The sequence below is a fragment of the Chanodichthys erythropterus genome, chromosome 3 (assembly GCF_024489055.1).
Source record: "Chanodichthys erythropterus isolate Z2021 chromosome 3, ASM2448905v1, whole genome shotgun sequence".
NCBI classification, from domain to species: domain Eukaryota; kingdom Metazoa; phylum Chordata; class Actinopteri; order Cypriniformes; family Xenocyprididae; genus Chanodichthys; species Chanodichthys erythropterus.
The window spans coordinates 16851515-16908449 of record NC_090223.1 but is presented as its reverse complement, the minus strand read 5'-3'; the positions used below and the strand labels follow the sequence as shown (position 1 = coordinate 16908449).

General features: G+C 36.8%; 2 protein-coding genes and 1 pseudogene across 3 annotated transcripts; 2 read left to right on the top strand and 1 right to left on the bottom strand.

Annotated features, from left to right (window-relative positions):
• Positions 1-1737: 1737 nt before the first annotated feature.
• Positions 1738-20252, bottom strand: ubn2b (ubinuclein 2b). Of its 2 annotated transcripts, XM_067381184.1 has the most exons (15): positions 19720-20252; positions 17585-17701; positions 17370-17471; positions 16982-17113; positions 14859-14956; positions 13491-13947; positions 12116-12186; positions 11788-12024; positions 9751-9861; positions 9513-9656; positions 9389-9439; positions 6709-7831; positions 5578-5773; positions 3400-3468; positions 1738-3281 (listed from the first exon to the last, which is right to left on the bottom strand). In XM_067381184.1, exons 1-15 carry the CDS (start codon positions 19987-19989, stop codon positions 3235-3237), a joined length of 3225 nt encoding a protein of 1074 aa, XP_067237285.1. In that variant the 5' UTR covers positions 19990-20252; the 3' UTR covers positions 1738-3234. The 2 variants fall into 2 exon arrangements, with proteins under 2 accessions (XP_067237285.1, XP_067237286.1); XM_067381185.1 differs by lacking the exon at positions 3400-3468.
• Positions 20253-30998: 10746 nt separating this feature from the next.
• Positions 30999-37937, top strand: LOC137003776 (uncharacterized; annotated as a pseudogene).
• LOC137008990 (interferon-induced very large GTPase 1-like) lies at positions 37915-44326 on the top strand. The gene is made up of 2 exons (XM_067370834.1): positions 37915-37982; positions 39529-44326. The coding sequence occupies exons 1-2, from the start codon at positions 37962-37964 to the stop codon at positions 44257-44259; spliced, it is 4752 nt and encodes a 1583-aa protein (XP_067226935.1). The 5' UTR covers positions 37915-37961; the 3' UTR covers positions 44260-44326.
• The last annotated feature ends 12609 nt before the right edge of the window (positions 44327-56935 follow it).

The window sequence follows — 56935 nt, the reverse complement described above, 5'->3', positions numbered from 1 at the left end:
AATTCACAAGGGTAATTTGTCAAAACAAACCCCCAGAGTTTATAATTCATTTAGATATTTAAAGTGATCTCAATCCGGTGTAAAAAGTAAACGTGCTTTTATGTGCTCAACGTAAAACCATTTTGATAAAAAAAGAAAAATGTTTTTTACTTGATGCACAAAAAAAGGCTGACATAAGCTTCAAGTGCAGAGATTCGAGTCTTTCACCATTTCATTTTTTTAAAACATGAAATAAATTAGAATTAATAATTTTCAGGTGTGCATTAATACAGCAGATAAACTGACATGGTCTTAGACGTCTCATTTTGAAGGCTGCATATGTCATGAGTCTCATTTAAGAAATGTAACCGTTACACCGTATCCTAACCAGACACGATAAGATTCTAGCGATGAGCAATTTGTCTGTCCACACCAGATGTGACAAATCAATCAAAAACCACAGCCAATCAGAACAGCGTATGGGCGGGCTCTTAATCAAATTCACAAATATTACACCATTTAAACAATATTAAAAATAGGCTACATACTGCGTTACTTATGCTGCGTTCACATCACCTCATATTTACCGGAATCTTGAGATAACACGTGACGTTATATTCGGAGCTGTTCACGTCCTTTTTGCTCCTTGGACTGGGAATTATGCGTTTCCATGGCAGCACTATCAACGCCTAAATGAATCTACAGCGGTCAGGTGGAACATGGGATCTTTCAGAAAACTCCCAGCTTACAAACTGTAATTACGAGCTCTACGAGGACGTGAACGCTTTTTACAAGCTAGAATCTCGGAATTACGAGGCCGCGTGAACGCACCTTTAATCTATGCCATAGAATACCCTTGATTGGTCACAGATTGAACGCTCTTGTTTCTATCGGTTTAATTTGAAGATCTGAGGTAAATTATCCAGTTACTTTCAGTATGGCTCATTTTGGGAGAACTAAATGATATTCAAAGTCACATTACAAGCTTTTAACATTAAATAAAGTTCATAAACAGTACCTGAGATTATCATTGCCATACTTTCTTGTTGGGACACAACCTCCGAAATGAGATGCAGCTGAATCATGAAAGTGACATTTGCAATTTAAGATTGCAAATTAACTCTTTCCCAAAAAAAAAAAAAAAAACTGCCACTACCAGCATTTTCAATAATTTTCATAAAATATTCATGGTCCCAGAATAATTGGATGCATAAATATCATACAAAACCCGTGTTTGATAACAGTCAAGCAAAAGGCAAATCATATTATTTACTGTTGTGTCCGATGTTGTAAAGAGTGACACCATTGTGCAGCGTTTACCTCAGTAAACCGAGTGGAGGCGGGGCTAATTAGCATATTCATTAATTCAATTATATTAAATGAGGCAATGGTGTAGAATTACATTCAAGCTATTTTAAGACATGGATTTATTTTCACAGGATAAAATGTTTAAATATGTCACTTAAATGATCAAATATTTTTAGTGTTAAGGTATAAAATTATACCTTTAAGGACAATCTGTATTTAATAGGGATGCTCCGATCAGGATTTTGGCAGCCGATACCGAGTACCGATTTCTTGTCATGGTGATCAGCCGATACCGAGTACCGATTTCAATGCTTCACTGATTTGTAAGCTCTTTGATCACCTTTTCTCCAGATAAAAAAATACTATAGATGTTGCCTTTATTTTATTTTTGTTCCATTTTTATGGTAATGTATGTAATGCAACTATAGTTTTAACAATGCACTAAATCACAACAATTATTCATTATACAGTGAATATTTTAATATGCCTTTAAAATGGTGTTCCTGCACAGAAAAAAACAAACAAACAAAATGAAGCAGTCTTATGCAGCCCACAAGGTTTATTTAAAAATTGTACAATAGTAAAATGTTGATGACAAAATAAACATTTAATCTCCTAAAATGGAGAAGTCTGAATTAACTTAAACATTGTCCAATACCAGTCCTAGCAGGACAACATAACCAAGAAAAATACATTTAAAGTCCTAAAACAACAAATCGGATAAGTGTGATGCAGCTCATTAGGTTTACTTAAAAACTGTCCCATAGTAAAATGTTGAGGACAAAATAAACATTTAATCTCCTAAAATGGAGTAGTCTGAATTAACTTAAAAACTTTTCAGAATGTCTGTAATGGATGGCTGAGTGAGAGTCGTATTACTAGTTGTTACCGTTGCCTTTTTTGCAGTTGCCAGTTTTTCATATTCAGCATAAGTCTCGCGGTGGCTTGTTCTCAGGTGCCGAATCAGGTTCGTCGTATTGAACGTTTTGGACAATACTCCTCCACAAGAGATTTCTTCAGAACATACACGGCAAATCGCGAATTTTTCATTGTTTCTCGCAACGTCATAGAAATTCCACACAGGTGACGACATGTCTGCAGCGCTATGTTCCCGCGGGTCCTCACACTCACGCGCTGACGTCATCAAATTGCGATCGGTTCGTGAGATCGGCCAAGTTAGTGAGTACCGATCGAGTCATAAAATATGATTATCGGCCGATTCCGATCTCGGGCCGATCGATCGGAGCATCCCTAGTATTTAAACATGACAAAATGTGTTAAAAGCACAATCGAATCAGCCAAAACATGATCAAAACAAGCATCAGAAACATCAGACACACAAACACAGTTTTTGCTAAGGCTTCTGCATTTTTATTTCGCACGAGTCCTGAAACGCAAGTAAACAAATCCTGAAAGTTCAAGTATATTACAATCGTCCCATTCCCGCCCACCGTCATTTGGTTTTCAGTTTGTTTCGACTTTAAAGGGGCGTTTCGTTCGTGAACAGCACCAGAGACACTGACCTACATGAGAGAGGGAGGAACACATTCACTCGCTCATGAATATTCAAACACTCGAAACATTAAAAAAAACCTCATTTACAGAAGCTGCACGCTAATGAACATGCAAGCAAACACACACACACACACACACACACACACACACACACACACACACACACACACACACACACACACACACACACACACACACAGGTGTTTCCCTCCCCGTCCACAGTGATTAGGTCTGTCTGTGTAAACATTGATACATATGTACAACTGACACATCATTATTCAAATTTCTAATACATTATTCATGATATTCTGAGCATCGCTATTCAAATGCGTATAAAAACAGTTCCTGTCATTGGACAGCCAGCAGATCATGCATAAAAGTGGGCGGAGTCAGTCAGAACTGGATCAGCCAACAGTCGGGAGTTGTGTGATGTCATAAGGACTTCCTCTGCAAGTCTCCGCCCTGCGTTTGATTGACATCTGCACAGACAGAGAGAGCGGTTAGTCGGCGTACGCAACGCATCCTGACAGAAGATGATGAAGAAAGCGACAAACAGAAGACGCATGCAGCCAGCGGGAGGCGTCGGTCAGCGTTTACCTGAGAAAGCCAGCTGCAAGTGTGGCGGCAGAGCAGCCTGAGCCCCTGACATGAGACCCTTTAACACATCTGAGGAGAGACGGGACAGAGAGACACACACCGACACGCATGAGACGGATGGACAGAGAACGAGAGCCGTTCAATGGAGGAAATCAGATTCATGAGGAGCGAGAGGATGACAAGCAGAAGATGAGCCACAAAAACACACCAGCAGCAACAGAAACTACAAAACACACACGATTGCAACTAACACGTACTTACATCGACTAAGTTCGTTAAGTAATTAGATATATATTCCCAACAAACACAAAATCTGCTTCACATTGTAACCTTTAACATTCAAAACAATTTGTGCACACTAGCCAAGTTTCCATCCACGTTTGCTATCGACAGTGAATATGCATTAAAAAAAAGATTATGAAATCTGCTATAAAAATGAATTAAATGGTGTGCATAATGACATCATCCCTAAAAAAAATGCATTGTTGCATGTTTTGTTGTATCGCAAAAAAAAAAAAAATCTGTACATAATTACATACATAATTAAGCATGTAATCGCAATTTATCATATCTTTCACATCCCAAAATTATCTTACTATATTGTAGATTTAAAAAAAAAAAGAAAAAAGAATTAGCATCAGAATAAATGTTCTGGATTCAACTTAAGATAACTAATGTTAAAATGTTACTTAATACAACTTCATATTTTAAGTTGACTTAACTTAATTTTAAGGCAGCACAAACACTTGAAACGACATTTTTTAGTGTACAAAATGCAATTTGACTTTTTCATCTCTGGAACAAAACTAATAAATTTTAACTTGTTATAGCCTAAATTAATATGTATAATCAAGAAAAACATTAGAAAATGTACAAAAATAAAGATGAATGATGTTTCAGAGGTAACACATTTTATTTTTACCAACAGTAATAAATTAATTTTATATACAATTTAATATGAATATAATGGTAAACAATTTGATGTGGTAATCCTTTTTTCACAAAAAAAAAAAAAAAAAAAAAATCCTTTGATGGAAACCTGGCTAATGTAAAGTGGTTTAAATGTTTTTAACATTCCAAATGAACACATTTGACATATTTTAAAGTTTAAAGATGACAGTGACTTGCTATTAGTAGCCATTTTGAGAAATGGCAACACTGAATATAACAGTAAAATTTAAGTAAATTTAAAAGTAAGTTAAAAGTAAGCTTTTCACTGTACTTTAAAGTCAAATCACTGAACAAATTCGAAATTTGGAAATTTTCATTATTATTAAAGATTTTATCAATTCGTTATTGCAGCGATCACACATAAACACAAACACATATAGCGCGTCCAGTAGAAAAATGGACAAATCATTAAAAGTAAGTGAATTCTGGAGATTTTACAGTATTTTAACTGCAGCAGTGTATATTAGATGCGACTGAAGGGCAAAGCTGAAAATCTTTTATTTCAAATTTACATTTTAACTGAGTTTTTGTTTACATCTGACTCCACTAACTCACTAGCTTAAATACTAGAGATTAATTCATTATTAGTATGAAGTAATTAATTAGTAATATTACTATTAGTAATAACTGGGTAATTTCCCAATTACTGCTTGACTGATTAGAAAACGTTTATTCTGCTTGTGTCCGTTATGAAATATTTATCAATGCCAGAATATTGCTGATACACGTTATTTTTACATAAAAATTATATATATATATATATTTATTATAATATCACTTTTTAGTTTTTTTAAATGTATTTTAATTTTTTTATTATTATTTAACAGCATATCAGCAGCAAAGGCTATTTTCATGGCAAACTAGTCCTTACAATAAACCTTCAATAAATCAAAAACACATTATACAATGTAAATTTTTTTTTTTTTACAAATACAGTAAAAATATAGCAATTAAGCAAGCTTTTTCAGTTTAATATCTGATAGAAAATCTCATTTAAAAAAGTCCAATAAATAAATAAAACTTACATTCTTCACCTATATATATATATATATATATATATCTCAAGAACATTACAGCAGTAATGAACATGTTAGCAAAAAAAAAAATCAAAGCAGTGTCAATTCTTTGAGATCTAATAAAGTATGTAAAATTCACCTCTCTAAGAATTTTTTAATAATAATATATTTATTTGGCACGTCTCTAGTGTGTGTGTGAAGAGCGACTCACTCTGGGGAAGATTGAACCCTGAGCTGCTGGGATTGGTCGAGCCACTGGTGGTCGCCGTGGAAACCACAGAGGAAGGAAGATTCAGCAGGTTTGGAAACTGGAACGGGAGAGAGACGGGAACCAGTCCTCCCAACATCCCGAAACCCAGAGGCAGAGACGGACCAGCCGAACTGAGCAGAGCACTGGGGGACGACACCTGCAGATGGGTAAAAACACAATGCCCCATCATTATACTGTTTAACCCAATTTTGTTTTTTTATAAAGACCTCATCACTGTGTTAAAACAACATCCCTATTCATCCCTCTGAAGAGTCCAATTCTCTTTTTTAATGTGAAAAACCTTGACAACTATAAAGAAACTGTAACACTGACAAAATAAGCAATAAAACCACCAAGTTGCCCAAGAAAAAAAAAAATAAAAACATTCATTAAACTTATATTTTTGTTTAATAATAAAAAATTATATAATTTTTGTAGAATTACATGCATATTCATTTTCATTAAGCATGAAAAATAATTTGTAATTTTTTTCGCGATTAATCAATTTGACAACCAAAATTGCCTAAAATAAAAATAAAAACAAAATTAAAAATGACACATTCAATGAAAATTATTAAAATATATATTATGTATATTATATAATAATTCATTCATTTAATTTGTTTCATTTTAATTAAACAAAAATACATTTTTAATTAATGTATTTATTATAATAATAATTTTTAAATTTTTAATTGATTAATAACAAATAAAAATGAATTAAAGCTAATTAATTATTTATAACAATTATATATTTAATGAAAAACACATTCACACACACACACGTATAATATATATATATATATATATATATATATATATATATATATATATATATATATATATATATATATATATATATATAATTAATTTTTATATTTAATTTTAAATAAGCATTACAAATTCATGAACTTAAATTTTTATTAGAGACTAATTGGTTTGACAACCAAAGATGCCTAAAAAAACAAACAAAAAAAACAATTATTCTTTATAATTGTATTAATAGAAATAAAAACAAATTCAATTTATTTTGTTTAAATGATCAATACATTTCTAACATTTAATGAAAATGTAGAATATGACGGGACAGACCTGTGAGAGCTGAGCTGTGGCTGTAGACACTGATGTGATTGTCTTCACCCCCTGATTAGCTCCACCCACTTGTCTGTGTCGCTGGCTGTGATTGGCCGTCCCTGTCACGGGCGACACACTGGTCACCGGCTGTTTGGCAACAGCTGTGGTTGTCGTGGCGAGGCTAGAGATGTTGTTGCCCTGAGATGAATTCTTCTGCCCCACGGGGGAGCTGTAACTGCCGGCGACGAACCCCGTGTGGAAGTTCGGGCCCTTGGAAGCATGCTGGTGCATGCTGGGTATCGTGGGCAGCCTGGAGACAGGCGAGGCGGTGGGCGTGAGCTTGATGATGGGCGAGCTGGGGTTGTTGGGTGACTTGGTGAGTGTGGCCTGCATGGGCGTGATGAACCCGGGTTTGGGCGGCTCGTGGGGCGGAAGTTTTTTGGTTTGCTGCATCAAGTGGAAAGGCTGAACGGATTTGACGTTTACAAGCGACGGCGAGGAAGTGGTGAGAAGTGCGCGCGACTGTGGCGTTGAGCTGTTATTGCTTGTTTTGATGAGACCCGTTGACATGGTGACCACCGTTTTTGCCGCTGGAACCTTTTGAGGGGCGTGAAGAGGCGATGATGTTGGAGGTGGGCGGGGCTTCGCCTGGGACACGACCATCTTAGTGGGTGGAGTCATTGTCGGTCGCTGAGCGGGAATAACCGAATGTCTCTGAACCTGCGTCAGGACGCTCACTCCTTTAATGACAGGAGATGCAGACGAAGAGGAGAGAATGCTGGGAGAAGGAGGTGGGGGTGGGGTGTTGGCACTCTTTTTTGCCAGGTGCGGAGACGCGTGGAGCGATTGGGCCGGTTTGGGTGCGTCGGCGGACGGCGGGCTGTCGGACTGCACCAGGCCTTTGGCGGCGCTGCTGAGCATGGCTAGAGCGTGAGAGATGGAGTCCAGCGACGGGGCCGTCAGGTCCTCGTCCAGAGAGTCCGACAGGCAGATGGGCTCCGACGGGGACGGCGCTCGCTGGGCGGCTGGTGTGGATGCGGGAGGAGGGGTGGCGTCCACAGAGACGGGTGTCCGCTGGAGCACACCGCTGTCCTGAGGCTTGGGTTTGGCTTTCGGAGCAGGCAACATACGTTTCTTTACCCTAAAAAACAAATCAATGCAGTTTTAATTGTCACACACTCAAATAGCAACACATACAACATTTTACTTTATTTTTAATTTTAATTAAAACTGAAGAAAAAAAAAATACATACATACAAATAAATTTAATTATATATATATATATATATATATATATAAATAAAGAAAATATATTTTAATGTCTATTTAAAATAAAAAAAATAAATACAACTAAATTTTAATTTTGTTAAACATTAAAATATATTTTATTATTTTTATGTTTAATTGAAATATAACATATTTAAAATGCATTTTTAATGTTTAATTAAAATACAAAAATATCTGTCAATGATGAAAATATTCATTTTATCATTTGTAGTTTAAAATGTCAGACACTCAAAAAGTAATGACATGGCTGCTCCCATTTTACTTCTGTTTTAATTAAAATTACATTTATATATAAATAAACATGAAAAATCATTTTAAAATTAAATTAAAATAATATATTTAAATATTTGAATGCTAAATTGAAATAAAAATGTTATATTTTTAATGTTTCATAAAACAAAACTTAATTTAGCATTTAATTAAAATACAATATGAAATATTACATACATTAATAATTAATTAAATATAATAGCAATAACTTTTTGTTTAATGAAAATCTTTTAAAAATAAATATTTTCTTAATTAAAAAAAAAAAGTTTATTTTTTAATGTTTAGTTAAAATAAATAAAAAATCTTCTGTCAGTAATGCAAATGAATTGTTCAATATTAAGCCTGTTATTCATTTTATCATTTGTTTATTATTGAAACTATTAGCTCACAGGATTTCACACTATTTCATACTATGGCCCAAAGTTAAACACTGAGGACTGGCTTCATTTTGAGTATCAAATTATTTATTATTATAAAGCCATGATCATACATAATATTAGTATTGTTCTACTGCATATTATGCATTAATGACTATGTGATAAGCTGTAATTTTGAGCTGCAACTGTTGCAGGCACCAATTTTTTTATTATTAGATTAGTAAAGGTAAGCGTTTAAAAATTATCTGACTAGCAAAAATAACTAGTTCTTAACATGAATCAATGCATTGCTTGCAATAGATCTGTGAATGAGCACCAAGACTAATTTATGTGGACTGTAATGAATTCATCTAGATTCAGTTAATGTTTAAAAATAACCAGATGCCCAAGATAACAGCATTTTAAAGACATAAACACAATGATAGTTGTTATATTAACACTATGCGCATTTCCTTTAATACATGTTTTTGGTCTAAATCTGAATGATTCATTGATGCATGTTATTCCCCTAAAATGATTGAATATCCCATATAATCAATTCCCCACAAAGAAAAATCAATTCCAGTCCTAAATTGTGACACATTATGAAAGTAAAATAAGCTGTGAATGCCACGTGAACTAATGAATCGCTCACAATAGATCTGTGAATGTGTGCTAAGAGAAGTAGGTCAGAATGATTTCATGTTGACTATAATGAATAAATCCAGATTCAGCATCTAGTTAGCGTTTAAAAATAACCATTTCCCCCAGAGAGGAAAACTCACGTGTTTCCTGTGAGATGATTGTGAGCCATTCGGCTCTCTTTAAACAGCATCCTGAGAAACAGAGAGAAAGAGATGAAGTTTAGTCAATCAACAATATTCACCAGCCTTTGGAGCCGAAACCCACCTGGCCTGCATCCAGCCTTTTGGCCACAGCGGTTTGACCTCGGTCTCCATGAAGACCTTGAGGTAATCCTCGGGAGAGAGTGAACTCTGACCCTCCAGCTCGTAACAGCCCAGCTTCACCCGCACCAGATTACACAGCAGTGTCCTGCGCAAACACACACACACATCAAGCGTTCAATGAGGGTCTGTCTCATGACCATCACATTAGAGATCTGTGAGAGCTGACGTCTGACTTTCACCTGAGTTTGTCGTCCCACACAAATTTCTTCCTGGGTCCCATCACTCTTCTCCCTGGCTTCTCATCGTCTTCCTCCTCTGAGCCGTTTCTGTCGCCGTCTTCGGTGTGTTGCCTGCATAAACACACAACAGTAAACACACGGCGGTCTCTTAAGTAATTCGTTTGGACCAGTTTTTCTCGTCCAGTGGGCCTCAAGATGATTTTTTCGATTATGGGAATTTATGTAAATTGACATTCCCAAATTAAAGATGTAAAAGTATCACAGAATGATCCCATGTGACACGTATAAGTGTTTTGGAACTATAGGAACACTACAGGAAATGTAATTTATTATTAAATGAAAATCCTGACCTTTGCCATTGGTCTTCTAGGGCCCTATGATTTCCGTGGACGGAATCGCGGAATCCAGTCATAAAAACAGAATATAGTATACAACGCGGAATGTCACGGAATTCCTCAAATTTTTGATGAATGAATTAAAAGCAGGTCAGCACACTTAAATCAAATCGCGATATAGACTAGTGTCCGTGAACATTAAACTGCAAAAAGAATATTTAGATATGAATCCTGCATACCTGTGTGTCTCTGAAATGAACGATGTGGAAGCACGGTTTCATTTACCTCACACACACACACACACACACACACGTTTTCGTCCTCTGTCGCCTCACTATATGAGGAAATTAATGCACAAAATTCATCCCCAGAGCCGCTCTGAAAGTCACTTCATCAGCATTTAACCGTTTTGTTTGAGAAAACTATCATCATAAACACAGAGAAACTCAAAGCTCTAGGCAACCCGTCAAAATAAAAGTCTTGACGAACATATTAGTGTTGTACAGTAGAATTTAGATAAATTAATTTAATAATAAATTATTAAAACTAGATTTTTAAAAGGAGAAATCTCAGTTTTTATTCAATGTTTTAATTTTAACATTAAAGCTCTGTTGTGCAGCACACTGTTTGACAAAAAAAGTTTAATTTCATAATTAAAAGATAAATGAAATGGCATGCGTTCAGTTGATTGCCAGTAAAAATTGAAATGAACAGAACTTCTGAAAAAAAAAAAAATCATAAAAATACATTTTTAATTAATAATTGTTTTTAAGAAGTCAATTAATTATAAATGCTTTTTGATCAAATGTAATGTATGATTAAAATGTAATTAAACCATTAAAATGGAATCCAGAAAAATTAAAACAGAAAACAGAATTTGGTAAAAAAAAAAATTTGAGGGGAAAGAATAAAACGTATATCATAGGGACCTAAAATCTTTTACTTTTTTGTTAAACTTTTAATAAATTGTTGGTAAATTGGACAAGTTTCATTATTTCAATTAATAAAACATGCTTTTTGGTTACTAAAATTTAATTTAACCATTAAAATGGAGTCAAAAAAAAAAAAAAAAAAATTGGAAAAAATGGAATTTGGGAAGAAATAAGACGGATTTCATAGGGCCCTAGTCTTCAAGTCTACATGATGTGCGACTGTTAGTGCTGCAGTTCACTACAGACAAAAAAAGGCAAACAAGTTGGGAGAAATCAAGATTAACAAAAACGTGACAAAATACAATCCATACCTCTGATGTGAATATATTTGTCGTAACAAGAAGTTCACATCTGTCAGCTGTCATTCTGACTGTCAACAGACTAACGGAGTTCCAGAGATATCTGACTCAGTGCAGAGAGCAAACAGGTCATGTCTGTCTCGGGTCGGGTTTTGCATTTAAAGAAATAATTTATGCACCTTGGGTTCGGGCAAGAAGTGATTCGGGTCAGGTACAGATTTTAGGACCCGAGAAGACCTCTACAAAGTGTCACATGGGATTATTCTGTGATACTTGTGCATCTTTTTTTAAAAGCTTGATGCTGATGGCTATTCACAGCTATTATAATGATGAGCGTGAGCAGGACATTTTTTAAAAATTCTTTGTGCTCCATAAAAGAAAGAAGGGCATACGGCATTAGACCACCACCAGGGTGAACTATCCCTTTAATAAATATTCTAAGCCTTACTCAGTAGTAGTCCAGTTTCTTACTTGGCAACTTTGGCCATGCAGTCCATGTTGTATCGTGCGATCTGCTCCGGCATTACGCTGCACACGGCCAGCTTGAGTTTGAGCAGCGGGTTCCGCAGCCGGTCGTCCTGAATATTCAGACTCAGCTTCTTCAGCCGCTTCAGCAGAGCCTCTTTATTACACGGCACAAACGCCTCCAGATGAGAGTAGACGGCGGCGCGCACAGTCGCAGGCTGTTCCTGCACCTGCAGCTCGATACTGCAGACACACACAGAGAGAGAGAGAGAGGGTGAGCTGATCGAACCAACAAGAGATGCTGGGAATGAAAACAACAGCCAAATTAACTCACTCCAGCAGGATGTTGTTCATGTCCAGCGTGAAAAACTTCTTCCTGCCCTCCATATCAAACTGACGAGACGCCTGAGAGACAAACGAGCAGTTAACAACAGCTCAAATGTCATTTAATGCCATACCAGCTACCACAGCTGCCTTCATGAAGACAAACAGGTTAAGAAAAATGTAGCAAAATATGAAAAGAAAAACCGAAAGAAAACAAAATTTACATTTTCCATAAAATGCACGATATATCAGCCGACTCCGGCCGATATATGTTCATTTTTAGTGTTATTATCAGCCCAATAAGAAAATTTGGCTGATTTATTAAAGCCAATAAATAATGGATTATATAATCTACATAAAATTATAATAACACCAGTACTGTAATATAATGTTGTGAATTATTTGTGCACCCGTGTTTTAGCACGTTATTACGACAACAATGGAGTTACACCTTCATGATAACAAGTTTGCTTGTGCATTCGCAGCCTTTGTTTTGTGCACTTGTAAGTTGCAATATTATGTTTATTTTGTGTAGATATATATGAATTAATGCGAACAGTGATCGTCTTTAGCTTTAGAGCATGCTCTCTCCTCTGTGCTTCTGCGTTCTCAGTAACTAATAGTGTACGGCCATCTCCCTGAAGTTATTGTTTATAAATATGCTTCACTTCATCGCTTCACTTCAGAAGGCCTTTATTAACCCCTGGAGCTGTATGGATTACTTTTATGATAGATGGATGCACTTTTTTGGGGCTTTATGGGTAAAATAAAGTCCAGTCCTAAATTTTCCAGTTGAATATCCTGTTTCATATCATTACGAAAGTAAAATAAGTAGCGAATGTCATGGCATGTTGACTTGAAAAGATTAAAGACACATCCCATCACATCTGTAAACACATATACTGCAGCGTTTTATAACCTGACTTGTAGAATTACCCACTTTTTTAATACACACCAGTAACAAAACAGCATCTTCTGATTCACTGACACCGTTTTACCCTGTTCTCCACAGACCTCCATCTCTCTAACCTTCCACTCTTCCTGTTCTCACTGTACTCTGTCTATTTTCTCTCTATCATGTTGATCTTCTCTTCCTCCTACTCCTCTCTCTACCTCGTCTCCTCCTCTCTCTCCTTCACTCTCTCTCTTTCCTCTGGAATCTGTCTGGAAAGAAATGACACACACAGAGCAACTACACATCCATAAAGTTACTAAAGATCAATAATGAAAACTGTTGAGAATGAGTCATGAAATGTCTCGCTTTGTTTACGTACAAGCAGACGGATGCAAAGTTAAAAACAGTTCAGCTTTTCATACTGCATCTCAAGAGTTTTGATGCAACTAAATGCAGAGACTGTGACGTGGATATAAGCGTCAGCACTCACCGCCCGCAGGTCCTCTATGCGCTTGATAAGCGGAGCAGGAAGGCTGTTGGGAAGGGGCGGCGGCGGCATCAAGCCCGTCTTCTGCACTCGTCCCGCGGCTCCTGCCTTCTGGGTGCCGTTCTCGCTCTGCCCGGGACTGGACGGTTGAGGAGAGTCCAGCAGCCCGAAGTCCAGATCGCCCATCAGCTCCTGCAGCATGTCGTTCTCCGTGCCTCCGCCCAGCAGTGACATCATCGCCGGGTCAGCGGTCAGGTCGGCCATGGACAGGTCGCTGCTGGGGGCGACGGCGGCAGCGGCGTTGGGTGGAGCGCGAACGAGCTTGACGGCAGACGCCGGGTTCTTCTTGCGGATCTCCTCTTTCTCGCGGGTGAAGCGGCGGATCATGGCCGCCAGAGACAGAGAGTCCTTCATCAGCTTCTTCCTCTTCTTCTTCTCCGGCCGGTTCAGAGCCGACACACTATCAGAAAGAGAAACGGAGAGGAACAAAACTGTTGTCAAACACACTACCATTCAAAATTTGGGATCAGTAAGACAATTTATGTTTTTATTTATTAAATTGATTAAAAAGACAACTATAAATGTTACAAAAGATCTCCATTTCAAATAATTGCCGGTTTCCACAAAAATATGAAGCAGCACAACTGTTTTCAACACTGATAATAAACAGAAGTGTTTCTTGAGCAGCAAATCATCAAATTAGGATCATTTCTGAAAGATCATGGGACACTAAAGACTGCAGTAATGATGCTGAAAATTCAGCTTTGATCACAGGAATAAACTATATTTTAAAGTATATTAAAATAGAAAACAGCTATTTTAAATTGTAAAAATATTTCACAATTTTACTGTTTTTTTTATTGTATTTTTGATACAATAAATGCAACCTTGGTGAGCAGAAGAGACTTCATTAAAAACATTTTTTTAAAAATCTCACCGACCCATGTTTGAGTCTATATGTGCTTCCCACAGAAAAATATACGGATTTGCAACTACAATTGTTTAAAATTATACCATGTTCACAAACACATCAATATAATATTCTACTACAGACTTACGACATATTTCCTACATATTTCTTTAAACATTCATGACGAAACTCAAATACTCTGAAAGAACCAGAACTGTCCCAGCAGCAGCAAATGAAACACAAACAGGCCGTTCACACAGAACATTAAACATGTGAGACGACGCAGAGCTGAAGAAAAGAAAATGCATCAGGGTCTCGAAATGCTTTCTTTTAAAGTTGAACTTTGTTTAATTTGACACAGCATCTTAAAAAGCAGCGAGATGTGGTGAAATCCTCAAAGACGTCCACCTTGTACTTGTTTACACAGAAACAGTGACACACAAAAATGCATCTGAACTCACCCTGGTTTGGGTACTTTGAATTTCCTGGGTTTCTTCTCCTCCAGGCTGCCGTCCTGCTTCTTTTTCCTTCTTTTAATCACCCGCTCCTCTCCATCTTTCTGTGAATCAACATCAAGAACATCAGCTCAGTCCTCATTCACAGACCCAAAAAATCTCTCATAAAAATCCCTTGGTATATAAAAGACAGAAACGTACCACTAATTAGAACAGCACGACTTGGTCAAAAAGTCATATTGTTATTATTAAAGGGTTAGTTCATCCAAAAATTACATTTCTGTCATTGATTACTCACCCTCATGGTGTTCCACACCTGTAAGACTTCGTTCATCTTCAGAAAACAAATTAAGATATTTTTGATGAAATCTGATGGCTCAGTGAGGCCTGCATCTCCACCACTTTCAAACCCCAGAAAAGGACTAAAGACATATTTAAATCAGTTCATGTGACTACAGTGGCTCAACCTTAATGTTATGAAGTGACAAGAATATTTTTTGAGTGCCATAAAAAACAAACAAAAACAAAAACTTTATTCAACAATATCTAGTGATGGGCGATTTCAAAACACTGCTTCATGAAGCTTTACGAATATTTTGTTTCGAATCAGTGGTTCAGAGCGTATCAAAATGACAAAGTCACATAAACCATTTTGAAACGTTTTGAAACATTTAAGATGTAACAAAGCCTCATTTACTGAAATCACATGACTTTGGTAATTTGATATGCGCTCCGTAATACTCATTCAAAACAAAATATTCGTAAAGCTTTGAAGCTTCACGAAGCAGAGTTTTGAAATCGCCCATCACTAGATATTGTTGAATAAAGTCGCTATTTTGTTTTAGTTTTTTTGCACACAAAAAGCATTTTTGTCGCTTCATAACATTAAGGTTGAACCACTGTAGTCACATGACCTGTTTTAAGTCAAGTCAAGTCAAATTTATTTATATAGCGCTTTTACAATTGGTAATTGTTCAAAGCAGCTTTACATATTAGAAGCACAGAAAAAAAAGGGAAGTGGTTAAAAATAAGATGTACAACCAAGCGTGGTAATATGCAACATATACAAGATGGTGCTACATTAAGCCAATGTCGGCTGACTCCCAGGGGTGGAAAAAAGCCCCTAGGAGAAAAACCTCTATATGTACAAACAATATATGTAAATGGATATGGAGATCAAAATCTGAATTATACATTTTTATTATAGAGATTAAAAATAGATTATATATAAATATATGTAAGCGGATACGGGGATTAAAAATCTGAATTATAGATGCAGCCAGAACTGGATCTGTAGGCCCTTTGTCTCCTGGGCTACGTTGTAGTCAGGTCCAGACACAGGTTCTCCATCTGATCTGGATACGGCCTGGATCCAGCACCCGGCAAACCTCAGGATAGTTATTTAGTTATAGATATTTAAATATGTCTTTAGTAGCTTTCTGGACATTGAAAGTGTTAATTAACTTGCGGTCAATGCAGATTTTTTTTGATTTCATCAAAAATATCTTAATTTGTGTTCTGAGGATTAACGAAGGTCTTACAGGTATGGAACGACATGAGGGCAAGTAATTAATGACATTTATTTCATTTTTAGGTGAACTAACCCTTTAACTGCAGTTTGAACTGTGATATGATAAAAAAAAAAAGCACCAAAAATTATTTGCATGTTATGGCTAATAGGTCAAATCTAGGCTACTTTGTTAAAAAAGTAAATAAAAACAGTAAAAACCACTGCTATATGCACCCAGCAGCTCACAATGAAATGCACTTTAATGTGTTCAATGAGCTTTTCTGATGGTATCCCTTTAAATTAATACTAGATGATCATCTAAATCTTAAAATAGGTTGAAACAAGTAAATATCCGACTATAGCCAATACCAATATATATAAAAATTGCCAATATAGTGTGCATCCTTAACAGCTTCGGCTTGAATATTAATGCCGATTAAATGTGATTATTGTGACTAAAATTGTGAGTTGAAAGAAAAAAAATTAACATCTTATACTGTATTCTTGGATATTAAAGCTAAAACAGCTTGCTTAAATCCTGGCTGTGCTAAGCCGACACTTCCTCCGCAGCATGTGCTCAGTCTGCTATGACAGCGGGGGTGAGGGTGCAGATGATCACCTTGAAGTGATTGGAGTCTTTCCCTCCGTCCTCTCCCTCTGATTCAGACGCGGCCCTGAACTGAAGCGTGCCGGTGTTGATGTAGAAACCGCCCAGTTTAGTAGTCAGAGACGCAGGAACCAGTTCGTCATACTGCAGAGACACAACAGACATGATATAGAGTCAAACAAATATAGTCTATACATTTACCAGAAAAACACTTTAATACATATTTTGATAAGGACGAAGGATCAGAATGGACTTCAAAGTAGATTTTGGTCATTTAGGAGATGACGTGCATGTGTCTGAATTCACTCGTTTACCCATTCATTATGTATCGAAAGGTAATTGAGAGCATTTCAGGAGATAATCAATGGAGAGGATGGATGACGCTCTCTCTCATACTCACGGCCTCAGAGTTGTCGATAAACGGATCGGTTTCATCATAGCCGTAACCGATATCGATGAGATCCTGCATTCGGTCTCGTCGCTTCTTCTTAACAGTGTTTCCCTGAGATGATTATACACTGATCTCAACATACAGCCAATAAAACATCCCGCATTATTTAACGTGTCGTGATTAAGATTAAACGTTTTGACAGACGTCAGTAAAAGAAAACATACATATTTGCTCTCAAATTTCCTGGCGAGAGCCTCGACCTCTTGCCGTTCTTTGTCTTCGTCTGCAAACGGGTCGCTGGGGTCCAGAGCAGGTTTGAGTCCTTGAGGAGCTTTCCTCACCTTCAGGAGCAAATGAAACCCGTCAGACAGAGCCAATCGAATCATTTACATGCAAACAGATACAGAGTTATACATAAGAGGTTGTTCGATCCAACTAAAGCATATATACATAACACTTATCAATGTGCAATATATACATTTCAATAATCGGATGCGATATATGCACATGCAGTATTTGTATAGATTTTAAAGTGTAGCACATATTGACATTAAAGGAAAATAATCATTGAAACTAGACATGCCGATATTTGGTAATACGATATATCACGATAATGAATATACACAATATTGTTACCGTGGGCAACTCAAAATACTGTGAATACTTAATTATTACGAATTATTCTAATTTTTTATTACAATTTAAGAATATTTTACCCATCAACCGTATAAAATACACAACACTGCTGTATGTGGTGTCAAAGAGGCACGCGCACTATGTAAACAAATCCAACGTGCATGTGAAGCACATGGCAGAACGAGTGAAGGAGACATGCTGAACAAAAGTGTATGCGACAGCAGAAATCCAGCGGTTACCCTGGAAACCCCATTAACAAATCAGCTGCACTACTACAGTATTTAAAATGCATCAAACAGCCATTTAATTTTTTTGTAATCTCAATGTTGTTCATCACAACACCAAATACTTCATACTTAAAGACTTAATAGGCTATTTATTTTCAAACTTAAGCATTTTTATATTTTAATATGGACTACAACATGCCCTATAATGATTGAAAATGTTGTGATTATTTGTTATTGTTCAGTAACACTCGATGACCCAAGGCTTCATTAGTTAACATGTTAATTTACCAAACTGACAATGAAAAATACTTTTATTATAGCATTTAAAATGGCATTCATTAATCTTAGTTAATGTTAATTTCTAGTTAATGTTTATTAACATTACTAAAGTCAAAAATTATTTGATGGACCTAAAACTAACAATGATCCGTTGTATTTTTTAACTATTATTAACAAAACAATAATACCTTCTGTAACAAATGTAGCTATTGCTCATTCTTAATCTTAGTTAATGCATTAACTAACGTTAAATAATGAGACCTTATATAGTGTTACCTGTCGTTCTTTATAATTATTTTGCACTTTAATCTGTTTGAAACATTTTACTTTATAATTTGTGTACTGAGTTATTGTGTTTAATTGATCAGATGTTTTTTTTTTTTATAAGAAAAAATTGTTCTTAAACTGGTTATACTGACAACACTTATTTTGCAACTTATTTCAATACCGTGATAATACCGTATACTGGGATAAAAGCTTCAGCAATTAATCACAACATGAAAATTTGATACGTTCACTAATCCAATTTGGGTAAAGTTGGTTTTATATTCGCACATTCGGACTTCTGATAAATTCCGACTTTCAAATAAATGTGTCACAGTCGATCAAAATAGGCAAGTATTGTTTTAATGGCATATTTACTTCTGAATGTCCACTGAATGTCCGATGTAGTGTGATTAACAAGGCTATTGAATATGGATGTCCGAATGTGTGAATATAAAACCAACTTCACCCAAGTCCTAATCCAAACCAATAAACAAACATTTATATTTCACTAATTAACTTTTTTTTTTTTCACTAGAAAATTAGGAGTGCTTGTAAACAAACAAACAAAAACAAACAAACAAAAAAAACATCATGTAATTGGGGTTCGAACTACCTTCATCATTACCAGCTCAGATATTGAACTACTAAACCACCATCATTAATCTCAATCCGGCTGCTGGTGTACTTACTTTTACAATTAATTAACAACACTTCTTTTGACATTTGACAGGTTTAGTGATTATGGAAAAAACTTGGGTTGAACTTAAAACCTTTCAGTTCCCAGTTCAGATATTTAATAACCACACAACAGTCATTTATGTCAGGCTTGGATATTGCAATGGTTAATACAAAGTATTCAATAAAAATAAAGTTTAATTTAAAGTATCGTTCGGTCTGTTCACATGCACGAGTCTGGGCTCGAACCCACAACCGTTCCCCGCGGAACTCACCTGAAGGCTGGCGTGGATCAGCTCGCCGTAGTTGAACTCCGCTGATTTCTGTTCATTCGGTTCTGACAGGCTCAGGTTCAGGCGGACGGTGCGTTTGGGTTCTCCGGGATCCGTTGCCGGTTTCCCGGCACCGAACACACCGCCGGTGGCGACACCGGGAGTCGGTTCATTCTCTTCGTCCTCCCGTCGGCGTTTCTTTGACTCGGTCGCCGCTGGTGTGGTGCTATACGAGGCGAGGGTGACGAACGGGACTTTTCTCGGGTCAGCCATTGGACTCTCCGGTTCTGCTCGAGCCCGAACACACACGCGCGTGCACGCGCACGCCGCTGACTGTTAGCTTGAGCTAAAATTAGCACTCACACTATTAAACAACAGTTTAATTCTGACACGAAACGAAATGAAGTCCGTTTTAAATTGTATAATATTTCCTCACAGCATTCGAGTCGAATCCGTTTCATTTAGTCGATTGTAAAAGTAGTTTTTGTTTGTCTCTGTGAAATCTCGGCAGCATATGTAGCGGCCATTTTCGATAGCATAAATACAGGATGAGGCGGTGGGGTCACTGATCATGCGCAGTGCGCGCGATGCTGGAGCAGGACCAATCAGAAGTCCCGCAGCACTTCAGGACCCGCCCACTTCACAGACTCCAGCGGGAGAGGGTGGAGCCGCTTCCGTGCGCGCTGACCGCGGGAGATTCAGAACCGCACACTGGTGCGATTCATCCCAGAGAATCGAATCTTTTGCGAGACAGGTTCACAAAAGGACTCGTTCAGAGTTCACTCTAATTGTTTTGTACATAATTATTTTATTACCGTATAAACACACTTTATTTTACAGTGTATTTTACATCACTGCTTTACTTGTGTGTTGGTGGGTTGAAAAAAATAATATATGTTAAAGTATTTTGATATTGAATATGTAAAAATAGTAGTTTTATTGTTTAAAAATTACTTTATGCCTGGCTTAAAATGAACCCAAAATAGGTTAGAAATTAAAAATCAGACATAATTACTGGCAACAATAATAATCAAAAGGTGAACATTTATTAATAAGCAAGTTAATAAATGTTTATTCATTAAACTTATTAATAAATGTTCATTTATTAAATATTAATACATGTTAATTTCCAACATAGACTACTTTGGGTATTTAAGCAAGCAATATAGTATTTTTTTTTAACAAGAGTTGCGTTAAATAAAACTACCCAGCAGATTTGTCAAACATTTAACCCAACTGCTGGGTTAAAACATCCCATTTACTGGGTTTGTCCATTTTCAACCAATTGTTTTTTTTTTTTTTTTTTTAACTTCAGAATGTGGTTTTACTGCAAAAAATAAAATAAATAAAAATATGAATAAACCATGTTAACCACAAATTAACCATGAGTTTTCTACACTAACCATGCATGGTAAGCTATGTGTAGTAAAATGGTTACACAAAGGATAACCAATCTGCCAAAAAACAAAAACAAAAACATGATTACATTTTTACTATAATAGAACCATGATTAATTTTTGTAACGGATGCCCCTGGTGGTCCTCCTCTGATTTCGTATTTTTTTATTATGGTAAACATTTATATAGAGTCATGTTAAAACTTATAATATTACTGACATGTTTCACATACTGAAAGGAAACCCAATATCGTCCTGGAAATGAAGATTTTTAAACATGCAATGACTTTCAAGCTGAAAAATTGTTACATGGACATCAACAAGGCCTAAATTACTCTTTTTAATTTGAATATAGTACATGTATTCTCTGTTTTTATTTTTCTCTCTCTCTTTTTTTTCCAATACCATGTTTATTTGTGCATTCATGTGACTGATGATAACCTTTATGTTCATTATATGCTATATGGTGTTTCGCTTGTTCGCTGTAGCGCATCTGCAGCACTAGAGGGCGACATTTGGGTGATGTTAGTTAGCCGTTAACATTCGATGAAAGTAAACAAGAAAAAAGAAAAGAGGGCTATTTAGCTAAACATTATTGAGTATTAAAATAGATAATAGGCTACGTTAACTTGGTAAAGACAAATATGAAATCAAGGGGAAAATATGGCACATAACCCATGCATGTGCGTGTGTCACTCATCTGAAGAAATTTCGCGGGGCACAACTAACATAAACATCATTCTCAGGACGTAAGTAACTAATGCATTTATTGAGAATTAACGTCCATTTAGAATGCAAATGTGAATTATAGTATATTAAAATACTTATAAAGAGAAATAATTCTACCTCACAAATTAGCCTATATCACACTGACTTATCAAAGCTGTGAAAATTACACGAGTCACGAGAGATATTTCATTAAGTGACAGTGATGATAACTGATACAGATCTGTTTTCTCAAGTGCACATCAATTACATACATGAAATATTGGATTCAGAACAAAGAAACGCTTTAAAAAATACATATAAATAGATATAATTTCTTTGTTGGTAAAGTCATTTAAATATTAAGCAATGTATATTTTCAATATATAAGGATAAACACTTAAATAAGACTATGAAGTAGTTATATGCTATCTGACATGTATGACTCAGTCATACATAACTGAGTAAAAAACAGTGTGTGTGAGGTCTTGTACTGTTATATATGACATATTATAGTTATACTATATTATATATTACATATTATAGTTATATTATATATTATAGTTAGTTACACATACAACATATCTGGTGCTGCATTTCTACAGTCTCACCGCCAGAGGACAGTGTGCAGATTTACATGAAGATACACTATATTCAAGATTTTGTCATCTGCAGTGTAAAAAAAAGTTTTTTGTAACTTACATTGAAAACAGGTAGATGTGGGATTTAAATAAAATGGAAAACAGATTTATGTACAACACTCTCAACTGTGCTTTTTGCTGGTGTAACTTAAGTAATGTACTTGATAAATATAGCTGCAAGCTGCAATTAAGGGGCCAAGCCATACAATTTTGGCATTGGTTGCTTCGTCTTTTGACACAAAATTATCAACATTTTGTTGGCACAGTATGAAGATGAGATTTGATTTTGGTGAAAATCTGACAAATGGTTTAGTTAAAAAAAAGTAGTGTTTGAAAGAAAATCAAAATGTATCTACTTAAAATCTTTTCTAATCATGACAACATACATACCATCTGAAAGGCCTGAGTCTCACAGTTACATATTTGCCAACTGATTCGGTGACAGAAGTGACAGTTTTTTTTTACAGGAGAATGCATTTTAAAAATGAAATGTTGATGACACCCGGTGGCTATTTTTGGTACAAGCTCCTAAACAAAATCTCAGGAGCTTCAATGTTAGTGATATCAACTTCAGATTTGGAAGACAACTTGGTTAGGCATATGGCTTTTAAGTTAAGCGGTTGAATAAAAGCACAACAATCAAGTATCACTACTTAAGAAAATCAAAGCCAAATTTAGGTTGATATTTAAAAAATGAGCCTTTAGTAAGATTGTGTTTGGGCGCAGTACCAAACTTTTTCACTAGATGACAACCAAGCTCCATTACTGATCATGTAAGGGCGCCTCCATTTATTTGAGTGATCTGAACTATATATTTTCATACATTTTATGAAGTAGACATCCTATTCAGAAGTAGTATGGGCAGTTTGGCAGTATTTAATTTGAATTCAACCTCTAATAAACACATAATTATAACATGTGTGTTCATTATAGCTCCGTTGTTCTCTTGTGCTCCGCCTTTTCACGATAACATTGTATTAGAAAAAAACAAATCTTTGTGTGCCCTAGTTTACACAGGACTGGTGGGAAATTCTACATGTTATGTGGTTTATTTTGATAGGCGAACTGTCTTTGTAGTGTTAAGAGAGGGAAAGCTATGGGCTATGTGTTTCTTCACCTCCGCCGGGTGTGTTATTGAACAGTAATATTAGAGATCTTTTCAACTTGCCACTATTAATCGCTACTTTTCTACACTTTACAAACAAATTTTGCCAAGATATTTTCAGAGATGATAGACAAGATGTTATAGAATAATAATTTAATGAAAAATAGCAATTTCATCTCTGGGCCAGAAGGTGGCACTAAATTCAAAAATTGAATAGTCGAGCTAAGAAATCAGAGGAGAATTTTGTTTCTAGCCCTTATGGCTCAAAAGTTATTAGCATAAATGTGATTGCATATTTGGACAGGTGGTGGCGCTAGAGGGATTGAGATAGAGACTTCTATGGTGACAGGTCACAGCTGTCCTCTATCAGTGTGCCAAATAGAGTACCACAGGGATGACGTGTTTTTGTAACCCGGAAGTTAGTGGCGCACGGGTTCCCTCGGTTGAAAGCCTATGCATTTTTCCCATAGACTTTTGGAAAATCGCAGAAAATAAGCTCTGTGTCATAATAATAAGGGTTATGACACTTTTTGTCTATCAAGATAATCTTTACAAGTTAACACAACATTTATACATTTTGAAGCCTAAATAAAGTCGTCAGATATAAAAGGCTAACAGTAGGCTATAAACGGACTACAGCACACCATGGTCGTGGATCAACAACGTCACCACCACCAAGCTTCCTCAAACTTTATTTAAAAAACAACTTTATTTATAAACATGCTCACTGATTATGATCTGCGCTGTTATTAATACTTATCCACTTTTTCATGAGAAATGCTGTCCAAATGTCCCGTTTTTAATGATGACGTCTAAAGTCCCCGCCAAAGGAAGTAGTCCCTTTTAGCAATTTGTTAGCAACCGCCGATTTTAAGACACAGTAAAAGTAAAAAAAAAAATCACAAGTGGGTTATAACTGGTGTGTTTTATGTCATAGATCAAAACGTGAAAGTATTTAGAGGCTTTGTTAACCACAGACCTTACTTCAGGCGATTTAGCAAAAACCCATTCAAAAAACCCATAGACTTTATACGGAAGTCCTAAAATGCTAACTTGTTTCCGGGTTTTGCCAACAAAAATGCGTCATCCCTGAGGCAAACTATTTCACAACTTTTTACCATACGGTTCTATGGGCTTCCATAGTATTCCAGAGCGGAAACGGAAGATTAATAATCAGAAGAATGTCAACGATTTCAATAGCCTACGCACCTTCAGTGCTTGGCCCCTAATTATGAGGAAGGAAATACTGTGATAAATGTACTGGGTTGATAATGTGTCACCATGTCATCATGTCCTCATGTGTTCCCAATAAATGAAGAAAATGAAACTGTGGATGATTTGATGATGATCAAAGACTAAAGACAAACTGATTTACAGCAAACAAATTCAGCAGCATGATGATTTTTGAAAAGAGGCACAAAAAGCAGGTCTGTAATAATTGTTAATTCTCTTAAAGTATTATCAGGTGAACTCATGATCTTCAAAATAATAGTTACTGTCGTAAAAGTTATTCCGGTGTGGGAACAAAATTAGATTTTTTAAAAAGGTGATACAAGTAGAAGTGTGAAGTAATGTGACTGGTTCCATATTAGAAATTGTTAATGAGTGAACAGAATGTGACTGAAATTCTCTTAACAATGATTTTACTCTGTAAAGTTTTTTGGTTGTTTATTCACACTCTCATTTTCACAGGAACTGTAACTTGTACTTTTACCTGCACCTGCTATCAGACAAGAAAGACAAAACAGGTTTTTTTTTTTTTTTTAACAAAGTGACTGGCTTTTCCCTCAAACCTTTTCCTGCATTCTTGTTGGCAATAAGAAAATACAAGCACGATGAAGCCTTGACATACAGGTATCTTGTTCATTAGAAATATCCTATTTGTGTTTGTTATGTGAAATGTACCATAAACGTAAGATGATGAGTTTACATTAAATGATGAGTTTAGTTTATGAATTTAAATAATGTATGAGCTGTGGTAACATTAAGTTACCCTTTTTAATTAATATGAGCTGCGGTAACATTAAGTTACCCTTTCTCTAATCTAAAGTGACTTCAAGAAGATGCTAAACGTGTGACCCACAGCAGGTTTTCCAGGTAAAGCTCTACTCTTCACTTAAATACTCAGTTAGATCCATCTAACAGAAAACTGTTTAAAAATAAAACATGCACAAAATGTATAGATCAGGGATGGTGTTTTTCTTAGACTGAAATATTTAACTGGACAATAAAACGGACAGATGTCAGGAGTCAAAGATGATCAAACACGTCTGAAAGAAAGAGACTGAGAAGAGAACAAGAATATCAACATGTCCAGCAGAGACAGCAGAGGTGAGAAACACAGAATAAAAAGTTGTTGATCAAATGAGAGCAGCTAAAATGTTTAGATAACATCTGAGGAAATTGTAATACAGTTTCTTTATTGCATATTCACTTATAGCAAAGTTCTTTTTATTTCCTTATTTATATCTGATTTTCCAGTATCTCGCATGTTCACTTTTCTGTTTTTATGAGTCACTCAAAGATGTTGTTTTCTGTTAGTATGTGCTGCTGTGACTGAAGTCCAAATTAATGTAAGACTTTTGTTACATACAGTTACTGTTGCTAACAAACCTGCTCTCAGGAGAAGTAAAGAAGAACCTTTTCAATGTAAGTCATTAAACAGATGAGTCCTCTCTGGATTTTGCGGGAACTTTTTCTGATTTTCACATCTTTTCTGTGAAAATTTGCTGTGATGTACTTATGTGTTAGTGACAATAAGAGCTGAAAGTACAATTGCCTTTAAACATTTTAGTGCATAATTACTGAAATTGTGGTTCTCGTCCCCGCAAGACAATGGTGACACCAGCATAGAAATACTCATAATTCTGCTTCAGTAAAATGTTAGACACATTAGCTTGCACATTGTCACTGAATCAGTTTTGTAATAAGTGACACTGATTCTGTACTATACATTTCAAATGTTATAAATTACTCAACATTTTTACCAATTAGCAATTATATCATTGTCTATCACTGTAATATTATTTTCACTTTTTTGCGGTTTATAATTGTATTACCAGTGCATATCCAGTAAAATAACATTTAAATTTGTATCTACTGGTGAAAACAGGCATTATTGGGACTAACAGTAGAACTTTGGCTAACATTCTGGTGAGGTTCTCTCAAAGTTATGAACAAACGTTCTTCCAGGAACATTAACCCTTTGATGCATAACATGGGTCAAAAATGACCCGGCTGAGTTTTTATTTTCTATATCTTTGCAAGAAATTAATTTCTTCATTCAGTATTCCAGGTATTCCTCAATTAACTTGTTTTTGATCATAACAAATCCTCATTTTAATTTTTTCTTTCTTACGTTTTTAATAAAAATCATTTTTGTATCACTACCCTTCTAATGCATAACATGGGTCAAAAATGACCCGTATTCATTTCCTATGTAATTTCAATAACGGTTGAGTGTTTCTTTGCTGAATCTTTAAAATAAATGTATTTTATCATTCATTTATTCCAGGTATTACTTAAATAACTTGTTTTTGATTGTAAAAAATCATTATGTTAATTTTTTCTTTCTTACTTTATAAACAAACACAGTTTTTGTTTGTCTACATCAATTTTACACACATGGGTCAAAAATGACCCGTATTCATTTCCTATGGTATTTCAGTCATGACTGAGTGTTTATTTGCTGAATCTTTGAAAGAAATGTATTTTGTCATTTATTTATTCCAGGTATTCCTTAAATATCTTGTTTTTGATTTTCTACAAATAGTTATGTTTATTTTTTCTTTCTTACTTTATAAACAAACACAGTTTCTACATCAAAAATGACCCATATAGAAATCTTTAATATTTGCAAATTTTTGCAAGTAGGAACATATTTACTGCAGACATCTGTTCATCTGCCACACATTTCACATCTTAACAAGGTTACTTTTGTATATTTGATGGATGTAAGTCTTATTATATTTAATATATTAGGCTATATATTTCATAATTTTTTATTTTTTGTCATAAATCAATGCAATTGGTCACCCTTTAAATCTGTCAATGTTCCTGAAAAGTAACAGTTTTGGACAAATACAACATGGGTCTAAAGTGACCTGAATGAGTTATTACTTTCTATATCGCATATATTACAATAAATTAATTTTATCATTCATTATTCCATCTATTACTCAATAAACAAATCCTTGTTTTAATTTTTCCTTTCTTTTTGAATTCAATTTTTTTGTGTGTCATTACCATTCTAAAGGCCAAAGTATACTTCACTTTTGTATGCATATGTGAGGATCAGCATACAGATTTTTGTAACTTTTTATAATTTCCGCCGGATTTCTGTAACTGTGTATGTGCAACCTGCACATACACATTTAAATTGCGTTTGTGTGCAAAGTAAACTTTCAGCTTTTTTTACAGTGATGTCATCATCCACCTCAGTTCTGTTGAGGACCAGCCGCTAACACTATAGATAAAGAAAATCAAAATCACTGTTGGTCAATTCACTTATTATATATTTTCACTGTTGGACAGAAACCTTGTTCAAAACTGTTACATTTCAGGAACACTGATAGATGTAAAAAGTGACCAGTAGCATTGGTTTATGACAAAAAATACAAATTATGAAATATAATATATAGCCTATTATATGAAATATAATATGACTTTCATCCATCAAATATACAAAAGCAGCCATGTTGAGAGGTGAAATGTGTGGTGGATGAATAGTTGTCTGCAGTAAATATGTTCGTACTTGTGAAAATTTGCAAAGGTTTCTATATGGGTCATTTTTGACCCATGTGTGTAAAATTGATGTAGAAATACAAAAGCTGTGTATTTAAGATATTTAAGGAATACCTGGAATAAATAAATGACAAAATAAATTTCTTTCAAAGATTCAGCAAAAAAAAAAACTCTCAGTCTTGACTGAAATACCATAGGAAATGAATACGGGTCATTTTTGACCCATGTGTGTAAAATTGATGTAGACAAACAAAAACTGTGTTTGTTTATAAAGTAAGAAAGAAAAAATGAACATAATGATTTTTGTCAATCAAAAACAAGATATTTAAGGAATACCTGGAATAAATGAATGATAAAATACATTTCTTTTAAAGATTCAGCAAAGAAACACTCAACCGTTATTGAAATTATATAGGAAATGAATACGGGTCATTTTTGACCCATGTTATGCATTAGAAGGGGTTTTCATAGCTTATGCATCAAAGGGTTAATAGAATGTTTGCTCAATTTTATCTGGTCTTCAATGTTCCCAAGAGAGATTAACACAAAAATGTTATTTTTACATTGATTGTAGAAGTCTTTTTTTTTTTTTTTTTTTTTTTACATGTTCTCATAATGTTGGGAGAAAACATCCTTAGACCATTCTTAAACATTTTAGGGTTAGCCATGTAACGTAAGTTACCATGGCAATGAAACCCATTAAAAAAAATTATATTAAAAAAATTATAATTATATTTGGTCACTCATTCATGGCTTCCAGCATGCATTGCAGCATGAATAATTTATTCAGCTGGATTCTTTTACTATTTATATTTGAACATTTTTTGATTGCCACCATTGTTGAAGTTTGTATGATGATTGTGGATGATTGTTGATGTGATGATTGTGAAGTGAATCTCAACTAGGGTTGGGAATCGTAAGAAATTTTCCGGTTCCAATTCTGGTTCTGCCTAATGATTCTTGTTCCGATTCCAGTTCTGATTCCAGTTCCATTACAATTTTTAAACAATGTTAATGTTAATTTCAACATTTACTAATACATACCGTTTTCTGAACCGAAATGTAGAAATCTTGCACAGTTCTGGCTCTTTTCAAAAAACACTAAAGGTTCTGGATAAGAACCCATTCTCGGTTCCCAACCCTAGTCTCAACATTTACATTACAGTGATTATAGCATTTTTGGAAGGTCATAGATCTCATCAGTATAAAAAATTATCTTTCTACCTTTCTTACAGCTGAACTTTTTGTATTAATGAATATTTTAACGTCATATGTATATAAATCAGTCATGATAATGTTTTCTGAAAACATTATTGCAATTGCTGAAAGTGAAATAAGTTAACAAAAGCCAAGGGCCAAGAGGCCAACTAAATACAACATTGATTACCATTATGGTGACTTTGTTTATTATAGGCTGTCGCTGGAAGTCAGTTGTAGTTTCTGTTCTTGTAGTTTTTCTTTCCTTCAGTTATACTGCTTGTTAACAGCAGGTTTTCACATTTGAAAGAATGTTTCAAAAACATCATACTCATTTTATTAACATTAAGGAATCTCAACATTTTAATATTCCCATAACCAAAACTGAACATTTGAAAAAAAAAAAAAATTGTCAGCGGGGTTTGCCCCAATATACATTTTATTCGGTTTTACAGTGATTAAAAGAGTGTGGAACCAATGGACAATGCATTACAAAATACAATACAAAATACAATACAAAAACAAAACTCAAATTCACCTCCTACCAGTATTTTTTTTTTCTGTCTATGATGATAGATCAGCAAAAATCCTACTTTTAAATTAACTCCTCAGAGTTTGACTCCACACTCAAGAATGTTAAACACTGAAGCAGTGTCAAAGTTAATGAGATAATTAAGTGATTAATTGAGTGATAAGACATCAAGAATCAGCATATGAATCTCAACAACAGCGACCATCAAAAAGCTTTTTGCAGTGCATTCTGAGTGCACCAACCAAAACTCATCCATTGCTACCAGCATGCATTGTGGCATGAATAAACCATTATCTAAATTTATTATTTATTTTATTCTTATTATTTTCTTGTATTTTTGTTTTTTATGTGACTTAGTAGCTTGTTTTGTGATGTTCAGAGTTGATCTGTTAATCTGAATATGCTGTTTGTCACCGTTGTTGAGATTCATACACTGACTCTTGATGTGTGTGTGTGTCTCTAAAAAGTAAAGCAAACTCATGCTGTAACATCATCGCTGATGTAATCAATAATTTAAAATCAATGCATCACCCATAAAATCAAAGATTGGACTCAGAATGATATACGTTCTTCATGTCACTTCATGGTATGTTGAAAACAACCAACTGCTGAACATTTTCTCTGTGGTTTCTTTCTCTGTTCTTTCTTTCCATAGTAAATGTGTTTTATAAACACAGTTAAAGTAACCAGAAAAGAAAAATGTTTAAAAAAATCATGGGTCAAGAGCCCAACTAATGCAAACACTAATCACCATAATGGTGACTTAAAATTGTGACTCTTTCCTTCATTGATTCTGCTTGTTAACAGCAGGTGTTCATCACTAATGGTCAATCATCACTCAATCACTTAATTATTTCATTAACTTTAACATTGATTCAGAGTTAATTTGAACACTCTTGAGAGTGTTTATTTAACACTTGGGTTTTTGATGTGGGGTTTGTGATGTTTATTTCAGTTAGTGATATGAGGATTCTTCTGCTGGGGAAGAACATGTCAGAAAACAGTGGAGTGGGAAACTTCCTATTGGGACGTGAAGCGTTTGACAGTGAAGCTCGTCCAGGTGTTGTAGAGAGAGTCGGAGGAAGATTGAAGGACAGACACGTGACCGTCATCAACAGTCCTCAGCTGCTCCAGACACATCTGTCACTCCGTCACATCACACAGACAGTGAGAGAGTGTGTGTATCTGTCTGATCCAGGACCTCATGTGATCGTTCTGCTCCTCAAACATGAGCAGTGTTCAGCAGAAGATCAAGAGTGTGTGGAGAAGGTGATGGACTCTTTCTCTGAGCGCGCTTATCAACACACCATGGTGCTCACCACACAAGAGCCCACTGAAACCAATGACATCCTACAGAAGATCATTCAGAAATGCTTCAGCAGACACTTCAGTCTTCAGAGAAGCAGCTCTCCTGATGATCTCCTGCAGGCATTTGAGGACATTGTGCAAATGAATGATGGATGTCACCTGGATTGTGCTGAATATGAAGCTTCAAAGTATTTCAAAATGAAGCAACAAGCCACAGAAAGACGTGAGTGTGATCATATTTAATAATTTGTAGTGAAAAATGAACTATAATATAAGCTTTTTTTAAATTGAATCTTCTACTATCTGTTTCAGAGGGTGTGAAGTTGAATCTGGTTGTGTGCGGGAGTGACAGGACATTAAAATCCTCCATATCAGAGCTGATCCTGCAGCAGACAGACAGAAGATCAGATGTGGAGCTTCATGGACGTCAGATCAGCCTGGTGGAGCTTCCAGCTCTGTTCAACACTCGTCTCTCAGAGGAGGAAGTGATGCGTCATACTTTCCGCTGTGTGTCTCTCTGTGATCCTGGAGTTCATGTTTTCCTATTCGTTACTCCTGACGCTCCACTTACAGATGAAGACAAAGCAGAAATGGAGGAGATCCAGAGGATCTTTAGCTCAAGCATCAAGAAACACGTCATGGTTCTTATCATGCAGAATTCAGAGCAAACGACAGCAGAACTAAATGAAGAAACAAAGTCTGTCATTGAGAGTTTTGGAGGGAAACATCATTTCTTTGGTCCCACTACACAAGTGTCCACATTGATAGAGAACATTGAGCAGATGGTCGAAGAAAACATGGGCGGGTTTTTCTCCATAGAGACATTTTTAGAGGCACAGATTAAAAAAATGCTGAAATTTGAAGAAATGAAGAAAATTAATTCACTAGAGACGCATTTTCTGTCACAAGGTAATGACCTAATAATCAGTTTGGGTCTTAAACTTTGGAGCTAGAAAAATGACTAAACGTTTTAAATTTTTACATTTTAATTCTATACAAGACATTAAAAAAAATTAGTGTTTTAAGGTTTTTGGTATGTAAAAAGTGTTTTTCAAATGTAGCAGAAAGGCAGGTCCTCAGAAACAAGATTAAGCAGCTTTATTATAAGTTTAGATCACTGTCATCTGGTTATCCAGACATTCTCCCTAATGGACTCTTTAAAATCCTTAGGTGAGCTATAGGGATCAACTTATGAACTAGGTATTGCTTATTTCACAAAAAGAATGCACTCAGTAACAACATTAACATAATTACTCCAACCTATAGTACAATTTATATACAGTACAATAGGGCTGCACGATTAATCAAAATAAATCGCAAAGGCTGAGATTTTTCAATAATTAATTAAATAAATATAGGCACAGTGTGTTAGTAAAGAGTGGGTCTGTGATCAGTAGTAAATGCTGCTCCAATTTAAGTCACTTATAATGTGCATTTGAAAAGCAACACACATCAAACATCTGATCTTCCCAAACTTGTAATGCAAAGCACTTATAAACCTGTTGTCCAACAAAAGACCTTTAACAACATGTTTTTACTTCATACTCACTTTAGTCAGTTGAGTGTTTAAAATAACTTCCTTTTCTGAGCTGGCTTCAGTATGAGGAACACAATATGCAATTTTGTAGTATTCTATACCTATTCTATTCTTAGAACCAGGGTTTGAAATGAACTTTTTCACTCACCGGCCAATTTGGCTACTAAATATTTAAGTTACCGGCCATTCAGAAATTCTACTACTTTTTTTCACCTGGGAATGTGCAACTTCATGTTCAATGTGATATGCTGAAGTCGTTCTAAGTTTGTACAAAATACCACCTGGTATTGACAGACCACACTTGTGAGTTACTGACCACAGCAAAAATCTCTGTCTAACACAACAAAATCTTTTAAAATTGAGTTTTTTTTTTTTTTTTTTTTTAAATGGTACTTTCGTCCCTGCGCTCCCCTATAAAAAACAACAAACACCACATGGAAAAAAATCTGTGGTTCCCGGATAAGCCAGGGTCTGCTAAAGTTATAGGATATTGGAAATTAATAATGTCTTTTCTGTTAATCAAATGTATCTGTCAGCAGATAGACGAGGAACACAGAGGTAAGTGAGGTAAATAACAGCAGGTTTATTGAATGCAGATGAAACAACAACACAGCAGAGAAAGCAGTCCAGGTAAGTGCGTTTGGATAAGGAAAGTCTTGGTACTGCTCATCTGTGACTGATGCTGACTGATATTTTCCAAGTGGTCCAGGAACCAACGAGCATGGAGGCAACAGGGAGCAGGGACTAAGGAGAACCAGGACGGTATGGGAACAACAGGTGAGTAGCACAGGTAAGATGATCTTGGGCGCCCTCCAGCCAGTGCCTCCATTCTTCTTAAACCAGCTTGATGGTGAGTAACTCCCTGTTTCCGACATCATAATTCCCCCCTGCTGGGGAAAGCTTCCGGGAGTAGTAAGTAGTAAGTGCAAGGGTGGATTAGAGGACGCTCTCTGTAATATTGTGAGAGCACTGTTTCCACGCCAGTGGCGGAGGCGTCCACCTCAATGATGAAAGGGAGCTCAGGATCGGGATGAGTGAGGATGGGAGCAGTGCAAAAGGCTTGTTTGAGTTGGTCGAATGCGGCTCAAGCTTTTAAAGTCCAGGATGGGGACTTGGGTTTCAAACAGAGCATGGAAGTGAGTGGAGTGGCAAGGTTGCTGAAATTCTGGATGAACCGGTGATAGAAGTTCATAAAGATGAGGAATCGTTGGAGCTCCTTTACCGTCTGAGGTTTAGACTTTGGATGGCTTTGACCTTCCCCTGGTCCATCTGGATACCATCGGTGCTCAGGATGATATTCGTAGTGGCCAGTAGGGGTGATGAAAGCCATCTTCCACTCATTGCCCTCTCAGATACGAACAAGGTTGTAAGCGCTCTGCAGGTCCAGTTTACTGAAGATGTGAGCCCCACGGAGTTCCTCAAGAGCAGCCGGGACCAGGGGAAGTGGTTTAAGGGAGTTTCACTGTTTGTTCATTAAGTGCTTGATAATCAATGCAGGGCCGCAATCCCCCTTCCTTCTTACCACAAAGAAGAAGCTTGAGGCCACTGGTGAGGTGGATGGGCGAATAAACTGTTGTTGGAGAGCCTCCTGGAAGTAATCCTCCATCGCCTTGTGCTCCGGGATGGAGAGGGGGTAAACCCGCCCCTTGGGAGGGGTGGCTACAGGCAGCAGGTCATTGGCACAGTACCATGGCCGATGCGGTGGTAACTTGGTGCCTGCCTGTTTACTAAATACATCCTGGAACGCCTCGTAGTCAGATGGGATCTGGGGAGTGGTCTGTGGCTCAGGGGTCTCCACCAGTGTGGAGCCAACATGTAACTTCGGTTCACTAACCAGGGCTTCAGGAATGTCGGAGAGACAGTTTTGAAAACAGGCTGGACTCCATTTCAGGATCTTGCTAGTATCTCATCTGACTTCTGGAGAGTGTTGCGTGAGCCAGGGGCATCCCAGGATGATATCTACGGTGGATCCCTCCAGTACCAGAAAGGATATTTGTTCACTGTGAAGACATCCAATTTGTAGTGTTGAAGGGGCAAGCCAAGCCAATTTTCAATAGGGCAGGTGAGATGAATTTGCCGGAGGAGCCTGAGTCGAGGAGGGCACATACTGAAACGATATAACATGGGGTGAGCAATTGCACTTCTAGGACAGTTAAGTTAGAGATGGTAGGCTCAAATTGTATGGTACTCACTGCAGGACGTGGGGGACGTGAAGGACACATTCGGATGAAGTGTCCAAGAACTCCACAATACAAGCATAGTCCTGTAGCGAGACGTCAAGCTCGTTCCTGAGGGGTGAGACGATTGGAATCCACTTGCATAGTTTCTGGTATTGGAGGACAGGCAGCGGGTGAGGATGGTGAATGAGCGGTTGAAGCGGGGAGCAGGGGCTGAGGAGAACCAGGATGGTATGGGAACAACAGGTGAGTAGCACAGGTAAGATGACCCGGAACACAACAAGGTAAGGTTGAGACCAGACAGTGAGTGTACGGGTGGAGCGCAGTATATATGGAGCTGATAGCTGATTTCTGACAGGTGAAAGGAATCAGTAGTCGGGTGATTGGGATCTGGTGAATGTGGTGAGTGATGACGGTGGTGACTGGGTTGGTGACTGAGCTGACTCCCTGACAGAATCACCACATTATTATGCTTTGCAAGTGTGAGACCTGCCAAATTGGCTAGTGATTTGATAGCATTACCCACCACAGCTGATTTTTACCTGCATTTGGTGGGTTGACGGGTGTTAATTTCAAACCCTGATTATAACTATACCTTATTACTATGAAAATAACCAAGAAGGCTTTAAGAATTAAGAAAAAAAAAACATACATTTTTCCCCAAATCGTGTACCCTACATTACAATATACTAAAAATCCAAACAAAACAAACAACAACAACAACAAAAAACTACATCTGATATGCTGATATGACAAGTAGACAAACAGGGTTATGCAAATATGAAAAAAATCACCCTACAAAGACTAAAGCATTTCTTCTTTTACAGAGAGCCAAGATGATCTGAGGATTGTGCTGCTGGGAAAAACTGGAGTTGGGAAGAGTGCAACAGGAAACACAATCTTAGGAAGAGACGCATTTACAGCAGAAGAATCTTTTCAATCAGTGACTAGTGAGACTCGGAGAGAAACAGCTGAAATCAACGGCCGACATGTTACGGTGATCGACACTCCGGGACTATTTGATACTAAACTTAGCAATGAGGAGATCCAGAGAGAAATCACCAATTGTATCTCCTTGGTACTGCCTGGACCGCATGTGTTCCTCTTACTGATACCACTGGGAAGATTCACTCCAGAAGAAGCAAAATCAATGAAGATGATCCAAGAGATGTTTGGTGAAAACTCTTTAATGTACACAATACAATGGTGCTCTTCACCAGAGGAGATGGTCTGAAGAACAAAACCATTGAACAGTGTTTGGGAAAACCTGGATCTCCTTTGATGAACCTGATTGAAACGTGTGGAAACAGATACCATGTGTTTAATAATAATCATACTGGAGACCGAACACAGGTGTCTGATCTACTGGAGAAGATAGACAACATGGTGGAAGCAAACGGAGGGTGTTTCTACTCACGTAAGATGTTCAGACAGATTGAAAGAGAAAAACAAGAACAACAAATACATTTCCTGATGGAGAGAGTGGAGCAACTGAACAAAGAAAGAGAAGAATTCTTGGCCAAACATGAAGAAAAGAAAGAAAGAATGAAGGTTTTGATGGAGGAAGAAAGACAGAACCATGACAGAGAGATAAAGAGAAGAGAAGAAGAATTTAAAGAAAGAGAAAAACAATATAAAATAGAGATGAGAAGAGAGCGAGAGGAATGGGAGAAACAGAAACAAAGAGAGGAAAAGACAAGAAGAGATGAAGAAGATGAGAAAATAAAAGAGAAGGGTCAAAGAGTTTGGGATGAATTCAATCAGAGACTTAAACAAGGGAAAGAGAGAATAAAAAGAAAGAAAGAAGATCTTCAATCTAAACATGAAGGAGAAGAAAACATGAAGCTCCTAATGGAGATAGTGGAGCAAATGAGCAGAGAAAAGGAAGAACTGATGATCAAACTAGAAGAAGAGAAAGAGACAATGAAGATGATGTTGAAGGAAGAAAGGCAGAATCAAAACAAAGAGAGAAAGAGAAGAGAAGAGAACTTAAAAAAAGAAATAACCGAAAAAGAGGCACATCAGAGACATATACGAGAGGAGCTGAAAAGAGAACGAGAGACATTTGAACAAGAAATTGAACAAATGAGGCAAGAAAATGAAAAAAGAAAAACAGAAAAAGAAAAACTTAAAATCAAATATGATACTGAAATAGACAGACTGATGAACATAATAGGGAATGAAAGACAGAGTCATGACATAGAGAGAAAGAGAAGAGAAGAAGAGTTTATTAAGAGGGAAGAACAATACCAAACACAAATAAAAGATAAAGAGGAGAAAGAGAGAGAGATTCTCGAAAAGTTGAAGAGTGAACGAGAGGAATGGGAAAGAGAGAAACAACAAGAAGAAAAGAAGAGAAGAGATGAACAGAGAATTTGGGATGAATTCAATCTGAGACTGAAACAAGAAAGAGAGAGAATGGAAATAGAGAGAGAAGATCTTCAATCTAAACATAACGCAGAAGAAAACAACATGAAGATCTTAATGGAGACAGTGGAGCAAATGAACAGAGAAAGAGAAGAACTGATGAAAAAATTAGAAGAAGAGAAAAAGACAATGAAGTTGATGATGGAGGAAGAAAAAATGAATCAAGACACAGAGAGAAAGAGAAGAGAAGAGGAGGACAAGAAGAGATTAGAGAGTGAAAAACTGATTTCAGATGAACAATATCAGAGACTCAAGAGTGAAATAGAGGAAATAATCAGAGAGAATGAGAGGATAGAAAGAGAGCGACAAGAACAACTAGAGGATTTTGAAAAGAGACTGAAAGAAGAAAGAAAGATGAGAGAAGACCAACAAAAGACATTTGAAGAAACACTGAAACTCCTTGAAGAACAGCATGAAGATGAACTAAACAGAAGACATTTGGAGAGGAAACAGGAATATGAACAAGAGAAATACAAGATGAAGATGTTCAGGATACAGGTGAGTGTTCAGAGAAACCTGGAGAGAGAACTGATTCATGTTTATTGATGCCATTTTACATTTACATTTAGTCATTTAGCAGACACTTTTCTCCAAAGTGACTTACAAATGAGAACAGTAGAAGCAATCAAATGCCAAAATGCAAGTGCGTGTCAAGTCCCAGATATCCCAGCAAAGTGCTCATAGCAAGGATTTTGTTTTTTTTATCTAAATAGATGGAGAGAGAGAGAATAGAAATAGAAAAAAAGTAAGTGCTAATATTAATGGGTCAAGTATTGATAAAAAAGATATATCTTTAGCAGTTTTTTGAAAATGGTTAAAGAATCTGTTGTGATAGAGCAAGGCAGGTCATTCCACCAGCAGGGAACAGACCCGGAGAAGGTCTGTGAGAGTGATTTTGTACCCTTTTTGGGATGGCACCACAAGGCGTCATTCACTTGCAGAACACAAGTTTCTGGAGGGCGCATAAGTCTTAAGTAGTGAGTTTAGGTATAGTGCTGCAGAGACAGTGGTTGTTCTGTAGGCAAACATTAGAGCCTTGAATTGGATGCTAGCAGCTATTGGCAGCCAGTGTGAAATGATGAAGAGAGGTGTGACATGCACTCTCTTCGGTTTGTTAAAGACCACTCTTGCTGCAGCATTCTGGATCAGTTGTAGAGGCTTGCCAAGGCCTGCCAAAAGAGCATTACAATTGTCCAGTCTGGATAGAACAAGAGCTTGGACAAAAGAATTTGTGTGAAATGCTCCAATAATAATGGTCTAATCTTCTTAATGTTGTACAAGGCAAATCTGCTGGAGTAGCAATATGATCTGTGAAGCTTGAATAATCATCCATCACCACTCCAAGGTTCCTGGCTGTTCTGGAAGGGGTTATGGTTGATGAACCAAGTTGAATGTAGAGGTTGTGATGGAGTGTTCAGTTGGCACCAACCACAAACAGTTCCATTTTTGCTAAGTTTAGTTGAAGGTGGTGGACCTTCATCCAGGCAGAAATGGCTGTCAGGCAGGCTGCGATGCGAGCAGCAACCGTTGGATCATCTGGTTGGAATGAGATGTAGAGTTGTGTGTCATCAGCAGAGCAGTGATAGGGAAAAAAACATGTTCCTGAATGACAGATCCTAGTGATGTAGATGGAAGAGAAGAGGTCCAAGTACTGAGCCCTGAGGTACCCCAGTAGGTACCCCATTTTAACACCTTAATAGGAATGAGTTAATTAAGTAATGGTGGTGCTGTGTGGTATTTTTTTAAACAAATTTGTTGAAAGATTGAAGGTCATTAGAAATGAACATGACCACATCGCTTCTCCGTTCATTGTTTTGGGAAAGCAAGTGATACAAAATTGTTTCCTGTTTCAGAAATAGTCACTGAAAAATTACTACCACTAATGCACAGATTGACAGTATTTCTGGGACAAACAGACAAGTTGATTAATACAAACATTGACAAGTTAGAATGTAAAAAAATCCAGATGAAATGACAGTTTTTTTTTTTAAAGAGTACTGAAAAACACTGATAAAAATGTATTATTGCTTTTTCTATTAAACAGGGAGAACACAAAGACTTTGGACCAGCAGTAGTCAATCAATACATAAAAATTGAAAGAGATCAAATGGAACATCTATTTCACAGACTTCATCTCGACAAGAGCAAAACAATTAAAAGAACAGAAGTTCTTCAATTAACTGCACATTCATTACAGTCCCATGAGTCTTGTGCTGAAGAGGAGCTGGTTCAGACTTTCCTACAAAAACTACTGATGATGGACTACAGAGCAAGATACATTAATGCTAATAAAGCCAGTGAACAGGATCACACACAACAAACAGAGGATGAATCATCTGAAGCCTTCCCTAATGAAGGAGTAAGTCCGTCTGAGCGAATCCACCCAATGGATGTTCAGATGGCCGTGTTTCATTGTGCTGATGGTTTCCTGAAGCAGCTGATGGTCACTAAACTGTCCCAGTGTCAGTACGCTTTGCCTCTGCTTGTTCCTGATCCATTCACACAACAGACTGAGTTTCCTCTCTGGACATTCAGACAAATCAACAAGAGCTGGAAGATCAGAAAGACCTACAATGAGATCATCAGTCAAAACCAGTCAATCTACAAGGCAGAAACTCCAATGGTGTTTTTCTTCAGGTTGGGCTCTGTGTCTTCATCCAAGTCTCAGCTGATGAATAGTCTGATCAATGAGAAACACAACACATTCTTCCACAGGAACTGCCCAGGCAGCAGCAGAACCAGAGTCCTGATGGATGGAGTGGTGGAGATCGCCTGGTTCTGCCCCTCTGGATCATATGATGATAAATTCAATGACTGTGTTGCGTTCTGTAATCTACATGGTGATGCTGGAGACCATGAGAAACAGCTGCAGATCCTCACTGAAATGAGCTCAGTCAATGTTGTTCTTCTGCCACAGCTTGACAGGAACAACAAAAGTTCAATGATAATTCAAAACCTGTGCACAAACAGAAAGCCACTCATTTGTCTTCTTACTGAAGATGAATCTGCTGTAACTGAGATGGACAAAGGGAAATTTGAAATTTGTCTGAAAGACAGAAATCAGTCAGATGTATCTGAAGAACTCAGAAGAGTTATAAATGATTGTCTCTCAGAATCATCTTCCAATTTCAGACTTGAAGATGTGTCCAAACACTCAGATATCAGAGTAGATGAGGAAGATGATGAAGACTGCAAGAGAGGAAGAGAAGCAGCACAGCAGATGATGAGTTTACTGGAGAAGAAAGATCTGACAGAAATCAAAGAATCAGTTCTGCCTCATCAGGGGAAACTGTGGCATCAGTGGAGTCAGAAGAACAAAGAACTACATCATCCTCAAACACATGAGACAGAAATGGACATCAGCCAAAAACAAGCCAACCTGAAGAGATTACGTGAGCAGCAGCATGCATTTCACATAAGTACTTTTACACAGTTCTTTATTAAAGAAATGCACTTGCATGCTGAGAATAAGATCTATTTCCTTAAATGGCTTGAAATCATCCTGAATGAATATATATCATCAGAAATTTCTGCTCTTCATCATAAGTATGATGAAAAGTCATCAACAGTTGTACAATTGAAAGAGAACAATGATAAATCTGAACAGCTCACAGCTGCACAATCAGAACTTGAGAAAATATCTGAGGATCTTCAAGCTGCAGCCTTTGGTTTGGAGCACATCATGAGGGAGATTGGTCAGATCTATGAATCATGTTCATCTGTGAAGAAGAACAAGAAAGATTTGCAGGTTCACTTCTCTTCTCTCCCGAGTCTTGCAGCAGAGATGATGATCTCTGGATTTCCACTGGAGCTGATGGATGGAGATGCTGCACATGTTCCTGTGATCTGGATCTCTGCTGTTCTAGATGAACTCATCCAGAAACTGGGAGACCAGAGAGTCTTTGTGCTGTCAGTTTTAGGGATTCAGAGCTCTGGGAAATCCACCATGCTGAATGCCATGTTTGGACTCCAGTTTGCCGTCAGTGCTGGCAGGTGCACCAGAGGAGCTTTCATGCAGCTGGTCAAAGTGTCAGATGAGATGAAAACACAGATGAACTTTGACTATATTCTGGTTGTTGATATTGAGGGTCTTCGTGCTCTAGAACTGGCTGGAAGATCAACAAGACATCATGACAATGAACTGGCCACATTTGTTGTTGGTCTTGGAAATCTGACTTTGATCAACATATCTGGAGAAAACCCATCTGAGATGCAGGACATTCTTCAGATTGTTTTTTGGGTCCTCCTGAGGATGAAGCAGGTCAGACTGAATCCCAGATGTGTGTTTGTGCATCAGAACGTTTCAGATGTCACAGCTGGAGAGAAAAACATGGATGGAAGGAGACGACTGCAGGAGACACTGGATGAGATGACAAAACTCGCTGCTGAAGAGGAAGGCTATGACGCAGAATGTTTCAGTGACGTCATAAGATTTGATGTTCAGAAAGATGTGAAGTATTTTGCTCAGCTCTGGGAGGGAAACCCACCCATGGCACCACCAAACCCAAACTACTGTGAGGATATTCAAGAACTAAAGGAATCTATTGAGACATATGCAGCAAAATCACATGGAATGCTGTTGACACACTTAAAAGATCGTATTAACGATATTTGGGAGGCTCTACTGAAGGAAAAATTCATTATCAGCTTCAGAAAGTCTCTGGAGATTTCAGCCTACAGAAAACTGGAGACCGAATACAGCAAGTGGTCCTGGAGTCTTCACAGTGCCATGATGGAAACTGAGAACAAACTACACAACCAAATAGAAAATGTAGAAATTCACGAGGTTGAGGAAACTGATCTTCAAACAAAACTGAAGAAGACAAGTGAAGAAGTGAGACGATCAATGTCTGAATTCTTTGAGAAAGACACTGATGCAGAAATACTAATTAAGTGGAAAACATCATTTGAAATCAAAATCAATGAGCTTCAGGAAAACATTGTGAGAGAAACAAATAGGAAATTAAATGAGATTCTTCAGCAGCGAGACCTGAAGAAAAAGATTGATGCTCAGAGAATAAATCATGAAATCACTCTCTATGAAAACAGCAAAGAACTTGCCTTAAAACTCAAAGATAAAGCAAATGATGATGAAACACTGAAGAAAGAGTTTGATTTGTTCTGGCAACAGAGTGTGCAGACGATTATCACAAACACTCCTCCAATCAAAGATATTGACATAATGAGAGATGTGAAAGAGATCCTCAGCAATGTCTATGGAAGTGTTTCTGTAGGCCAACGTATGGAGAAAAGTGAGTGCAGGGATATTTTTTCTGTACCAAGTTATTCAGATTATGTACAGCAGAAATCCAGTGGATTTGCAGGATCAACCACAAACAACTACAGATCAACTAAGAAGTTTGGTTACAATCTATCAAGAGAGGATGAAGCCCAAATAAGAATATTAGTCAAAGACGTTGCTCAGCATACAGACTCAATGATCGTGTCATTTAACATTTCAAAGATGGGCTACAACATCAGATTTATTCATCAAATCATCGATTACATCAAGAAGAGAATAACAGAACTTCAAGAAGGACCAGTGAGATATGATTTCAAGATTGAATTCATCAGGGATTTGGTTCTTTCCACCTGTCAGAGAGCAAATAAGATGATCACTGACCAACACATAATGTTCAGAAATGCCAATAGTCCTGTAATATATTTTGAGAAGAAGAGAGAAGAGTTCTATAGTATTTACCAGAAATACTGTCATGGAGCAACATCAGCTGCTATTTTTGGTGAGATCATCTGTCAGAAACTGAAAGAGCCCATTGAGCAGAGTGTCTACAAGAAGACTGCTAGAGATCTGACAGATGAAATGAGATCAAACTGTGAGTCACTGAATGGAAATAGATCAAAACTGGAGAAACACATCCTCACAAATCTGGCAGAAGAGAAAGATTTTGAAAAATACATGAACTACATTCATAATCCTAGTGATCACATCAAGAGTTTCATCAGAGATGAAGTCAGTCGGTACATCACTGATAAGTTCAGTGTCAGTGTTTTACCCAAGATGAAGGAGAACATTGAACTCCTGCAGCAGAAGATCATGAAAGCAGCACATGAATCTACTGAACATGTTCAAGTGAACAAAGGAGATGTTGGTTTGTGGTTGAAGAGTTTCACACAGCAGCTCTCAGATGTGCTGACCTTCTCTGAAAAAGACCTCAGTGGAGTGAAACATGATGATTTTGATCATTTTAACCTCTTAGAAGATGTGATAAGAGACAAACTTTCTATTATAATGTCTGAAATCATTGGTAGATTTAACACAAACACTTTTCCAGTAAAGCTGGACTATAAGTTCAGGCCAGATGAGCTTCTGATTGATCATTTGTGTCATTGCTGTTGGGTTCAGTGTCCGTTCTGTAAAGCCACCTGCACCAACACCATAGAAAACCATGATGGAGATCACAGTGTTCCTTTTCATCGTGTTATTGGACTAAACGGGATGCATTACAAGAATACAACAAACCTGTCTACTAGCATCTGCACATCAGCAGTGGCAAGCAGTCGATCTTTTTATCCCAATGCCTCAAATAATAATGTCCTCTGGAGAGAATACAGAAGAGCAGGAGGACTTTATGCAGACTGGAGCATCACCTCTGACCTCTCTGAACTGCCCTACTGGAAGTGGTTTGTGTGCAGATTCCAGAAACATCTGGAAAAATACTACACTAAAACATTTGAAGGAAAGGGTAAGATACCAGAGGAATGGAGAAACTACTCAAAACAAGAAGTCATTGAGAGTTTGGATCAATATATTTAATAAAATAGATAAAAAAATTAGACTACTACATATATTCTGTGATCCTTCTCAGATCACAATAAGAAAACATTTTCCACCACACATCTACACTGGATTCAAGAGATGGAAAAAAAGAGAAGAATTAAGAATTAATTCCTCATACATGCATCTGCTAAATAATTTAAACTTCAAAAAGAACATGCCTTTTTGTGACAAAACTATAACATATGTTCAAATGAACTGCACTAACAGAGCAATTGCACCAGGGTTCGTTTTAATTTAACCAAGCATGTCAAGGGTGAATGCACTCCAAAAGGTATTAAAGATTTGAAGAGTGTAGGAATACTTTGCCTACTTCTGGAGGTGTGCCTTTTCCCCAGGATCTTCATCTAAATTACCTCTTGTTCCTGGACAAGGTGTAAACTTCCTCAGTCTTTGACTCTAGCATATTCTCAATGTTAGCTCATGTCTCCATTTGGAGGATGTTTATCTTGGTTTGGTATTTAAAGAATTGCAGCAAAAGGCTCAGGGCGATTTGTAATCAGATTGGCCTGTAAATATTTCCTGATGTCAGGTATGCAACTTTTACTCTATTTCTAAGCATTTGATGATTTGTATTGATAAACTTTGAATTGATTTTGTATTTGGTATGATAAATTTAATAAAAAGACAAATAAATTGTTACATTTGATTTTATTCTGACTTACTCTGAAATCATTGACTTCAGTAGATCACGATGTATCCTTTTTTTTGACCAAAGTACATACAATTGTTCCAATTGTATGGAGGCTGGGGCACATCTGGTGAGATTCCAGACTTCTGACTAACTGCTTGTCTTTAACGAAGTTGTTAAGCAGTTGCATTCACTATATATGGGGCTAGACAAACGTACGTACTAGCCATAACCTCTGGTCATTGCCTCTGCTTTAATTAAGTTGTTATATAGTTATATCATTATAGGGCCAGATAAAATACTATTGAGGTTCTAGTAAGCATGGGGCGACATTACCTCATAGTGCTGTCAATAACCCCTGATTATTGTTGGAGCTTTAACTAAGTTGTTATATAGACAATTCTATGGAGCTACATAGGTACCAATTAAATAAAAGTGAACATGAGCAGCATTGTTAAATTGCTTTAGCCATGGAAATAACCTTTGGTTATTGATCGTGGGCCCGCATAACAATGAACATAATAAAATGTTAATTAAAATAAAAATACTTTGCACACTGAAAAGACCAACCTGGTCTCATGACGAAAACGTATCTGTGGGCACGTTTTCGCGAGTCGCAAAATACGTACCAATGAGTACATATCGCTGCAGTTTCGCTCTGAAATGTCCACTGAGCGGTGCTAAAAGCGTGTTCTTTTTTTTTTTTTTTTTTTTTTTTTTGCCAGAGCAGATAATAGGGTGAATGCGGTACGTTTTTATGACGTTGCTTTTTAGACGAATTGCCGCGGTTCTCGATTTGACATTTGCGCTCCGTTGTGTTTTAAAATAACTTCCCACCGACACTACGCCTAAACCTACCCGATAGTGTTAACAAAAGCAAACGAGATGTAAGAAGCGTCTGTTTTTCAGCTCGTTTAGATCTCTCTTTGAGCTCTTTTTTTTTTGCCGTCAGTCGCCTTTCATGGGATTCGTACCCATGCAGGGGGAGTCGACTCCTCACCGTAAGTCCAACTCAAGCGGCAACCTCCCCCTTTCTCTCGTGAAGCCAATACGGAAGTAACTTAAACTGCGATTCATCGACTGGCCGCTAGGGACAGGCTCCAAAAGAGAGCAGAATCTCATAGAGTCCCATGTTAAATTGGCCAAGTTTATAGCAGAAAAAAACATGTTTACAAGTTGGTACAAATTGTGGTTTTGGTCTATACTGCTATTTTTGCCCTTCATGACAACTCTGAGGGGGGTGAATTTTTTTATAACTTATCCGTTTAAATTATATTAAGCCTTAAAAGTTCTGCATAATTAAGGGCGTGGTCACTTGAGTGACAGGTAGAGTGCGCTGCTGTCTGAGCCGTCATGTTACCTCAGCTGCCGCTGAATTTGGCATCTCAGCCGTTTTTGTGCTTTTTTTCTCGATTATTTTATACAATTATAAAATATGGCTTGCTGCATAATATTCGAGACTGATGTGTGTCTGTGTAGATGTGCATGCATGCGGAAGAGACAGAACACACGTTGTTGGATCGTGGCTGAAAGTTTTGATTGCGAGATTTAACGTTACTACAATGACAAAACCAGGAGGATATACAACTCTGACAGCACTGCTTGGATATTATAACTAAAACTGCTGCACTATTTTGAAAAAAATATACTTTGGACACGGGCTCATTTGTTTGTTAGATACGATCGCTGCTCAGATTGCATCCTTTCTTGAAGAACGATGACAGAGAGCAGATCATTCAGAAGAAATGTGAAATGTTTTTTTTTTTTTTGTTTTGCAATGGACATTTATATTTTACCAAAGTGCCAGATTGGATTCATCTCGCGATCTCTATTATAAAGGTATGAAGCCCCATTTGATGTTCCATGTTGTTATTTGCACACCCAACACAAATTACTGGTGTTGGAGCATCTATATCTTAAAAAAAACACGGTAAATTGACAGTAAACCTTTATAACTTTCTGATGTTAAAACTTATCTTTATTAATAATTTAGATAGTATCTAGATAGATAGATCCTTTGCTTGCTAACGTGGTCACGTCGAGCTAGGTGGGCGTGGTTTCAGCAACCAATCACATCAGCTCAAACCACCTCCCCGCCTCTTTGCCCATTTTCAGTTATCCGGGAGTGACGTGCGGTGACGCGCAGCTAAGATGGCCGCGTCCTCATTTTCGCTTCAAAACTGCTGTTCAGAACTCTATGGATGACGTCACGGACGCTACGTCCATATTTTTTTACAGTCTATGGTCCAACTCCATATCGGCTGAGCAACCGAGTAAGCTTGGTTGCGGCCAAAAAAAGCGAAACGCATAGAGCTGGAAAGTCCAAAGTACGTTTGTTTACATATCGGGCACTGTGGTCAGATGCGTTTAGGTTTGAAGTCGTAAAATGATATTGCATGAGGAGACGCCAAAACGAGTCTTTACGAATTGATAATCCGACCCCGGCTGTCATCGAAACCGTGTGTGAAAACGAGCAAAAGCGCTTATCGACTTTTACCGGCCTCTAGCGTTCGTTTCTGTCGGAAACTGCAGTGAGACGTACTCGTTGGTATGTAATTTTGTGTCTCGCATATATAAAATGATTACAAATACTTGTGAAAATTACTATAGCAAATCTATCAGTTGCCATATTGTCAACTCTGAACTTTCATCTGTTCCTAAAATGAACTAACAAACAAAGGAATCAACACAGAAAAAATTCATACTATCATTTCAGGCCAGTTAACTCTTATCATTTTGTGTCATATGAGAAGGACATATTAAAAACAAAGTAAAAATTTTAACAGTTTAAAGTTCAGTGCTAAACCATGAGGAAAATGTTGTTCATGTTTCTGTTTCATTTTGTCTTAAAAAACAACAACAACAACAACAAAAAAAACAACTCTCCAGTAAAGCACTTAATTAGAAAAAAATGAAAGAACAAGGAAAGTAAACATTTCTTTGGCGAGTATATGAAACTGTGTCATCCACCAGTTGGCCGGTAACATTTTTATGAATTCTAACAATGCAATGTTGTGAACATAAACAAACATGAATGACTCTCCAGACAGTTGACTGGCCAGTGCTGCATCGTCACGAAAGTTTAAGCCTTGCCAATTCATTTCACATGCACTGTGTGGGAAGTTTAAACATTTGAAGTGCACAGCCAGAGAGCTGTATCACAGACAGCATGTGAATACTAAATTGAGTATATGTCATATGTATATTTCATTTGTATAAAAAAAAAAAAAGTAAAAAAATTGCTTATAAATTTCGCTTTCTTCAGTTAAATAATTCTAAGACTGCAGTGATAGTTTTTGGACATCTGGATTCTGCCAATATCCTCTTAAAAAAAACTTTGGGTCCTATAACTAACACTGTACCTACGCAAAAAAAAAAATAGTTGTCAAATCAGCATTTTTCCAGCTCAGGATGTTTGCCAAAATTAAACATTTTCCTTCATTTAGGGACCGAGAAACCATTATCCATGCATTCATTTCATCCAGACTGGATTACTGCAATTCACTATATTTGGGGGTCATGCAATCGTGTTTGTCTCACCTACAGCTGGTCAAAATGCTGAGGCCAGATTAGGGACAAGGAAGCCAGCATAAGAACGTATTTCTTCAGAGGTGATTGTTGGTCAGAAATCCAAAGCCCCATTCTAGATCCTTGTATGATTTGTTGTACTGATCAAACTCAGCCACAAGTTTGTCAATACTAACATTAAGTGCACAAAACTGAAACTTCCTGACATTAAACTCCTACACAGAAGACTTGTATGGTTTCTTTTTTTATGTCATCTTTCTCTTTGTATTTCAGTTTTGTTTGTCTGTGATACACATGATGATATTTTTGGCTGAAACCAACTGATCATGAACTGCAATAAACTCTCTCAGCGAGCGACCAAACAAACAGCATTAGACAAATCACTGGAAGTTTTATGTTTGTTTTTTGTCCACACACTCACTTGCATATTCATGCTTCTATCTGACTGATAAATGTCATAATTCAGACGAATGTTGCTGGTTCCTTGTGTATGCGAACACCACCTTGAATTGGACTATGATTTCAAAGTTTGAACCCACCAGCTAACAGATGTTTGTTATAAGAGCGTTTTCCAACTATACAGTGTTAGTTCTGAGGATGTAAAAAGTTTTCTTGACGTCAGAGGAACGTGTTTTAAAAGGTATGATGTTTCCTTAAACGTTCCTTCAACTTAATTTGATTAACAAATCAACTTTCTAGGAACGTTGATTAGTAACATTCCAAAAACATAAAAATGTCCAGTTTCCTCAATGTTAGTAGAATGTTATTTAAAGTATGATGTTCCTGAAACATTCTTTCAATCATTCAAACACCTGCTGTGAACAAACACTGAAAGAAAACTGCAACTTTTTTCAGCCTTAAATCAGTTGAAGTTAGAAGACATCAAAGGTGCCCTCGAATGAAAAATTGAATTTATCTTGGCATAGTTGAATAACAAGAGTTCAGTACATGGAAATGACATACAGTGAGTCTCAAACTCCATTGTTTCCTCCTTCTTATATAAATCTCATTTGTTTAAAAGACCTCCAAAGAACAGGCGAATCTCAACACCGACTGTTACGTAACAGTCGGGATGTATGCCCCCAATATTTGCATATGCCAGCCCATGTTCCCAACATTATGAAAGACATTAGACAAGGGCAGCCAGTATTAACGTCTGGATGTGCACAGCTGAATCATCAGACTAGGTAAGCAAGCAAGAACAATAGCGAAAAATGGTAGATGGAGCAATAATAACTGACATGATCCATGATATCATGATATTTTTAGTGATATTTGTAAATTGTCTTTCTAAATGTTTCGTTAGCATGTTGCTAATGTACTGTTAAATGTGGTTAAAGTTACCATCGTTTCTTACTGTATTCACGGAGACAAGAGCCATCACTATTTTCATTATTAAACACTTGCAGTCTGTATAATTCATAAACACAACTTCATTCTTTATAAATCTCTCCAACAGTGTAGCATTAGCCGTTAGCCACGGAGCACAGCCTCAAATTCATTCAGAATCAATGTAAACAATATAACAGTATACAATACTCACATAATCCGACGCATGCATGACGAACACTTTGTAAAGATCCATTTGAGGGTTATATTAGCTGTGTAAACTTTGTTTATGCACTGTTTAAGGCAAGCGCGAGCTCCGTGGGCGGAGAGCACGAGATTTAAAGGGACCGCACAGCATAAATCAGCTCATATTTAATGATGCCCCAAAATAGGCAGTTAAAAAAATTAATTTAAAAAAATCTATGGGGTATTTTGAGCTGAAACTTCACAGACACATTCAGGGTACACCTTAGACTTATATTACATCTTGTAAAAAAACGTTTGATGGCAGCTTTAAAGGATTAGTTCACTTTAAAATGAAAATTATCCCACTTGACTTTCAACTTTCTTCTTTCTGATGAACACAATCTGTGTTCTATTAATAAATATCCTGATGTATCTGTGCTTTATAATTGCAGTGAACAGGACCACATGGCTCCGGGGGGTTAATAAAGGCCTTCTGAAGCTAAATGATGCATTTGTGTAAGAAAAATATCCATATATATAAATATATATATAATGTAATGCAACACGCTATGCTGTTCTTTAATATCCAGGTTAAATTAAGAACCTCTTGTTTTAGCGTCACAGTGTTAAAAATACAATATTTAAATTGCATTTAATGATCTACAGTGGTTGTCAACTCCAGTCATTGGAACTACTTCTCTGGACATTTTACATTTCTCTTTTAGCTGACACTCTCAGTTTTTACATATTATTAATTATTAAGATAGACTTACAAAATGTGCAGCGCAGTGTGTCCTGAGGACTGGAATCAAGAACCACCGATCTAACACATGCTTGATCAGTGATAAACCTTGAGATGAGATCTGTGACCTTACTGACATCTAGTGGTAAAAATATGCAACTGACTCAAAACATCAGTGGTTACAAATCATGTCAAGTCACCTTCTAATACAGCGGCAGTGCTTTATACAATACAGATTATTTCAAAGGAGCTTAACAGAGTAATAATGATTAAATGATCAATTCTGAATCAATTCTAAGCTTCTATAAATAATAATAATAATTTTCAGCTGACTCCATTCTGTTCAATAACTGTGCATCAGTTGTGAAAGTAGTTCAATTCAGCTTTAAAAAAAAACAGTGTAGAAAGCAGTAATGTCATCATCCAGTTCAGTTTATTTCTCATACAGTAGTGTCATTACAGTCAAAGCAAATAATATTGCTGAGGGGCCTTGACAGTGTGATGTCACATTGCTCAGAGATGTCTAATGAGAATGCTTTGGTTTAATGGGGATTAAAAAAAACAAAAAAACAAGAGGAGTGGATGGATTTTTATCATTGTAGGGTTTGTGTTCTCACACTGCCAACACACATTTATGTCCAAACACCATGTAAAAGTGGAATTTGCAAAGATAGATGCCCTTTAATGGACAAATTACACAGATCTCATCTCAAGGCTTAACACTGACCAAAAGTCTTAAATCATTGAATGCTTCTTAAATATTGTATTTTAATGCTGTGATATTATAACAAAAAGGTTCAACACTATTGTAATAATCAGATACTTTTTTTTATAATTTTGTCCACAAAACATGTTGAAACATTACCATATTTAGACACAGACATCAAGAATCAGCCTATAAATCTCAACAATGGTGACATGCTTCACACTGAAATTCATTTTGGATGCTACCATAATATAAATCTCATCCATGGTTCCCAGCATGCATTGCAGCATGTCACCTTTGTCGAGATTCATGCGTATTCTTGGCATCAAATGAGTGTCCGAAAGACAATAATTTTATCTGACATAAAAATGACAAGCCGGTGAATATTCATGTATCATCTGACATCTATTTTAATCTATAGTGGAACACTAGTTCATTAGTGTACAGTACACCCTGTATACTCACCACCATATTCATTTACACTACAGTCTGCAAAGCCTTGTGTGAATTATTGATTGGACTCAGATTGGTCAGGGTAAGAGTTCAAATTGAACCTCGTGTGATTTACTGGAAAAAGAAAACAAACATGTGATTTCTGCCTAACTTACCTTTCTGATTTCCAATGTACACACTGGCAGATGTTTAAGGGATCGCGGGGCACAACCTAATGATTTTTGACTTTTTCAGTTTGTTTAAAGCTACTTAGGGTTAATATTACTACATTATTTTCACACATGCCTTGTATAAATATGTGGCTTTGTTTCACTACTTTTTTCTTTATTTACCCTGAAAGAAGGGAAGTAAAATGTGACAACATGCCCCATAGCTGTCACATGACCATATGACAGCTAAAAAATTTATCTGACTTAATTAAAAAATATACATGACAAACTAAAATATTTTGTCAATAAGACAATTATTTTTTTCATATAAAATAGTAACTTTTTTTTAGAAATTCAAATTTAAATAATGTTGTAGTTTGACAATGAACACTGCAAAACACAGCTATACAGCACTGATCAAAACAATACAGGCAAACAGATGAAGAAACATATCCAGACATTCAGAAAAACACAGAGCTGAACAAAACACTCCCCTCTACTCATAGCTCTCACAGAACAAAAGTACAAATGCTGTAAAATTCTTGAAATAATATTTTGTAAATGTTCAGGTTGTTCCTCTCAATCTTTATTCACTTTTTTAATGGTTTATCAAAAGATATTCATAAAAAGTTAATTATGCCAATTGTATTGGTAACTGTATAGAACAGCATAGTTGTAGGGCAGTGTTACAATGAACCCTTTCTGCGCAACTGGGATTTAAACCTGGCTGTCTTCTGCTAGTTAGTGAAGCATTGAAGAACTATCTATTGGAGATGAAAATAATATTAGATTTGTCTAATTTAAAATAAACAAAACATATAGATGAAAAATTAACTTAAGAAATGTACTTTTGCTATTGTTAAAGGTGCAATATGTAAGATTTTTGCAGTAAAATATCCAAAAACCACTAGGCCAGTGTTATATATTTTGTTCACTTGAGTACTTACAATATCCCAAATGTTTGCAACTATTTGTAAATTGTGAGAACATTTCAATTTTAACCAAGGCTTCGGGACATCTGAGGAGTCGCCTGTCAATTACGTCATACCCGCGTTACCCTCGGTTTCGGGTTTTATTTTGTAGAAACCATGGAAACACCAAAGACGCTTTAATATTTACATGTTTTAATAGACAAGGGAACAACTGTTTTGATATATTTATAGACAGAAAACTAATTATTGTTATATAGCTCAACACGTTTAGTCTCATTGTTTAAATCTAATTTTCTTGATTTTTTTGCGAGTACCATGCTTTACCATGCCTCAGAGAAAAACACTATTTTGTCAAATAGCTAACATAGCATAATCAGATGCAGCTTTATTTTTAGTAACAGTAATACAGCTTTTTCTCCATCATACAATACGTTTTAAAATGAATTGCATGCCATTTATCAACACAAGCCATCCAATATTTAATATGATATTCTAAAATCGATCTTACTGCAGTGTGTAAGTGTCTCATAGCAGCCGCCGAGCGAACACACAGAGTAACGTTATAACCTCATTTTCAACACTCTCAAATGTATCTAATATGATAAACAGAGCTGCGTTACCTCATAATCATGACAGGAAAAGTGGAAGCAGCGCCGGCGACTGTGTCATAATAAAATTTCGACACTCGTGAGGTGTGTGTTGTGCAATTGCTCCAGCTCCTCGTTCAGCTCCCACAACACTCGGTCCTGCTCTGCTTCATACTACAGTAACGTTAATAATCACATCCATGAACATGATTTCTTCCCGAGTCCTATCCGAATTCTTTTGCACCGTCCGTTGAGGTGAAGACCACATGTCCCAAGATTCTGTGCTCAAACTTGGCGTCATCAAGCTACGCCTTTGTTTTGAATAGGCCTCTAGCAACCTCTAGCGGACAGAATTCTTACATACTGCACCTTTAAATAAATATTCAGTTATATCTTTCTTCATTAAACAGTATCTTGTCTTCTGTGTCATTTTCATATGCTGCTTACGTTCAGCGCTTCAAGGGTTTTATGTCAGAATGGCGGCTCGTTCTGATGTAGAACCTGGAAGTGCTGAACATAAACAGTGTATGAAAATGACACAGAAGATAAGATACTGTTGAATACCGTTGGTATCGTACTCATAGTCTTGGAAAGGCAGGGGTCAATGCCAATATTCAATCCAGGTAGAGAGACAGTAGCAGAGGGAGAAATAGTAATGAGAGTCACAGTCCCAAGTGAGAGTCCAAAAACCAGTTGGAAAAAGCTGCTGAACAATCAGTGCTGACAGACCGGGCATCTAGGAAAAAGCCTGGGTAGATAATGGAAAAAGAGAGACAGAACACAAGAAGACCAAAAACTAGATTAATCAAAACAAGTGCTTGTAAAGCATGAGCGACTAAACACACTGGCAAATAAAAGGAGATAAGCTATGCCTTTGCCCGAGAAGAGAGAGATAACATAGGCAATTTTTTGTTGGTGGTCTTCAAGCATGTCTGCTCTGCTGTGGTGTCGTCTGCTCCACCGTGGGGGACTTCAAGCACGTCTGTGCCACTGTGGTGGTCATCTGCTCTGCCGTGGGGGTCTTCAAGCCTGTCTGCGCTACTGTGGTGGTCGTCTGCTCCACCCTGGCCATTTACTCAGCCAGTTCTGCCCTGGCTGTCTGCTGAGCCTGCTCTGCTCTGGCCGCATGCTCAACTGAGTCCACCCTGGTTGGCTGTTCTGCCTTCTTCTCAAGTTCCCCTTCCCCTCCATGGACCTGGCCCACCGTCCCTCCTCCGTTCCACCTCCCTCCTGATATTAGGTATGTGCGATATCAGCTGCAGCTGGATGCAACCGATCGGCGAGAGTAGCCGTGTGCAGGCAGGGAGGAGATAAAAACGGAGATGTGAAGTCAGACACTTTCTGCTTCTCGTAGTGATGCTCACATGGTGTTTGCATACTTAATCACAGCTGAAGTGAAATAAATGCAATATGACTAATACTGCATTTACATACTGCATTTGCCCCTCAATAACAGCATATTGTTTTAATTAGGAACATACAGTTCTTGAAACATTTGTAATTACAAAATTAATCGTGGTTAATTAAATATACAGTGATTTTTTTTTTTTTTTGCATGTTTGTCACCCTTTAATGTTTCAGATCATCAAACAAATTTAAATATGAATCAAAGATAACACAAGTAAACACAACATGCAGTTTATAAATGAAGGTTTTTGTTGAAGGGAAAACAAAATCCAAACCCACATGGCCCTGTGTAAAAAACACTGTTAAAAAATAACTTAACTGTGGTTTATCACACCTGAGTTCAGTTTCTCTAGCCACACCTAGGCCTGATTACTGACACACCTGTTCGCAATCAAGAAATCACTTAAATAGGACCTGTCTGACAAAGTGAAGTAGATCAAAAGATCCTCAAAAGCTATACATCATGTTAAGATCCTAATAAATCCAGGAACAAATGAGAAAGAAAGTAATTGAGATCTATCAGTCTGGAAAAGGTTATGAAACAATTTATAAAGCTTTGGGACTTTAGCGAACCACAGTGAGAGCCATTATCCGCAAATGGTGAAAACATGGAACAGTGGTGAACCTTCCCAGGAGTGGCCGGCCAACCAAAATTACCCTTAACTTTTTTTCAGTTAAGGTCAGTGTTTGTGACTTCAAGCTGAAGTGAACTTGGGTTCTGCAGCAGGACAATGATCCAAAACACACCAGCAAGGCTGAAGAAAAACAAAATGAAGACTTTGGAGTGGCCTAGTCAAAGTCCTGACCTCAATCCTATTGAGATGCTGTGGCATGACTTTAAAAAGGTGGTTCATGCTCGAAAACCCTCCAATGTGGCTGAATTACAACAATTCTGCAAAGATGAGTGGGCCAAAATTCCTCCACAGCGCTGTAACAGACTCATTGCAAGTTATCACAAACGCTTGATTGCAGTTGTTGCTGCTAAGGGTGGCCCAACCAGTTATGAGGTTTAGGGGGCAAGCACGTTTTCACACAGGGCCATGTGGGTTTGGATTTTGTTTTCCCTTTATAATAAAAACCTTCATTTAAAAACTGCATGTTGTGTTTACTTGTGTTATCTTTGATTCATATTTAAATTTGTTTGATGATCTGAAACATTAAAGTGTGACAAACATGCAAAAAAAACAAAACAAAAAAACAAGGAAGGGGGCAAGCACTTTTTCACACCACTGTATAAATACTCCCAGTTTAATATTTGAAAATAAGCTTTGTCATTATTATACCAGTAATACTAAATCAATCACAGCAAATTCACTAATCACAATCCTTTTATGTTAAGAACAAAATAAGAAATTTACCTGAGAGAATCTGGATTATAAAAAAATAAATTATGTAGCAGGATATTATGTAGAAGATGTGTCCTTTTTTCTTCTTTTGGCACAGATTATGTACACATTTGTTAATGTGTACATTGCCAGTAAGAAAGGATTTGTAGGTAAGTGAGAAATGACATGTTTGTTCTTTCTTTCCAGTAAATCACAAGGTTAAAGAATGGTGTGTGTGTATTTGTACTGCTTGATAGTCTCCAGGACTGTGGAAAACAAATTTCTTTTTAACATAAAATGTGGGTTCATGATCCATAATCTTGATTATATGAATATCAGGATGAAAGAAATGTTTTTTTTTCTCTCCATCAGAACCTTTAATTTTGTGCTTTAAACGCTGCAGTTTGAACTTGTATCTCTGAAATGAAGGATTCAAATGCAGAGAGTGACTCAGACTATGACTTAACTCAAAGAGATTATAAAGAATGGGTCAACAAGCTCAGGATCATCAGAGATCAAGGGCACAATGGATAGGGTCACACAGCTATGGGGCCCGGCAGAACCTCATACTTTCCGAATTAACATAAAACCCAAATGTACATAAGTGTTCATAAAAACTAAGAAGAAATAAAATTATTTAAATTAATTAACATCATATGTCAAGTGTTATGCATGAAATT

Coding starts and splice junctions, on each gene's coding strand:
- ubn2b (XM_067381184.1), bottom strand. CDS start 19,989: ATGGCTGACCCGAGAAAAGTCCCGTTCGTCACCCTCGCCTCGTATAGC. Junction 17,114..17,369: donor TTATCGACAACTCTGAGGCC/GTGAGTATGAGA, acceptor GTGTCTCTGCAG/TATGACGAACTGGTTCCTGC. Junction 9,657..9,750: donor GTGTGGGACGACAAACTCAG/GTGAAAGTCAGA, acceptor GTGTTTGCGCAG/GACACTGCTGTGTAATCTGG.
- LOC137008990 (XM_067370834.1), top strand. CDS start 37,962: ATGAAGATGTTCAGGATACAG. Junction 37,983..39,528: donor TGAAGATGTTCAGGATACAG/GTGAGTGTTCAG, acceptor TCTATTAAACAG/GGAGAACACAAAGACTTTGG.